A 72,089-nucleotide genomic window follows, 5' to 3' on the forward strand; every position below is an offset into this window, starting at 1 on the left:
CAGTAACCTTCACTTTTATCATATAACGTAGTTCAGTGATATAAAGATTGAAGATTATTAATGTACCAATAATGGCCCAATAGCTCTCAGACAACCAAAGTGATATTCCTAATATATTATGTTATACTTCTTGCCACATTAGTAGCAAATAACATCGAAAATCCACAAATACATACACAAAAGAAGATTGTGTATCAAGAAAAACAAGAGATTTCCATGATTATATAAGCAAATTTGGCAATAAGACAAGTGACTAGGGAAGTGGAATGCAATTAGACTTAATTCAGAGTCCCATCGAAACCAAATTTCTTACCCCAGTGTCGTCTTCCGGAGAGTGGGTATGTTTGCGTAAATAAAAGTGTGTGTGTTTGAGTGTGTGGAGTGATTTTCCAAATAAAATACTTAGCCTATATATATATATATATATATATATATTAGGTGGGCGGTAACGTGTGGGTGTGTCAAAAATTCTATCCCCATTTGAATATTTTTTATTTCTTATTTTCTGATAACTTTTGTGAAATTATAATTATTCCCTTCAAATTTTGATGCGTATTCCAATTTCAACCTTTAAATTTAAATATATAAATTGTAATCGAACCTTCTTTACTTGATCATGCCCAGAATACTTGGTTTTCAATATTTTCCACACATCCTTAGCACATGATGCTTTTGAAATTGTCTCGTACACTGGAATCTCCAATGCTTGGTAAATCTGAAATAGAGCCTTTCTATCCTTTTATTTTTTGTTCTTCAAGAGGTCCCATTGTGCGGCGGTGAGTTGGGACTCGTTGTCCGGTGCACCAACACCTTTGTTCAATAACACTCCATAAGTCTTAAGATTCAAGACATAGCCTCATTAAATTGCTCCAATAATCGTACATTTCACCATTGAATTTAGGAACAAGAGAAACAAGGTTGTTAGCCATTTTTTTTACCTTGCTCTGGTATCAGTTTGTTGGAATTTTTATTTTTTGTTATCCAAAGTTTTGCAATACAACCTATTTATAGTACTAGAATTGACGGACAACAACAAATTCTAAGAGACACTTTGACCAACACAAACAAAGAAAAAAACATTCAAACTTCACATTATAAATCTGATTTACTCCAACAGATTCGAGATGACTGCTTCTTCCTTCAATTGACTCTGTTGATACTTGAAAAATCTGACTATTGGGACGCCATCCAGGTGTTGAAATTTTTGGCCCGACAACAAGTAGGAGTGATGGTGTTAAGTTCGTAAAGTCAATGTTCTTCGTTGGCAACCAAGTTCCAGCCGTGGTTCTCAAAGTAGTCATGTCCCAAAAGTTTTTCCACGACACATTCAAGAAAGAAAAGTGGAATTCAAGGTCATCAGGTTTGTGTAAGAGGGCCTTGTTTGAGCTACTATTTTTCCTTCCACCGAAAAGAAACGGACCTCAGGACCTTCTCGATGCTCTGTACAACATTGTGGTTCAACCATATCTGCCAGACCCTTTGCATGATGCCGTTGAAACCAATAGAACGCATTCTCCAAAGTTTTTTTTCTGATATTGAGGAAGATTTGAGTTCATTTGATAATGATCAGATTATTCCTTTTGCTGCACAACTTAAGAAAGCAGGCATCCGTTTCCGAAAACTTAAAAGTGGAGGTACTAGGGGTATCTACTTCAAAAACTTCTACCTCCAAGCATAAATATACTTGCCAGTTCTGAAAGTTAATTGTTACTTGGAGTTGATATTCCACAGTTTGAGGAGCTATGAGGCGAGTGAGCATTTCAGAAGGCGTAATATGGGAGAAATTAGCTCCTACATCAGGGTCATGAGCAGCGTACATATCCTCGCGAAGAGAGGAATTATTGAAGGAAACCCAAGTGATCTGGAGCGGTTGCCCCAACTCCTGCAAAGACTAAGTTCCCAAGATAAGACGACACTGAATTCTCAATATGACACTCTGAGGTACTTGATCGAAGATTGCACTCCTCTACTGGCTAGATGCAGAAGAGCATTCAAGATATTAGTAATCACCGGTATAATTCAAGCTATTATTGCATTCCTGTTGTATCTTTTCCCTCTAAGGCTAAGACCTAAACTTATTTCTTAGCTTTTCCTAAATATTAGTAATTGATGGTTAATTAATGTAATAGATGATTACATTAATTTGAAGCTACTACTTATATAATTAATATTCAATAATTGTATTTTAGCATGCATGCATTTTCATTCATATCATACTCGTGTTTGGCATTGTATATTCCATTCACGTGATAAGCTTTTTGGAGTTCAACACTAGTACATACTCCCCAGGCTAGCCAATAGGCATATATGCAACTTATTGAAGTCTCAACAAAATAGTAGGTAGACATCAATGAGATCACATAAGCTTCGATCAGCACCATAATTAAGAATCATTATGTAAAGGATATTAACATAAGATAACAAATGTAAATAGAAACTGTTCCTAAATTCCACTAGATATCTAGTTTAAATAAATTTGTACATCGAACTACATCTGTAACGGGAAAAACCCGTTCAAAAATTCATTTCAAAATTTTTAACGAATTTATTAATTCGATTACAAAAGTTTTGTGGCACTACTAGCATAGACGAGCTTTTGCCCATTACAAAATCCATCTCAAAATGCGACAACTCGTTCCAAATTAAACAAAATCTATTACTTTAAAATTAACGAAATTTACATTTACATAAGAACCAAAATCGTGAAAAATGCAATTTCAGCATTGTAATTAATGGAAGTAGCATTTTTAATTTTAAACGAATTGATTTATATAATTTAATTCTGCTACTTTAAAATTTTAACAATTTTCATCATCATTCAACCAATTTGGCTGGAATGTGATTTGCACATGATTCAAATAAATTATAATTTTAGTCCTATAACTTTGGGGGCGTTGTTTTTGGTCCTATAGCAATTGATTCACATGACTAAAAATTGAGTCGTGTGAAAGTCACATACATTTTTCTATCCAAATTGGCCAAAAAATAATAATTTAAATTACCAAAATTATAAAAATTAATTTGTAAATGACAAAAAATATCACTCCCCCTAAGTTATAAGACTAAAATTGTAATTTCTAACCAAAATAATATAAAGGAAAAAGTATTATTTTAGTCCGCTAAGTATGCATAATTTTAATTTTAGTCCGATAACTATGTCCATTTTTGTTTAGATCCAGTAACTTATGAAATTGCTTACTTTTAATCCTCTGGCAGATTTTCAGATAATTTTACCACTATACAACTTTTGAAAGGCAGTTTTAGTCCATATGCACTCATAGGCAGTGAAATATAGCAATTGGGTCTTATTTTAATGATTTGGCGTTTGAATCTTACTCATATGATATATGGGTTATTTAATTATTTTATTGTTATATTGATGTATTGATCGATTCAATAGAATGCTCAATTTATTAAGATATGAATGTAATTATTATTTTTAAAAAAGCCAAATAATCTTACATAATTTCAGTATAAAAATATTAAGAGGTTGGTTGACTATGATCTTAATATCCTTGGATCTTTGAAAATATCTATTTTCATGAAATAATATTGGTCTAGCTGTAAGTCATGTCATCCACATACTAGGCAAGCATGAACAAAAATTTGTCACATGAACATAAAGAATTGTCTATCGAGGAGGAAGTTGTTACTTGTTGGAGGTTAGTATGGCTTATCCCGGAACATTACAAGCAAAAAGAAAACAAAACTTCGTATACGATAATTAAAAATGCAAGTCAAGAAGATTGTGTATCAAGGAAAGCAAGAGATAAGCAAATTTGGCAACAAGACAAGTGGCCAGGGATTGTGCATGTTTGGCAATAAGACAAGTGACCAGAGAAGTGGAATGCAATTAGACTTAATTCAGAGTCCCATCGAAAGTGTAGTCTTCCGGAGACTGTGTATGTTTGCGTAAATAGAAGCGTGTGTGTGTTTGAGTGTGTGCAGTGATTTTTCAAATAAAATACTTAGTCTATAAATATATATATATATATATATATATTAGGTGGGCGGTAACGATAAGTAGAACGAGTAAGACTTGCCTTTGGTGCCAAGAGAAGTTCACAACAACGATAATTAGTCAGTGGTGCTGCACATGTCGCTGACGAGATTTGGCCCTCTGTATGGCACTGAATCGTTTAAAATCCAATGTGCCAAGAAAGTGGCATGGGAATATGTTATGATATGCTCATCGGAAGACGACAACGTAGCACAGACTAAGGCGAAGTATGCATCTGCGGTTGGAAATGTTAGAAAAGCTGTAAGCAATTACTATGTTGAAAACGCAAAAAGTATTAAGGAAGAAGACTTAGACTCGATGATGATTCGAGATGGCTGCTTCTTCCTTCAATTGTCGTTGTTGATACTTGAAAAGTCTAACCTATTGGAATGCCATCCATGTGATGCAATTTTCGGTACGACAACAAGTAAGAGTGATGCTGTTATGTTTGTAAAGTCGATGTTCTTCATGGGCAACCAAGTTCCTGTCGTGGTTCTCAAAGTACTCATGTCCCAAAAGTTTTTCCACGACATGTTCAAGAAAGAAAAATGGGATTCAAGGCCGTCAGGTTTGTGCAGGAGGGCCTTGTTTGAGCTATTATTTTCCCCTCCACCGGAAAGAAACGGACCTCGGGACCTTCTCGATGCTGTGTACAACATTGTGGTTCAACCACATCTGCCAGACACTCTGCGTGATGTCGTTGAAGCCAATAGAATACATTCTCCAATGTTTTCTTTGGCATGCATGTATTAGAATCAACTCTGACAACGACATATATATTTACTGCAACAATCATGCACGTCCATGCTTTTATTTACTACACATATACTTAGTACATTTGAAGAAATATAGTTTTGATATTGGAACAATTTGAAACATTTGAAGAAATATAGTTTTTCATTATGTTAATTTACTGTGGTTAGAAGTAAAAAAATTATATATAGTAAATACAAATTAATTATGATTTCACAACTATTATTATTTAGCCAGTTTTTGCAAGCAATATCAAAATATTTACTACAGTTAAAAGCTGTAGCAAATATTTTCATTATTGGTAAAATTAATCATAATAAATAGTAATTAACTGTGATTAAAACTTAAATTTTTATCATAGCACAGTAGAAAGTATTAATTTATTACAATTTTTAGAAATCATGTGTTGTAATATATAATTATACAAAGAGGAAACTTGCATTGGTAATAGGTTTAGTAGAAAAGCATACACATAACAACAATCTACCTTTGGTATCCACTTCCAACTCCAACTCTTAAGATCATTCCAGAAACAAGAAGTCCAGCAAATGGATAAAGAAATCTAACCCCCATTGGCCTTAGTCGAGGTGTCCAATGTAGAAAGGGAAAAGGAGAAAAAAGATAGTGACGAGGCAGTCCTATCGAAGACCGGTGGAGAAAGTCGGGGGATGGTCGGTAAAGAGTCGTGGGGGTGAGGGGACTCCAATGTCGACGCTGGTCGCCAGAATGGTGACTGATGGAGAGAAATTGAGTAGATTGGTGAAAAAAGGGGGTTTGTGTTGCAGTCTTAAGAAGCACGTGCGGGCGCGTGGGAGGGTGGTCAATGATGGAGTTGGGCAGCGACGGGTCGCCGGAACATAAGTGGGTCGCCGACAGTGGTCGCTTGCCAAAGTGCCTGGACGTGAAAGATCAATTTTGTTGATGATAGAAGAGAGAGACAGGGGAAAAACCTCTTTACTAGACAGAAGAAATGAACACTTCCGCAGAAACGCAACTGCGGAAAATCAAGAACACAAAGAAAACTACATATTATTTCATTTTTATCTCTTTATTTCTTGTTCAAATATATAATTTTCTCTTCTCTTCTCTTCGATTTTAATTCATTTTTTAGTGAAAATTGCACAATTTCGATTTTATGTAGCTTTTTGCTTGAAATTATATCATTTTTATTTTAGTGAAATCAATATGAGAATAGAGATCACTTTATCATGGATAAAACACTGAAATGGTCATCAAGTCAGTCAAGTAGTACTCCAACGTCCATGAAGATTGTATAAAATTAAAGTCCATAATATGTGTTAAAATTAGCTGACAATGAGATTTTTTACCTCATTTCGTCTCTCATGTCCAATAAAAAAAAAGAAAAAGATATTTTTGAAAAAGGTTTTAGTAACCTTTCATCCTAATGCATGCATCGTTATTATTTCAACCGAATAAAACACCTAGTTGGTTGGACGATGATTGGGCGCCATCAATCATCATCAACGTGTTACAAGCTGGTTATGCATCGCGTATCGTGATCAATCACTTGTCATGATTTAATTTGATCAAAATAAATTTATTATTTAATTTGTGATTCACAATTTTCCAACAATTTAATTATTTGTCTTCATCATCTTCATCCATACAAGCAAGATGTTTTTGTTACTATGGGAAACAAGCTCATTTGAGAATATCATGGACAAATTAAAATTAAGGAAGAAGATTTAACACTTGTGGTAACTCATTAACATCAAATGGTTGCAACTTTTTCATGTGAGAAGATAGCCCGATGTGTGAAAGAGTCAAGACTGTGACTTTCGATTTATTGTGCAAACACTATAAAAAAATATGTGATTTGGTATGATCAGGGCACCCATTCCAAAACCCGTTCCGTCTTGGCATGATTTTGGAACACCTAAGGAACGGTTATGGAAAGATGATATCAGGTGGAATATCTTTTTTGGGTTATAAATTTGGAATAGTCCAACCGTCTCAAGTTGAGTTCCAAACGAACCGTTCGCAAAACCCGTTCCACATTTGGTGCCACAATGGCAATGGAAAATCGTTGAAACATACTTTTAAACATAATATTAGATTTGAAAATGGACACAGCTTTACTGTTCCTATATCCGTTGCAAAATATGTCCCAAAATTTACAGTTCGAAAATGTATTCCTAAATGAGGTACAAATTGGAACTGTTCCTTCGAATTTTTGCTATTGTTACTGAGTTCGTTTCAAATGATCTTCAACGACTATATTTCAACGGTCAAAAAATATTTCCAAAAATCGTGTCAATGGTCGTTCCTGAAGTAGGAATTAACGGCTAATTTTTAACAGCTACCTATGTGTTCCTATGCTCGTTCTTAAGATCGTTCTAATTTTTTTTATATATATATGTGTTCAGCTCTTTCCATTTAATCTCACTATCTTCTTCAATTCTTCTTCTCTCTCTATTCTCGCTCTAATTAGAAAATTAAGTTTGAAAGTTATACTTCTATAACTTTGAAAATTAAGTTGAACTTGCACTATCAACATTGTTTTTCACTACTTCTCTTGATGACCTCTTACATAATTTCGTCTCGATCACTTGTAATTCCTCATCAACTCCAACCATAGTCTCATTTTCATAATTAATGGTCGGAGTTGATGAATAATTACTAATGATCGAGAAGAAATTACGTAAAAGATCATCCAGAGAAGTAGCGAAAAACAATGTCGATTGTGGAAGTTAAAACATAATTTTCAAAGTTATAAAAATATAACTTTCAAACTTAATTTTAGTTTTTGAAACGGTCAGAAATTGGGACACTGTTCCAACCACCGTTCCTAAGTGTTATTTATATTGAATACCCAAAAAATATTTTTTAATTTAGGCACGGTCACTTTTTCCAAACCGTTCTCCAACCATTCCTATATATAATATTTTTACACATTGGAACAGTCGACAACTACTAGGCCGCTCTTAAAACCGTTCCTATATCTGGCTGATTTTCTAAAAAGAGAGAGAAATTTGAAATTTCGGCACGGTCACTTTTTCCAAACTGTTCCTACGTATAACATTTTTACATCTTGGAACAGTCGAGAACTGTTAGACCGCTCGTAAAATTGCTCATATATCTGGCTGATGTTCTAAAAGACGAAAATTCAAAATTTAGGCACGGTCACATTTTCCAAACCGTTCCTAGACCGTTTCTATGTATAACATTTTTACACCTTGGAACGGTCGGGAACTGCTAGACTACTCGTAAAACCATTCCTATATCTGGCTGATATTCTAAAAAGAGAGGAAAATTCGAAAGTTGGGAACGGGCAACTAAATTTAACTGCTCCAAATCCGTTCCAATAAATTTAATTACCTGTCAAACGGAAAACTGAAGGAAAAATTAAATTAGGAATTATTTGATATTTTTCACCATTTCTAAATTTGAATTTTCCCAAACCTATTCCTAAGAGTGTCGATAAATATGTTCCAAAAATTTTTTTCACGGACCATTGCTAGATGATATTCTGAATCCGTGCCTATGAATGTCCACAACTTAATCATTTTGTTCTCGATTATAATATCTCTACATCCGAGGCCCTAATTAATGCCAAATTTAAATGTATAACAATACTTACCATATGTGAACATTTCTAGCGGTCCGGTCTAAGATCAAAGAGTCTGATGGATAGTTGCATCATGTTTAACATCGTCGATTGTGTATCAAACACGATATCTCAGCATTCGTATAATGAAAATATTCGGATCATAGAATGTAGTATTTTGTCGATTTAATAATATCCAACGGTCCGATTAAAATTTTAATGATCTAATTACGTGATCCAATACAATAGTATAAGATGTTATTTACAATCTATGTAAGACTAACAATTATGTACATGCAAATATACTTGATCTTTTGAACGGTTGATAAATTTTATTCGCAATGTTATATGTTTCCAATTGCCTTAATTAGTTAATTACTTGTTGATCCACTTTTTTCTGATCATTAACATGTTTGGGATGATTTTTCCTATATCTTTTATTTTTTTTAATTTTTGAAAAATTAATTTTGAGACACAGTTAGGAACAATTTGTTATAATTAGGAACGGTTTACCTAATACTATACAAAAATGACATTGTTTCGTTCTATTTGGAGCTGGTGATGTAAAGCCCCTTGCTCCTGCTTAGGACCTTTGCCTATATATGTTTCCAACTGCTCCTTTAATTATTTGGTATGTTAAATGCGTAATTTCTTTTGAAAAATTACACATATGCCTACCAAATCTTAAGGAAAAGGTTTCAAGTGTAAACGATAAATTTTTAGAAGAAGTGCAAGTATAATTTCAGAATATTTTTAAAGAAAAGTGTAATTTTATATTTTTAAAATGGTGAAAGTGTATTTAACCCTTTTCTTTATTGCACTAATTCAACTAGCTTGCTCTTTAAGTAATATATATATTTGTAGTTATTCTTTGTTTTTTAGCTTGGTCGATATCAATTTCAACTTCCTATTATGTATTTTCTTTTGGCATGCATGTATTAAAATCTTATTCAATATATATTACGACATATATATTTACTGCAACAATCATGCACGTGCATGCTTTTATTTACTACATATATACTTACTACATTTGAAGAAATATAGTTTTGATATTGAAACATTTGAAGAAATATAGTTTTTCATTATGTTTATTTACTGTGGTTAGAAGTAAAAACATTATATATAGTAAATACAAATTAATTATGATTTCACAACTACTATTATTTAGCCAGTTTTTGCAAGCAATATCAAAATATTTACTACAGTTAAAAGCTGTAGCAAATATTTTCATTATTGGTAAAATTAATCATAATAAATATTAATTGTGATTAAAACTTAAATTTTTATCATAGCACAGTAGAAAGTATTAATTTATTACAATTTTTAGAAATCATGCATTGTAATATATAATTATACAAAGAGGAAACTTGCATTGGTAATAGGTTTAGTAGAAAAGCATATACATAACAATAATCTACCTTTGGTATCCACTTCCAACTCCAACTCTTAAGATCATTCCAGAAACAAGAAGTCCAGCAAATGGATCAAGGAATCTAACCCTCACTGGCCTTAGTAGAGGTATCCAATGTAGAAAGGAAAAAGGAGAAAAAAGGTGGTGACGAGGCAGTCCTACCGAATACCGGTGGAGAAAGTCGGGGGATGGTCGATAAAGAGTCGTGGGGGTGAGGGGACTCCAATGTCGGGGCTGATCGCCGGAACGGTGACTGACGAAGAGAAATTGAGTAGTTTGGTGAAAAAAGGGGGTTTGTGTTGCAGTCTAAAGACGCGCGTGCGGGCGCGTGGGAGGGTGGTAGATGGAGTTGGGCAGCGACGGGTCGCCGGAACATAAGTGGGTCGCCGGCAGTGGTCACTTGCCAAAGTGCCTGGAAGTGAAAGATCAATTTTGTTGATGATAGAAGAGAGAGAGAGGGGAAAAACCCCTTTACTAGACAGAAGAAATGAACACTTCCCTAGAAACGCAACTGCGGAAAATCAAGAACACAAAGAAAACTACATATTATTTCGTTTTTATCTCTTTATTTCTTGTCCAAATATATAATTTTCTCTTCTCTTCTCTTCGATTTTAATTCAATTTTTAGTGAAAATTGCACAATTTCGATTTTATGTAGCTTTTTGCTTGAAATTATATCATTTTTATTTTAGTGAAATCAATATGAGAATAGAGATTACTTTATAACGGATAAAACACTTAAATGGTCATCAAGTCAGTCAAGTGGTACTCGAACATTCATGAAGATTGTATAAAATTAAAGTCCATAATATGTGTTAAAATTGGCTAACAATGAGATTTTTTTCCTCATTTCATCTCTCATGGCCAATAAAAAAAAAAGGAAAAAGATGTTTTTGAAAATGGTTTTAGTAACCTTTCATCCTAATGCATGCATCGTTATTATTTCAACCGAATAAAACACCTAGTTGGTTGGACGATGATTGGGCGCCATCAATCATCATCAACGTGTTACAAGCTGGTTATGCATCGCGTATCGTGATCAATCACTTGTCATGATTTAATTTGATCAAAATAAATTTATTATTTAATTTGTGATTCACAATTTTCCAACAATTTAATTATTTGTCTTCATCATCTTCATCCATACAAGCAAGATGTTTTTGTTACTATGGGAAACAAGCTCATTTAAGAATATCATGGACAAATTAAAATTAAGAAGATTTAACACTTGTGGTAACTCATTAATATCAAATGGTTGCAACTTTTTCATGTGAGAAGATAGCCCGATGTGTGAAAGAGTCAAGACTGTGACTTTCGATTTATTGTGCAAACACTATAAAAAAATATGTGATTTGGCATGATCAGGGCACCCATTCCAAAAACCGTTCCATCTTGGCATGATTTTTGGAACACCTAAGGAATGGTTATGGAAAGATGATATCAGGTGGAATATCTTTTTTGGGTTATAAATTTGGAATAGTCCAATCGTCTCAAGTTGAGTTCCAAACGAACCGTTCGCAAAACCCGTTCCACATTTGGTGCCACAATGGCAATGAAAAATCGTTGAAACATACTTTTAAACACAATATTAGATTTGGAAATGGACACAACTTTACTGTTCCTATATCCGTTGCAAAATATGTCCCAAAATTGACAGTTCGAAAATGTATTCCTAAATAAGGTACAAATTGGAACTGTTCCTTAGAATTTTTGCTATTGTTACTGAGTTCGTTTCAAATGATCTTCAACGGCTATATTTCAACGATCAAAAAATATTTCCAAAAATCGTGTCAATGGTCGTTCCTGAAGTAGGAATTAACGGCAAATTTTTAACAGCTACCTATGTGTTCCTATGCTCGTTCGTAAGATCGTTCTAATTTTTTTTATATATATGTGTTCAGCTCTTTCCATTTAATCTCACTATCTTCTTCAATTCTTCTTCTTCTCTCTCTATTCTCGCTCTAATTAGAAAATTAAGTTTGAAAGTTATACTTCTATAACTTTGAAAATTAAGTTGAACTTGCACGATCAACATTGTTTTTCACTACTTCTCTTGATGACCTCTTACATAATTTTGTCTCGACCACTTGTAATTCCTCATCAACTCCAACCATAGTCTCATTTTCATAATTAATGGTCGGAGTTGATGAATAATTACTAATGGTCAGAAGAAATACGTAAAAGATCATCCAGAGAAGTAGCGAAAAACAATGTCGATTGTGGAAGTCAAAACATAATTTTCAAAGTTATAGAAATATAACTTTCAAACTTAATTTTAGTTTTTGGAACGGTCAGAAATTGGGACGCTGTTCCAACCACCGTTCCTAAGTGTTATTTATATTGAATACCCAAAAAATATTTTTAATTTAGGCACGGTCACTTTTTCCAAACTGTTCTCTAACCATTCCTATGTATAATATTTTTACACCTTGGAACAGTCGACAACTACTAGACCGCTCTTAAAACCGTTCCTATATCTGGCTGATGTTCTAAAAGAGAGAGAAATTTGAAATTTCGGCACGGTCACCTTTTCCAAACTGTTCCTACGTATAACATTTTTACATCTTGGAACAGTCGAGAACTGCTAGACCTCTCATAAAATTGCTCATATATCTGGCTGATGTTCTAAAAACAGACGAAAATTCAAAATTTAGGCATGGTCACATTTTCCAAACCGTTCCTAGACCGTTTCTGTGTATAATATTTTTACACCTTGAAACGGTCGGGAACTGCTAGACTACTCGTAAAACCATTCCTATATCTGGCTGATATTCTAAAAAGAGAGGAAAATTCGAAAGTTAGGAACAGGCAACTAAATTTAACCGCTCCAAATCCGTTCCAATAAATTTAATTACCTGTCAAACGAAAAATTGAAGGAAAAATTAAATTAGGAATTATTTGATATTTTTCATCATTTCTAAATTTGAATTTTCCCAAATCTATTCCTAAGAGTGTCGATAAATATATTCCTAAAAAATTTTTCACGGACCATTGTTAGATGATATTCTGAATCCGTGCCTATGAATGTCCACAACTTAATCATTTTGTTCTCGATTATAATATCTCTACATCCGAAACCCTAATTAATGCCAAATTTAAATGTATAACAATACTTACCATATGTGAACATTTCTAGCGGTCCGGTCTAAGATCAAAGGGTCTGATGGATAGTTGCATCATGTTTAACATCGTCGATTGTATATCAAACACGATATCTCAGCATTCGTATAATGAAAATATTCGGAACATCATAGAATGTAGTATTTTGTCGATTTAATAATATCCAACGGTCCGATTAAAATTTTAACGATCTAATTACGTGATCCAATACAACAGTATAAAATGTTATTTACAATCTATGTAAGACTAACAATTATGTACATACAAATATACTTGATCTTTTGAACGGTTGATAAATTTTATTCGTAATGTTATATGTTTCCAATTGCCTTAATTAGTTAATTACTTGTTGATCTACTTTTTTCTGATCATTAACATGTTTGGGATGGTTTTTCCTATATCTTTTATTTTTTTTAATTTTTTAAAAATTAATTTTGAGACACAGTTAGGAACAATTTGTTATAATTAGGAACGGTTTACCTAATACTATACAAAAATGACATTGTTTCGTTCTTTTTGGAGCGGGAGTTTGGCACAGTTACTAAATAGGAACGATGTTTAAGAAATAACAAAAACTTTTAGAAAGAGTCGACCAACTATTAAAGTAAATGGGTCATTATCAGCATCATCAAATTACCAAATATTAATGTGTTTTTAAGTGGTACCATTTTTCCAAAAATTTTAAAACAATAAATAACTAAATATCAATCCTCTTTCTCTCTCTCTCTCTCTCTCTCTATATATATATATATATATATATATATCACATATATAAATCAAATATCTATATGAAAATTACAAATACCTAATTACTAGAGATCAATTGGGTCATGACTTAAAGTCATTTATGGGACCTCAATTTTGACAATTGAAGTAGATCTCATTCTATCGATCGACAACTGCTAGAAGCATATTGAAATTAATTTATCCAACTCTATAGATTTCCCAATTCACTGATGATTAAATTTCACATGGCCTAGGTCTAATTACTATTAACATCTTAATTCATCTTATTGATTGATTTAGGATATATCCGTGATGCATTCAAAAAATGCATGGGTTTAATTGATATGGACTATTATTCCAAACTTGCACTAAGTTTTACGTACTTCAAAAGGCTGCCTGCATCGCGCTGCAGCTTTCACCCCCACCAATTTTCTTACAAGTCCTCATCACTTGCTAATTTTTTTCCTCTTTTTGCTGTTTACTAAGTTCAAGCTCTAAACTAGAACTGTCAATTTCAACACCAAAACTCATATTAAGTCGGCAAGATTTTTCCTGCTTGTGGCTTATTTACAAAATATTTTAACCATCTAGTATCGGCTTACATTTTTGTCAAACTTAAATTTCATCCATTTAGATGGAATTCTTATCTACCTTAACCATAATCTGTTTTGCTAGTTTTGACTTCCCATTTTGCTCTCAGTTTCGGTATGTCAAATGTTCATTATATTCTTGCTTTTCTCCATATACAAATACATATTAAGTGGGTCTCAAATGGGTAAGATCCAACTCTACCTAATTCTTTTGGGTATGATTTGAATAAGACTCTATTTGTATATTATAGGGTAGAGTACAAAAAAATTAGTATGGATATGTATTTGTTGGGACCGAATTTGGATAGACAACACCATTAACAACCTTACGCTTTTGTTTTCACACGATCTCTTCCCCAGCCAAAAAGTTGATGAAGCTAGTGACGTGAAGCCCCTTGCTCCTGATCAGGTCATTTGCCTATAGGATTGAGGATAATTCTTGCAGTTAATTAATATTAATTAATTCGAAATCTACTACAAACCGATTAAAAAATTTGATTGTATATTAATTGTAAATCTAAACTTAAGTACTGAATCATTGTTTTATTTAATTCTGTCACATGCATGATTGATGTATAATTGCACTAATTAAAAAGCAGTTTTATTAATTATTTAGTAACAATAACATGAGTATTATACGATATCTTTAATTATTTCAATTGAAACATGTTCTAGCTAGTTATATTAATTAGTATTGATAAGTACACAAGATTAATTAATATATATGTGTGTGTATATATATATATCAAATTAATACCTGTTACGTTGTTTTCACCATAGTATTCGGTTACATCTTCTCTAACATTTCTAACCGCAAATTCATAATTCATCTCAAATACGGAAGTAGTTTTTAAGATAGTACGAGTATATATCAATCATATAGTACTATATACATCCAAAAAATACAAATTAAAGACTATATACATGTATATATATACGTAATAAATTCATCCATGCATACTGAATAAGAATGTAATAATTTTTTTTTTCTTTTTCGATTCATGGTTGGAGAGAAGGGTCAAAATTGGTGGAGAGATTTTTGTGTAATAATATCTATTTATGATTTTTATTCAGATTTTGTTATATAATTCTTTTCCTATTTATTCATTTATGTTACATAAGAGTAGTTTTGTCTCTAAGTGTCAACCACGAACGTTTCTATCTAATTTTTGATTGTATAAAAAATCGACATATTAATTAGAAAATAGTTAATTTGCATGGCTTGCTATTAATTAAACTTATCATCTTTTTTCTTATATTACTTAATATTTATAACCTTGCATATATCCATCTTTTTTGGATACATATTTACATTTCCAAATATTAACAGTATGTTTGTTTTCATTTCTAAATTATTTTTGAAACAAGTCAAAACATATTTAATGTTTGCCATCATTTAAAAACACCTAATTTTAGATATTTTTAACTGTTTTAGTATAAATACATACATATATATACACACATATATATAAATACATATATAAAAAAGACATGATTTGATAATGAATAGTAATTTTTGTCTCCCCAAACACAACATTAAACATATAATACTTATTTTAAATTATCTCCAACAATAAATCCAAACATACATACTATCTTTAACACACACTTATTTATCTTTGTTTTTCTCTCTCTATCTCCATAAAATACAAAAAAATACTTAGAAAACGAATCCAAACATTATGTAATTGTTTGGATGAGTTTACATGCACATATATACATATATATATATATATCATATTATTAGAAATAACAAAAACTTTTAGAAAAAATCGACCAACTATTAAAGTAAATGGGTCATTATCAGCATCATCAAATTACCAAATCAAGCGCAAACTATTATTAATGTGTTCTTAAACAGTACCATTTTTCCAAAAACTTTAAAAACAGTAAAAATAACTAAATATCAATATCTCCTCCTCTCTCTTTCTCTATCTATCTATCCATATATATATCACATATATAAATCAAATATCTATATGAAAAATTGCAACATACCTAATTACTAGAGATCAATTTTGACAATTGAACTAGATCTTATTTGTCGATCGGCAACTGCTAGAAACATATTGAAATTAATTTATCCAACTCTAATTTGTAGATTTACCAATTCACGGGTGATTAAATTTCACATGGCTTAGGTCTGATTACCATTAACATATAATTCATCTTATTAATTAATTTAGAATATATATATTTTATTGGTTAAATGCATTTACGTGACTGTAATTACCTTCGGTCCAGTGCGCGGTTTAATAACTGATCATTCAGGTAAGTTTTCTTTATTCCTCTTGTTATGTTCTTTTAATTAAAGAAATGGTTTTCATGTTAAATGCATCAAGTTTGCGACATGATATATATATATATATATAATATAATTGTGGTTGAAAATGATATATTCTTCTTTTTTTATTTCATTATTGTTAAGTATGTTTTTAATTCGTCAGAATTAATATTCTGCTTTAAATGGGAAATTCCGCTTCAGTATTAATTTGATATGAATTTGATTTTTGCGATTAATGGACTTTGAGCATAAATGATTTGTTAGCTTCTGTTTTTGTACAAATTGAACGCATGTGGTCTGGATAGTTTGAAATCGGAACTAGCTCTAACCAACTATAACTTGTGCCACACCCTACCTACGTCTGCCTCTGCGTATAATTTTTTAATATTATTTAAAATAAGATATTTATTATTAATTTAATAAAGTATATATAAAATACTAGAATAATATTAGATATCTAAAAAAATAATGACAAAAAAAGATGCATAATAATAATAATAATAATAGCTATCAATCTCGAAAAGCAGAAAGATATAGATAAATAAAATAAAATAAAGATTTAAAAAATAAAAATACCAAAATGATACTCTCCCCTAATATTTTTTATAGATTAACGGGTACAAAACTTATTTCGACAGATCTCCATGTGGTAACAAATGAGATTCACATTTATGTCTAATTCCTGATCTATATATGGTCTATTTACATATATATTTATATAAATAATATTTAATATATTAATTTTATATATTAGTACACTAAAATCTCTATAAATTAATAAATTCTCTAAAATAATAAAATTTTTCGATCCCGACTTGGACCTTTGTAAAAAATCATCAAATTCGATAAGATAATAAGATAATAATTTTTCGAAAAATTCCTTTATAAATATTAGGTCCCATTAAAACTCTAAATTAATAATCATAAATATTAAAACTATAAATATTATGGTAATTTGCTAAAATATGAAGTTTGTAATGCTTTACGCATTTGATTATTCATAAATGATTTTGTGATGCCTTTTAGATGAGAAGACATGATTGGGTGTTATGAACTATTTTATTTTCATATTGAGAGTTATATAATATATGTTTCATTCATCATGCATGAATATATTTGATTGACTATAATAATTATTTAAGTGCAACGAATTAATGTAAACATATATATATTTAAATAATTTTAATAAATTGATACATGCGTCCACTTAAAAATTTTAAAAAGTTCATGCTGAACAATAATAGGTGGATATATATGTACGTACATAGACGTAGATATCCATAATTCCATATAGCAATAAATTATAAATGGAGGAAGCCGGTAGGTATATACAAAGATATAACTATAGAAGATCCCTGATGGCTAGATTATTTCTTCGTTGAAAATTCCTGACTGCAAATTGATCAGCCCTCCATTATTGTGATGAAGACATGGTCTCCACTATTTTCTGGTGGAACATTTTCGCTGCTGGACAAAGCGTTCTGTTGGATCCCGTTTTCCAGCTCCATCATAGAACGCCACCCGTCAATGTATGCTGCTTGTTCTGAATTAGAGCTGATTGGCAGTTCACGCCGCCAAAGCAGTTCAAGAATGTCTTCAGTTTCACCCAGAAGAAGAGCCGCCTCACAGACACTTTTCTCCCTTACTTCTATGGTGCTGCGGTGGCACTTTATGGTTATAACACGAGTTAAATTGGTAAGACAGGCTGACAGTATGTCTGCAATCATGTCAGACAACAGCTGGAACAAATGCTCGTCTGCTTGCTGCTGATCATCGTGGTGATCGCTCTGATTGTAAATCGATAGAATAGTTTGGCTTATCCTGTACATTGAGTTAGCAGAAACAATGTTGTCAGGCCAGTTAAGTGGGTTGCTCATCATGAGGCAACCCCCCGTCTTCCTCTTGAAATCCAGCACAGTCTTTACGGCTACTGTTGCAAGATTTTCTAGCGACTTCTTGGAGTTCTCGCTTTCACGAGATAGCTTGCCCAGATCCACGCCCTGCCATTTGCGGTAGAGCTCAACTTCTGCCCAAATTTCTGCAGCCTTTCTAATGTTGGCTAAATCTCCACTGTTGTACAGGCATTTCTCTATGAGCTTGGCGTAGCTGAGTCCTCGGCGGACACTGCTTATTAACCCATGGACACTCTCCCTTGGAACTCCGGGCAGCGAGATTGCAATGCTTGTCAGTGTCACCACCGGTAGAGACCAGCAGTTAGGTGGTTCTCGATAATGTAGACTTGGAACTTGATTGCTGTCAAAAGCAATCACCCCATTGAAGCTGTGGGACTGGCGTAGAAATTGTAATAGACTGTCTGATCGCTGCCTTCTACCAATCTCAAACACTTCATCAACCTCATCGGATATGCTCCTGAGGGTGTCATCAGGCAGCGGTACCTCACCGTCGAGTCGTAGAGCATAAAAACGAAGGTCTGCAACAGCGCCTGATTGATCAGCATCTCTTGGAAGTGAGTTTATACGACGCTGCATTCTCAATTGTTTAATGCGCTGGAAGCACAAGTAAAATGGACCTAACAGAGAGGTCGAGACTAGAAGAACTAGTTTGCTGGAAAGGATAATGAAGATCTGAACTTTCGTCAACAGATCAAGAGTCAGTCCTTTTGCATCATGAACAAATTTTCTTAACTTGCGGTGCCTGATTCCTGAAGCAGACGAGCTCCCTTTCCACTGCACAAGCCTTTCAGTCCAATACTCCCTGATCTTGAATTTGTCCCTGGAGAAACAATTGTTACGGTTTTCCCTTGAGCAACTGAACTTTATGGCCCTGCACCATCTGAACACAGGAGCGACACTGCCCACTATCACTCCGATGGACTGAACTATTAGAATCCAAGTAGTTGAGTTGCCATAGACGGAAGCGGTCTGCACTAATCTTTTATGTACCAGTATCATTCTTATCTCAGCTTCTGCCGTGATTAGCAAAACCACGGCAGATATGACACCACAAGCAGTACAGATTGCAGATCCGGCGATAACAAATTGAGGGTTGCTAGTTTGTGCCATTACCCAATACTTTTTCACTAAGGCTCTCAGTCCCTGGGTTGTAACTTCCCTCATGTCCCGGAGTTCTTGACTTAAAACCGCACTATGCATCTCCTGATATTTTCCATCTAGATATCTTTTGGTGGATAAAACCATTATGGCTAAAGAAACCAGCAGAAACAGCAAGAGAAGCATAAAAGCAGCAGCCAATACTTCTTCAGGGAAAACCAGATGGCGATGAATGAAAGAACGCATTTCAGCAATTTGGATGAACACATCAACGAAGACTGTAATTACGAGAATAAATAGTGCAGTAACACTCATTATAATGTCCTGGTCACCCATAGACCCCAGAGACGTCATGAAATTGGCGGTGGCAGTGGACATAAAAGCAAGGCTGCTCACCTTTGCTAACCGGTCCGTTACCGCCCACATGTTAGTGGTTAAGTCCACCGGCAGCTTCAGTGCTACAGCTAGCAGCGTCAGGGAAGTGGCGTTGAGAGAGAAGAATTTGCATGGAAACCAAAGCTTTTTGCAACGGAATCCATAGACAACATCGGCCGCCATTGCAAGCGAGCAAGCTACTGAAGCTGCAGCCACATATACGCCGATCCATGGCATAGGTGCATTTAGTCGTGTTTGAAGGTATTCATTGTCATCGTCGCCTGACAAATACGACACTGACATTACTATCATGAACATGGATGATTGAGTATTGTCCTACTGTGAGGGTCTATTTTCTTTCCAGGAATGGAGATGTGTGATGTTTATAATTTTTGCCGAGGTAAGGTGTGGAGGATGAGTTATATAGGAGCAAAGGGTTGGTGCCTTGCGGGGAAGCTGCTAGCGAATCATATCCTAATTTCGTGCAGGGCCTGAAGCAATCCCCGTCACAAAAGTTAACACCCTATTAAACAATATGATATTAGAACAAAAGGTTCCATTCATGAAAATGGGGTAGTTCTTGTGAATATAGATGCATTTTTATTGAAAAAATTATAATTGTGATCTTGTAAGTATAAGAGTGGTAATCTTGATCATGTTCAAACTAATTTCGACAATTTGATCCTCTAACTGAAAATTCATAGATTTGCTAAAGAAATTCTTGAATTAGCGTGTGGCGTACACAACATATGCATTTTTCTAGTCAATTTATAAGTTTTTGGCCAGAATTGTCCTTGAATTATAATTTTTTTATAAATTTTAAAACCAAACTCTTAAAATTGATTTCAACATGACCAAAATTATCATCCCATATACTTACAGAATTAAAATTATAATTTTTTTTCATCTCTATTTTTAGAATGGTTTTTTATGATCGTATTTTCTTCATATGTATTGTTTAATATAAAATCATTAATTAAATATTTAATTATTTTTTATATTTATTAAATATGAAATAATGCAACAATTTGTATCTGGTGAAAAGATAATGGAGTTTTGCATAATTTCTAATGCTTTAAAAGAAGAAAAATGTTGTCTATAGCTTAATTACTTTGTTTTCTTACACAAAGAAACATCACATAATATAGTATTTAAGGATTAAAGTTTACTGCATTGCTGATCCGACATGTAAGTTTTCAAGATCATTAACAAAATATATTACACCAAAACTTTTTAATCTATGCTTGAGAAAATTTTTACACAAATTAAGTTTGGTTAAACGAAATTAATCACAAAGCAAGTGTGATACACATGTCATGTAATTGGTCATTTCCCCTGAACTGTACACCAAATCACTCGATAAGTTTTTTATACTTACCATATAATTGATTCAACTCCTACATCCTTTTCACTAATTATTCCTCAATTCTGGCCTTATATAGGGGGTATCAAATTGATCATTGTACCTACCAATATATATTTTTATATAATAAAAAAATGAATAAATTTGTATTAAGGTTTGCAGAGGATTGATTGTAGGATTGGTGGTCAGCATACCATATTTTATATCAATGATATAAATATAAAATTTATCATCACTTCAACCACTAATATTTATTATTATAACAATAAAAATTGTATAAATTAATTTGTCTTGCAAGTTTTGCTTCCGGCCCTAATTAATAGCGTAAATCAAATATATTTCTTATCGATTTAAATTTTTTAGTGATGTTATATCAAATTAAATTTTATTTAAAAAAATTATTAATTTACGAATTGTAATATCAATTCTATATATATAAAATATAATAATAATTGAGATGAGAAAGACAATAAAATATATTTTGTGAGAATATATATAAATAAATACATTTTGATTTTTATTATTATTTTAAAAATTGAAAATTAAAAATGAAGTGTTAGTTCCATGCCTTGGCATCAGCAGAACTTAAATGACCAGTGCTGCTTTCTTTTCCGCAAGGTCAAGCCGCCCTCCAGCATTTGACTGTATATAATTTAATTGATCACTAATCTGCTTTATAGAGGTAAAAAGTTGGGAATAATTATCTTTCCAGGATAAAGTGTACTCATCTCCCAAATGTAAAATAATCAATTCTCCTAAATTTTATTTAATTGATATATATCACTATACAAGGATTAAATGTATTTTGTTGTTCTCGTAATTTAGGTTATTTGACATTTTTATTTTTTAATTTTTTAAAGTAGTGTTTTGCTCTTATATCTTTTTAATTTTTGAAAATTATAATTTTTTTTTAACCGGAGTTCATCTCTAACGGCAGGACAGCTGAACTCTGGTGGAATAAAATCGCGAAATTTAAAAGATATAGGATTTTAATGCTATCTTATAAAGTTAAAGGATAAAAATACTTACAAAAATGAGCTAATAGGAACTGTAATCCCAGAAGGTCATGTTTCCGCGATAAGAATAAACTCCAGTAAGAAAAAAATATTGAAATTGTGAAATTAAAAAAATATAATACCAAAATGCTACCCTAAAAAAAATAAAAAAGTTGAATGACTTAAATTACAAACAAACATACATTTAAGTGTACTACAAAATTTTGTTTTTGCAGAAAATGAGTTAATTACACATATATATGCATCAATATAAATTAGCTTATAGACAATTTTACATAACATTAAGAAAATGTGCTGTAATTATAACGATATAACTTACATTTTTTATATTTATTGAATATTAATTTACTTAATATGATTTTCATGTGACATGTGTATCAATTTCGTGGAAATTCTTATGTAAAAAAAATTAAAATTATCATTAGTAATTATATTATATATATATTTATTGATGGCAATTCTAACTTTGCTTCTGGTTGCTTATGGATAACACACACTAGAAAAAAAATTATTATTGATTACAATATTAATAACTATAATTAAAAATAATGATAAATAATTATTATTATACATGGTTAAATAAGATCGATGCAGAAAAAACATACTAACTTTTTTCCATGAAAAATTATATATTTGCCACACTTGAGAGTGTAACAAATGTTTTGACCACCCTCGCCACATTACGGTCAATAACGGTCAATAAGTTAGGCTGTAGCCAATGACTATCTGTTATTAATTATTTATTATTTATCATAATAATTAATTATAATTAAATATTATAATATAGTTTAACTATTGGATGAGAGGTACGTGAGTGCTAAGTTGACCTCATGTGTATGGAGTCAATGTGTTTTCTCTGCATTCCATTTAATTAATGTTTTCTTTCTCTTGATAATTAAAAATTCCTTAGATTTGGTAGCTAAGGGTGTAATTTGATTAGGACAAATAACAATAAACAATTTGTTCACACATCCAGAAAACGACGTCTTCCAGCTCATACATTCATATTATGTTTGAACAGACTGATGAAAACACTTGTCATCCACTTCCAGAAACAAAAGTTCTTCAAGTCCTTAAGTGAGTGTAAAAAACAAATTCTTCAAGTCCTTAAGTGTAAAACTTTGAGCTCTGTCTCAAGTGTCCTCAAGTGAAAAGGACAAAGTCTTGAAGCCCTCAAGTGCAAACAACAAAGTTCTTGAAGCCCTTAAGTGAAAAGGACAGTTTCTCAAGAAAAGTTATAACGACAAAGTGTCGGAAGACAGCGAATCCCCGGAAAGAGCGCAACCTCCACACGGATTCTACTACTCGGGAAAACATACGTCTTCTTTTACTATATACTTTGCTATTATTACCTTTTTAAACTGCATCACTAACATTATTGTTATTAGGTTCATGCACCGCCACTCGCATAAATCTTCCTTCCTTTTTCTTTTCTTCCTTGCTTAATTGGTTAGTTCAATGAAGGAAAATTTTATTTCGAATTTCATTCCGTCAAATTTGAAGCAATTAGTTTATTTTGGTGTACAATTCGAAAAAAGTGACCAATTATATACATAACACGTATGTTATATTTGCTCTATAATTAATTTAATTCGATTAAACTTGATTTGGAAAAAAATTCTTTTAGTATGTAATGTTTTGGAAAAAAAATTGAATAGCTTTCAGATTATTCACCTTAAATTTTGTTATCGGGAGGCAAATCAAACAGTGGATCAACTATCAAAACTAGAAACCACGTCAACACATGATGAATCATAATTGTCCGAATAATTTGACGCCAAATTTGTAGATTTTATGTATCTAGTCTGTACATAAAGTCTCCCATCAGGCAGTATTATTAAAATTAGGGGCTAAATACAATTTACCCCTATGATATATAAAATGAGCAAATACTCTCCTGAATAAAAAAATAGTAAATTACCCCTCTATATTTCAACAAATAAAGCAAATTATCTCTCTATCAATGATTTAGATAGGGGGTAATTTACTTCTTTTTCCAAAACACATACAAAGAGTTTTTTACTCACTCTCATATGCCTCATTAACCCCACCATTTTGGAGGAAAAAGGCACATGATGCTGCAAAAAATTGAGGAAAAATTAGTATAAGTTAGAGCTTTCAACATCCCAATTTTATTTTCCCTTCATTTTCTTTTCCCACTTTGTTTTTTTTTTTTTTCATCTTTTGATCAACTTTGGCCACAAACTATAAGAACTTTATTTTTTTTACAAAAATAAAAATATTAGAAAATTTTTATTTTAATATATATAATAAATAGTTAATTATAATTATTTTTATTTCAGATAATTTTTAAGATCTATTTTACTATTTTTAAAATTAAAATATTATTTGATCTAAAATATATTAATATTTGAGCACAAACTATAAAAATTAAAATTTATTTTGAATAAAAGTATTAGATAAATTTTATTTTACTAAATAATAGATTTATTTAGATTATAGTTATTTACATTAGAGATAAATATTAGAAATAAAACTAAAATTTATTTCTTACTTTTTTCGATCATAGTTTATCAAAATACTAAAATTTATCGCTTACTTTTTCGGTCAAAAGTTTATTAAAATATTTTTAGAATAAATAATAATTTAATTTTAAAAATAATTAAAATATGCTAGAAATTTTCTAAAATAAATAATTGTAAATTATAAACTATTTTACTATTTATATTAAAATAAAATTTCTTTAATTTCTTATATTTTTAAAAGTAAGATTTTATTTCTTATAGTTTATGGTCAAAATTTATTAAAATATTTTCAAACAAAATAAAAGTTTAACTTAAAAAAATTAATAGTTGCTATGATTTATCTCGAATGTAAATAATTTTAATTTAAAAAGCAATTTTTTATTTAATAAAAAAATATATCTAATAATTTTACTCAAAAATAAATTTTAATTTTTATAAGTTGTGATCAAATATTAATATATTTTTAGACCAAATAAGAATTTAATTTCAAAAATAGTAAAAAGTATCTTAAAAATTATTTGAAATACAAATAATTATAATTTTAGAGCTATTTTATTATATATATTAAAATAAAATTTTCCAAACATTTTTATTTTTTTTAAAAAAAATTCTTATAATTTGCATCAAAGTTCGTCAAAATATTTCTTTTCATTTAACGATACCAAAAAAATACGTTCTTTTTATTATTTTGGTACCCTTAAACATAACCTTTAAAGTCAAGTCACGTGAGTGAATAGGAGGTGACGGCCGTTAACACCCACGTGCGAGGCACATGGCTTTTGCCGTTACTTAGGGGACCAAAAAGACGTATTTTTGTATTTTATGGTACCAAAAGCGACACTCGCCATAATTATAGTACCAAAAGAAAAAAAATAATGGGACCAAAAAAAGATTTGCCCTTTAAAAACTTATGCATTCCTATATTAATAGGTATTACAGATAATGTACAATAATTTCAGAAGCAAAATGATTATTAAAATTTTCAATTTGTCGGGTTGTTTTTTTTTTAAATAAAATTTATCAATTCTTATTTATTGAATAAATAGATGACAATAATATATCCAATATTTGTATCTAACAATAATAAATAACTATGAAAATTATATACTAATCATCAATATCAGATAAATATATCTAATCAATGACTATTATTAAAATAGATTAATGACACCTACCATTAAAGTAAAACAACATGCTCATACGTTGGTAGAGTTCGAATCCATAACCTTAAAGTCATGGGATCTCAATTAGAAGCAATCTATAAATTTAGAACGAAATTATTTATCATTGAATACATCAATTATAGATAGCTTTAGCGTTAACACAGGAGGGGTTAGATTAGGTTTGAATTTTTTTTTCATTTTTGTAGTTAGATAATTTTTCATATTAATATAATATTTTTTCTTAATTAGTCATATTTCATAATGTTTTATTACATTCCATCATTCATATTTATTTAAGTAATTAAATTCATAAATATAATTAATTAAAAATTTATTAAATTAATTTAATTATATATTAAAATATATAAATTTATTTATTTATTACAATTTATGAAGTATATGAATAAATTATAAAATATAAATAAATTATAAAATTATAAAATAGGAACGATTTTAGTGATGGTAAATAAATATTACGAATCTAAATAAATGATCGTTCTAATACCATTACTAAAACAGTTCTAAACGCGTGTTCCTAAACTGCATTGACCGTTCAAAATACTATTACTAAAATCGTTTCAAATAAGTGTTTCCAAAAGGTGGCTAATCATTCTTAATACCATTACTATTTCAGCTTTAAGTTTGTTCCATACTCAAAAAGCCCGTTCCCAATACTATTACTAAAATAATTTTATATACGTATTTTTAAATAAGACTGACTATTCCTAAAATCGTTCAAATTAAAAAATAATTCCTTTTGACAAATTCAATGTTAGGAATAATTTTCATAGAGTGTTACAGTTTCCATCACAAATAGGTATGATTTTGCCTAAATCATTTCTAATATTTTGTAATACCATTTGTAAGGACGGATTTTCAACCATTCAAAAAATCGATCCAAATAAGTTCAGTGTTCTGCAAACTGTCCAAAAATCAGAAATTTTTGGTGCTTAAAGAAAATTCAAGTAGGTCAATATTAAAGCCTCAAAGTACTGAGAAATTTACATGTAACTTCAATTCCAACATTATTTTTCCAACATTTCTATAATTAAATTATAAAGAAATATATAAATCTTGGAAATCAATAGATGAAATATATACACAAATAAATTTACAAAAAGTCATCTTCATAAAATAAAATATTGAGTTTTCCATAATTAATGATTTTTTTTTAAAAAAAATACACCATTATTTGTGAAGCAATCAATATACTATTACAATATTCATTATATATTTTTAAATTAGTCAATAATTTCAGATGGAATAAAGAAATAATATTAATATACTACAATAAAAATCGATAACCCAATCCTGGCTAGCTCATCAAATGATAACATGAAATCAAGCAACTTGAATTTCACTTTGAAATACCAATCAAGTTTATTTTTATTATCCATAACAACATTGACCCAAGAACATTTCGAAAATATTCCCACGGGAGAGTGCGTTCTAACACTTTTAATTTTTTTTATGGAATTTTAAAATAATTTTAACATTGAAAAACTTAACATATATAGTTTTAGATTTAACGACATTTGTAAAATAGTTTCAAAATTGAGAAAACTCAACATAATTAATTTTTTATTTTATAAAATTTTTGAAATGATTCAAAATTAAAAAAATTCGACACATTTAGTCTTATATATGTTTTACGTAATTTTTAAAATGATCGAAAAATTAAAAAAAACTCAACACATTTAGTCCAGTATTTTATAACTTTTCAAAATGGTCCCTAATGGATATGGCCCAAAAGATATTGACCCAAGAAAAAGCGCTAAGCCCAGATATAAGACTGCCAGCCCAAAAGAGGGACATCCTGTCCAAGTGGTCATGTCTAACCCAAGAAGAGGACTATTTTTAAGATTCATTCATTATCCAATAATACTTTTATTCACTTATATATTTACCTTTCTTATGTTTTCTTCCTTTTGCATTTCTCAAACTTCAAACTTTAGATATATCATTCTATGTGACTAAAAATTTAATGTAACTTAGTTTTTTAAATTATTTTTATTCAAATTGAATTTGCATCAATTCGAATTTATTGATGGACAATTTAATAAAAGTAATTAATCAATATTTATTAAACAACATTTATATATGATAATTCTTGGTATGGTTATATTTGATTAAGAATTTTCACAAAAATTGCACCAACCAATTAAAACAATTCAAAAATTAATGTTATACAATTTTCTGAAAAATATTTTAGAATATTCTGGAAATCTCTATCCACCATTTGATATAATTAATTTCTACCATTTATGTGTGCAAATGATACTATAAATAGATGTTAAATGTTTTTATTTGTGCTTAAGTTAGATGTTCGATGCAACTTCTTTTACCGAAGTCACTTAAGTTAGAGTTTTTTTTTTAAAAAAAATAAATAAATAAAATAAAAGCAATAAATTATTATTTTGAGTAAATTTATTTGACCTCCAACAAATTATAAAGTACCAATTCAATAGAAACAACATACTGAATTTTGTAATAAATACAATAGAATAAAGGGAGAGTTTCTTTCTGTTGTATGAATACTTTGGACATGTTGTTTGTAATATAAATAGTTATGGCATTACCAATCATTCTCCTTGAGGTCTCATAGTGAAATTTATAGTGAGAATAAAAAGAAGTAATATGAAAATTAGAGGCATGTTCGGGAATATGAAGAACATATTTAAGTCCAATGTTCTCTAAAATTCTTATTTTGCCTTTTCCAGCAGTACTTGATAAATTACCACATGAAATTTTAAACTTTTTTAACTATGGAACTAGGGCTGGCAACAAGTCGAGCTCGAGTGTGAACAATGTGAACAGTTATGAGATAAGTATTAGTTTGCTTACCTATTCTTGTTCGCTGTAGAAACCCAAATTTTGACATTCAAAATTGCATCATCTCTACAAGGGTGTCACTTTTGGCCCAGGTGCACGTTGGTGAGCTTGGGGTGCGGAGTCTAAACCTGCACAAGAAATATTTTTCTTTATCAATCGCGATGGCATTTACTCAAGAAGAGCTAGAAAAGATGGTCAAAGGACTCGAGGTGCCCACGTATGAAGAGAGCTGGCGAGTATTTAAGGTATTCGTTAAAAAGGAACTCTTCTTGTGCGGGTTGAGGATGCTGACGAGCATTATTGTGTTGAGTGTAAAATACTATATGCTTGTATAAATGCCTATGCATAGGCTGATCTTGATGAGTTTCTGTGTTTTATGCATTGGGGTTATGTTGTTGCGCCGTATGTGGAAATACAGTATTCCTTAATTATGGATGCTTGTGATTGTTTTGAAAACTAGCAATTGTGGGGTTTGGATAATTACTCTTGTCATTTTTGTAACCCTGTTTCGAGATTTGCTTTAAGATATTTGTTGGTGTTTGTTCTCCCACATTATCTGTAGATTTTCTTTATTGGTTCTTTCCCACCATGGATCTGATTGAATTTTAAGAATAGATGAGGGAGGGTAAGATAGACACATTAATAACAAGCAACTTAGATGATAAATACATGAAGCAATTTGTGGCAGTGAAAAGGCAATGTGTGTGAATGTAGATACTATATTTTTTTTAGTTATAGATGGATTGAACTATATATATTATTGATATATCAAATTATATTTTTTTATATGTGTTTGGCTTGTAGTTGGGAACGTATTTTCAATGAGAGAATACGTATAAATAGATATATATTCTTGCGTTAATTTCTGTTTGAAAGACTGAAAACTGAAAATGAAAACACAACCCTATTTCTTAACGTGCATGCAGCATAAAGGAAAAACACACAACATGAGGAACAGTTAAATTAAAGTGATTCAACTTGCAAATGTATAGCATAAGGTCGAGAAATAAAAATCACGAAAAAGGAAAAACATATAGATTTGCATACACTGAATTGGAAAGTTACACACACTGACAGATAAACAAAGCTAACACCGCCAATCTCATTCATCCAAGCTAATTGGGTCTTAATTGTTCTGAGCTAATCTTCTCACTAATTAATACAGCAGCACCAGAGAAAGCACGAAACCTAAGAGAACCTGCAGAACGCACATCCTCCCTGAACCACAGCGCCGCCCGTGTGCGGCGGCGGACTTGAGAGGGATCGGTTCTTTCTTGACTTTCTTACCAGTGGCGTCGACCTCCACCTTGGCCCCAACCCTTAGCCACCTCCGTTTGGAATACCAAAACCAGTACCTGAACGTGGGCTTTGCTACCAAATCCACCCTGAAAACCGCCCTGGAGCCATTCAACACCTTCCCGATGGCGTCGTCCCAAGGCAGATCGTGACTTTCCACCACGTCTCTGCGGTACGCCTTCTTTTCCTTTCCCTGGTAGAATCCAGGAACCCTGTAATTTGCTATGGTGAAGTTTCTATCAGGGCCATAATAGAAAGTCAGATTAATATCACTGTAACGGACGCTGTGGTCGTTCATCGTGTTTTCGAGTTCCAGGTCGAAGAAGAGGGTTGGGTTGATGACGCCGGCAGCCGCCGTGGCGTTGGAAGTATCAGAGAGGTCTAGGGCAGGCAGGTAAAGCTGTTGGAGATGGCATTTAGGCATATGAATGCGGAAAGTTAACATGAACCAGACTGTAACTGGTAAGGTGATAATTATGCAGATATATTTCCAAATGCAGTCTCCTATTCTTTCAGGTTCACAATCCTGTAGTGGTTCTAATAAGGAGGAAAATTCCTCAGCCATTTTGGTCTCTCGATCCAACGGTTGCTGAGAATCTGGTTGGAATATAGTTGGAGGGTTTCTACTGTCTGTGTGTATCTTTCTTATTTGGTTCTTGAATATGAGAGCATATATCTATATATATATAGAGGGGGAGAGAGAGAGAGAGAGAGAGAGAGAGAGAGAGAGAGAGAGAGCTTTCTTAATTGGTTCTTGAATATGAGATATAGAGGGGGAGAGAGAGAGAGAGAGCTAATGGGAAACTTGTATCTAGGAAGTTTGTAAATTAAGAAAGACTGGAAGTCAATGTTGTAGTACTCCTATTAAATGTTTTCTTTTTCATGTATTATAGTGTGAGGAATTGTTTTTAGTCATATTATATCAATATTTATTGTGAAGAATTAAATATATATCTCGATAAAAATAAAATTTTTCACAATTAATTTATGCTATTATGAGAAAATTCAAATTAGTCATAATTTTAGGAGTTCAATACAATTTATCCCCTGTGATATTATAAAAAAGCAATTTATGCCCTTAAAAAAAAGTAGCTATTTACCTTTTTAAATTTTTTGGAATGAAAGAATTTATCTCCTTTGTACGTAAATTATTTTATTTAAAAAAATACAATGAAGCAATTTGTTGAATTTTAAAATGTACGAGGAGGTAAATTCATAGAAAAATGCGTGCATTTTCCCCTAATTTTTAGTATATAATGTGATGAAACCTATTCTGTCACATTTAACACATTACATATGACAAGATTTAATTTGGTGACATAAAGACTTGTTTTTGTAGTGTGGCCTTTTGATAGTAAGAATTTGAATAATACTTTTGGTGACTTATCAAAGTAATTAAGGTTCGGATTATAAAAATACTATGCGCAAATGCTTAATTCCGTCTAAAGTTTTTGAGTTTAGTGCATTTTTGGTGCAGCATCAAAGTAAGTAAACACTGCACTTAATTAGAAAAATAGAATTGATGTCATGTTGAATGGTTATTTCAGCATTAACATTAACATCAAATGTCAATATCACATACGCATACGTTCACACACATACTTTATTGTTGAATTTAGGACAAATATATATGTCTATATATATATACACACACGAAAGTCAATAGATCAGTAGAAGCATCTATATATTCACATGTTTTATTCATATACTTGAAGTCTCAAACAATATTTTTTTAGTCCCAAAATCATAATGTATGTGATGATTTGTAGCTAAAAATGTGTGATTATGAGTTTTATGGAATTAAAAGCGGCGCTTGCCATAATTATGGTATAAAAAAAATTACCCTTATTTTATGAGATTAAAAAAATATTTTTCCTAAAAAATTTTAGAATTCTTAAAAAGAAAGAGATTAAAAGGGGTGTTTGCCGTTCGGTAAACAAATTGAAACAAAAAATTCAGTATGCACCGAAATCATACCAAAAAAAAAAAAAAAATGGTTCGATTGTGATTTTTAGTATCGGTTCACCCAATTATCTTACTTGATACCGAAATATTATTTTTATTTAATTTTTATATACATACTTTTTTATATGTTAATTAATTTTTATATTATTTTTTATTTTAATTATTTAAAATATAAAAAATAAAATAAACATAATTATTATTTTTAATTAACGAAAAATTCAATTTAATCGAACATCAAACCAAAATGGTAACTATCAAAACCAAATCAACTATATAATTCATCAACTTATTTCAAGTAATAATAGTTGATCGCTCCTACTAAAAAAAACCAAATCGACTATATACTTCAGTTCAACATTCAATATAGTATTTTAGCTAATGAATTCAACTCGATTTTACCTTATGAATGCATCCCTCATAATTTATTACACCAATTTACTAGAGAAATCATTAATTGTAACTAACAGTGATAGCAATTTCAATAAGGTGAAATTCAATTTTAGTTCTGTAACTTAGGAGGGGTGGTAATTTTGGTTTTACACGAATTAATTTTTGTAATTTAATCCTATAACTTAAAACATTTAACAATTTTCATCCTTTTTCAGCCAATTTGGTTGGAAAATTGTATATGACTTGCACATGACTCAATTAAATTGTAATTTTAATCCAGTAACTTAGGGGGCGTGGTATTTTTTGTCCTATAACTTGGAAGAGTTGGGATTTTTTGTCCTGCACGAATTTATTTATAGGACAAAATTAAAAGGAAATTGCAGTTTCCAGCCAAATTGATCGAAAAAAGACTAAAATTACTAATATTTTAAAATTATGGGATTAAAATACAAAAATCAATTTGTATAGGACTACACATGCCACCCCTAAATTATAGGATTAAAAGTACAATTTTCCCAATTCAATACTATAAAAAGTCTGCGTAATTTATGAACTGAAAGAAAGTTTATTCCCACAATAAACAAAGACTTTCAAGTCGGAAAAAAAAATGAAATGTTTAAAGTTATCCTTCGTAGTCTCTTAATTTATTTCTGAATGATCTATTGAAGATTTTGTTGTCTCTTAATTGGCTAAATGAACTCCAATCTTGGGGAGAACATTAATTTAATTAAGTTATTACAACCACCACATTCCCAAGGCATGTGAAATCAAGACCAAAGGGTTACTAGATAGTCCAAGACATGGCAAGAAGAGTATACCGTAACCACCGTACTTAAATAGCTAGATGAGTTCCCAACTACCCTATTTAAATTGAATTATAATTAAAGGTCATTTAGAAGTATATATATATATATATATATATATATGTGATCCACGTCTTTCTATTTCGGACCAGATCACATCTTTTTAGTCGAGTTCAAATTATAATATATTCATTTAAAGTGAAACAAATATCCACACGTTCAATAAAATTCGAACCCATGACCTTAAACTAATTCATTAAACTCGCTCTTCCAGTTTGAATTTCAATCCATGCACTTGTCTTACATGAAAATAAAGCAATCTCTATGGTTTATACTTCCAAGTCAAATATTATAGGGGGAAAAATGTATACATTGATTCTTATAGTCCCTTAATTTATTTCTTTGGCATGGAAAGTCTTTCATACTTATCATTCTTAATATATTTTGGAGATAATTACTCTTTCTACCTCTAAAGTTTGGTGTAATTACACATAAATTTTCTATGATTTAGAAAATTACATCTAGCACCCTTAAGGTTATCTTTCATCTAACAAATAAGTCATTTCATTAGTTAAAATAAACTGAATTTGTTGATATTAACAAAGAAAATTAGGGAAAAAAAAATCTATACTCACCCCTGATTGACTTAATACAGACTTATTGTAGGCTAAATAAATCTTTTTATGACCAGATTATCCCCATACGTTTTCACATGTTAATGCATATGAGGAGGTATATCTTCATCATTTTAAGGGTAGTTTAGATCAAAAAAAAATTATTTGACCTACAATAAACCAGTAATCAGTCAATTAAGGGTAAATATCAATTTTCATTCAATTTTTTTGTTAATATCAATAAATTCAGTGAATTATGACTTATGGAGAGACTTATTTGTTAAACGGAGGCAAACTTTAAGGATGCTATATGTAATTTCCCATACTATAGAGAGTTTACGTATAATTACACCAAACCTCAATGTGAAGTGTAATTATCCCTATTTTTTTAATTGTCTTTGAATAATAGAAACAATGTAATTCCTTTTATGAGTTGAATTTCGGGCGCAAAACCATGAAAGAAAAGAAAACAAAAAGTATATGAATTAATTAACCGTGAGCAACGGTATCATTAAAATTAAGGTTTAATGCAATTTATTTTCTGTAATATTATAAATGAGCAGATTATCCCCTTATAAAAAAAATGATCCCATGTGACGATTAAAATGAGAGAATTTACCCCCTGTCAAATTAATACAAGAGGATAAATTGCTGCATTTTAATAAAGGGGAATAAATTGCTGCATTTTAATAATGGGGAATAAATTGCTGTATTTTAAAAAATACAGAGAGGTAAATTACTTTTTTTTATTTTTATAAAATGATAATTTGCTCATTTACAATATCAGATAAAGTTACTCGTATTTTTCCCTTAAATTAATAATGTACAACTAAACCAATTCAAACATTTAAAACTCGAGTAAAAGCCATTGGTAGTCCTAGGTTACTCCACATGCAAGTTACCTACCGCATGCATCTTAAAATTTCACTTTAATTAGCTTGAAAATTAAGTTGAATATTCCATAATTATAAACAAAGACTTTGAAGTCAAAACTAAAAGGTAAAAAAAAGAAATGCTTTTTCGTCTCTTAATTTATTAATTTCTATAATGGTTGATTGATGAGTCTTTAATTAGTTTGCTCTTTCATTTCCAACTTTAATCAACACCTAGTTTGCATCTAACAACCCATGCTTTGTCGTGGTGGTATATGATTTAGGATTTCAGTTTCTGTCGTGGTGGTATACTTTTTTTTTTTTTTTTATGAAAGTGATAAATTATTATTTTTTTAATATGCCGATTACAATCATAAATTTCAATATTTAACAACTACCAATAATAATAATGATCATATACTCTTTATCATATCAAATAATATGATTAAATATAATGATTAAATAACTCGATTATAATAAATCATGTTAAATATCAATATCCAACAAATACAATTATAACAATCATTCTCTGATCAATAATATTATATAAATAAAATTATGAGATCTCAATTTCACCAATTGAACTACATCTCGTTAGCTTCAATTTAGTTGGAGACGCTATCGACGAATATATATAGTTTAGGCCCATGAAAAATGGGAAACTCATTGTGCTTGAATCGATGTATTATTAATCTATCCATCATCGTATCAGCAACCAGTGCGTGGATCCAATCAAGCGTTAGCATAAAATATCCCAACGATTTACATAAACAACGCAGTCATTTTATTCATGAAAGAAAAGCAAACTACAACAGGAAAAGGAACCGCGAAACTGGAGAAATTACATAACAAAAACAAACAATCAAAGCTCCCAACTTTTCATCTAAGTCTATTTGCTTTGTTGTTTTCCTTTAAACCTGCACTGCCGACGCCCACAATACCTCCCACCGTAAGCCTCTGCTTCTTGGCATACCAAAAATACTGCTTGGACTTAACCTTAGTAGCCAAATCCACCCGGAAAACGGCGGTCGACCCATTGGAAACTGCCGCAAAGGCGTCCCCCCATGGCACTCCACGAGTCGTGGTAACGTCTCTCTTGTGGGCTGTCTTCCTCATGCCTTGGTAGAATCCTGGCACCGTGTGTCGGGCTATCGGGATAAAGAGCGCGCTCCTGTCTCCACCGTAGTTGTAAGAGATGGTCAGGTTTACGTTATCGTAGCGAAGGCCATTGAAAGGCATTACGTTTTCGAGCTTAAGGTCGAAGAAGATAAAGGTGTTGGCTCTGGTGGTGCTGGAATTGGTATATGTGTTGAGGGCCGGAACAAATAAGTCAGTTATGTAGCATTTTGGCTTGTGGTTCTGAAAACTCAGGAAGAAGCAGATAAGGAGCACAAGGACGCCCAGCAGGCATTTGCAGGCGGCTTTTACCTCCTCGGAACTACTCATGCTTACACGGCTGGCCTGGAGGAGTCTAAGATGAAGAGATGGTGTGGATGCTGCTTTATGTCTACCTTCCGGGCACCATTATATAAAGGAAAACCTCAACCAACAGCACATCACAAGAAAGAAACAAAGTTAATTATAGTTGTTACAATCGAAATTTTAGTCCGACCCGTTCGATCAAATTCAGACCAATTTTTATGTGATTGGAATACAATTTAAGAAAAGTGACGAATTACAGAAAAAGTGTCACACACTTGCTTTGTGATTGATTTCATTCGTCCAAACTTAATTCGAGGAAAATTTTTTCTGTAATAAATCACTAATTTTAATTAAATAATAATTAACAAACATGTGTTATTATGAAAATAAATTTCACAAGTGACATAAGTCTATACATTCATGTGGTGAAAGCGATAAGAAAGTGTGAGGCCCTGGTTTCCTTGCTTGGTTTCATTCTCACTCTTTGTTATTTCAATTTTTAAAATAAGGGTCAAAGTAAAAATAGGTTTATTTATACATATTCTCATTAAAAATAGTTTATTATCATTCTTATCTCAATCACTATTTTTTTTATATATATTCAATTACCAATTTTTATGAATTAATAATATCTCTTTTCATAATACTTTGATATATACGACACCACTAACAATTCTATAATAACATAATTTAACAATTACGAAAAAAATTGATATTAAAATCAGCGTCGAGCTAATTAGTAATAAAACTGTCGTTTCTAATCTACAATTTTTAATATATATTTTTAAACAATCCGTTTTTACAATTTCAGACACGACGATGGGATATTTTCAAAAGATTTTAAAATTATTGCAATTTATTTATCAGGTCAAAATTCTTCTTAAATTAATTAAATAAATAGACGCAAAGAAATAAATTAAACATAAACCATCATAATGCCGTTTGCCTTTCGCATGTTTCTCCTCCTCATTCTTTTCCGTTTTCTTCTTCCCAAAGCGTATCAATTTCTACTTATAATTATTACTTTTAAACACTCCTAATTTTTATGTTTATTCACTTTTTCAAAAAAAATCGACCACTTTTAAAAAGTTATAAGTCTGCGTAACTTTTGAGTTAAAGACTATTTTGACATTTTCGTCTTTTAACTTTTTAGAATTTATATCAGTTTGATCCGACATTTTCTTAATTTTGCAATTTTAATTCTTTTCTTTGCCGTATTTTACTTTCATCGATGAGAAGGGTGAACTCCAACAAAAAATATTATTGATATTGCAAAAATAAAAATACAAAATCAAAATAATATATTAGAAAATTGAAGAGCAATAATACAAAATAATCTGAATTACAGAACTAAAATTGCATTTAAATCATTACTTTTCAACTTAAGCTTCCAAATAAACTAATAAAGTATTCCGCGAAATTTGGGCATTACAGTATTGCTCTAGTACTAAAATAGAGATAAGTCCACTTTTTTTACTTTTCTTTTTAAAAAATACAGATAAGTCAAACCTGCAAAGATCGATGGTCAATATTATATAGGAATTAGGGATAATTATAATCATGGTCAATATTATATAGGAATTAGGGATAATTATATCATGGTCCTCGTATATTGTGACTAATTCATTTTTAGTCTCTAGATCTATTAAAATTCTATTTTAATTTTTTAATTCTTAAAATGTTCATAGTTTTGACCCTTAAACCTAATTAATAATTACTTTGCCCTTTCAAAGAAAATATATATATAGTCTAACTATCTTTTTTTTTATGTTCATGATCAGGCTCAATATGCTTCCAAAAATAAAATTATGTCTGTATAAATTCGTACACCAAAAAAAAATAATATTCTACAATATTAATGACTATGGCTAAAAACAATGATAAATGACTACTATTAACTACGATTAATCAAAACTTATGTAAAAAATCAGTTTTTCCACCCGCTACAAGAAAACAGAAGATTAGTGACAAAAAATTCAAGTGACAATTTTAATATTGTTACTACCTATATATATTTAATGACAAGACTGTTTAATTTGTGATAATAAGAAATTTTATAATTTTAATAATTACTATTATTTTGTAAAAATTATTATTAACATGAATTAATGATAAAAATATGTCCACAATGTTGTCACTAAATACAATTAGTGATTCATGTATAGTGACGATTTAGTGATAACAAACAATAGTTGTTACTATCATATATTGTCGCTAAATTGTCACTATAAATATATCACTAATTGTATTTAGTGACAACTTTGTATATATTTTTTGTCACTAATAATTACATAGTGACAAGATAAAAGTTGTTGTCACTCAATATATTTTATTAATGATAACTTTAAAATTATCACTTGATAATTTGTCATTAATATCATACTTTCTTGTAGTGACCATTAAAAAATTATTTATCCCACTATGAAAAATGGTCAAAATATTTGCCACGATTAAGATCCATGGTAAAAATACTTGCCATGAGTAAAAGTCACCCTCACAAAAACCACGGCCAACAACCGTTGCATGGCTTGGTCAATAAATATTTGCTACAACTATTTGTTATTAACTATGATAATTAATCGTAGTTAAATGTTATAATTCTTCTAGAGATACCTTTCTTTGACTGCCTTATTCCCCGGGTCTTCCAAGTCCTCGATTTTACAGACTTTTTTCAAGTACACTATCCAGGAATACCGAGGATTTGGAATACTTGGGAATAAGACGGTCAAAAAAATGTATGAATTTATGAAGATTTAATTTCCTTTCTGAAAGCATGTTGGGATAAGGAAAAGATAGTTGGACTATATATATTTTTTATAAGGGCAAAATAGTCATTAATTAGGTCTAAGGACCAAAACTGTTAATATTTTGAAAATTAAAAGACTAAAAAAGAATTTCAATATATTTAGGAACTGAAAACGAATTAGGATGAAAATTTTCTTTTTTCCTTATGATCTTTAAGTAACCTTGAAAAGTTATTGGGTCTTTGAAAATGTATTTCTTGAGAATTTTGTAAACGTTAATTAAATATATTTCAATAGTGAATTAATGAAGATTTTAATGAATTAATTAATAGTAGATGAATAAGAAAACAATTATATTTATCTTAATTTATTATTACCTGTTGTGTAAATTATTTCTTTCGCAACAAACGCTTGACGTGAGGGGGAGGGATGGCTATATTTTTGGACGGCGAACTCCGGGCGAATATGAAGCGCATGGATACAAATTATGCGAAAGACAATTCCGAATCCACTTTGTCTACAAACAAGAAAGCTATAAGTAATGCAACTATGAATTTTATGGAGAGTTTGATCCTAGCTCAGGACGAACGCTGACGGCATGCTTAACACATGCAAGTCAGACGGGAAGTGGTGTTTTCAGTGGCGGACGTAAACAAAGAGACCAAATATATGTGTATTTTCACTTTTTTTTTGTTTGTTTCTACTTACTTATCATAGTTGAATTACATCTGTCGTCGTGATGAAAATTTCTGATCCTGAAATGGTTTCTGAAATGCTCCATGTGTCCGTTGACTAAATCATTAATTAGTAAATAATTTTTAGAATGTTTTTAAAATTTTATTTACCAATAGCATTAAAAACTATAAAGACCCAATGCTAACCAATAAATTACTATGAGGATTTATTTAAGTTAGATTGTGTATTCCCAATAACATAATCTCCCACCACGATATGATAAATTACAATGTGTTACCACTAATTATTGAACTAAACAAACAATTACGAATTTGCAAGTTCAATTGGCTAGATAATTATTTTTGGCAATGAACAATGGGCTCTATAATTCATAATAAGAGCACAAAGAATAATACAGATACTATTCATAATAAAAGCACAGAGAATAAGACAGATACTTATAATATGAATGAAAGTATAAAGTATAAATTAAATCTCATAATTCATTGAAATGGCATTAATTTGGATATATGTTTTTAGATATGGCATTAATTTGTTTGTTATCACAGTAGTTGAACTATTGAATTTTTTTCTTTTTTAAATTGATTTGTTGATTTGTAGTATTAATGTTATATGATTCTTTTATATGTAATAATTTAAATTTGTTTATACAGTGATTATTTAATATAGTTTTAAAGTCAGATCAAATAAGTAGTTCTGAATTTAATTTTCATTGCAATTCATTTATAAAAATAAAAAAAAATTACATATAAAATTTTATATCCTGCAACATTTCAAACTTTTTAAATGGATAGTCATTTAATCTTACATGATCCGTACGTGGATTAAATTATCAAATACTAAAATGTTTGGAAAAAATGAATTGCTGGCACACATACATATACTAAAGCTTACATTTTTCAAACCACAACCTCGTAGTGATGAGAATTGGATTTCGTAAACTATACTAAACCTTGTCGGTATAGATGTTAAAATTACAAACATGTATCAGTTCTTGAAAATAAAAAAATAAAAGAAAATCAAATAATTTTATGAAAATACTTGTTCTGAACAAATTGTTATCAAATTAATTGTTAATTACAAGTAGGTATGTGCATTTCGATTAATCAAACCGAATAAAAAATGATGGAGGGGTGCGCCGAACATGTTCTCCAAGCTGTGAATGCACATGCATATATTCAAGAATTATTTCTATTTTTTGTATTGAATAAAATTTTATTTATGTATAACGTTCGTACTGATGATCAGGATATAATAAATGATATCGTCAGGCCTCGTTTTAGTATTTAATATCTGTAATTAATGTTACTGGAGATGAGGACATAAAATAACATACTATTAAATTGGATTGTAAATAATAGAAATAATATTATTTAACAATGGACCCTTTTATAACTTTTATTTTTTTTGATATAGTCCTTTAAATTTGATACTAAGGATATATAGAGAAATTCTTTTATAACATAATCACTTGTCATCGAAGACGTTAGAGGGTATCATATAATTAAGTGTTGGGAAAATAAAAAAGAAAAAGAAAAAAAAAGGAAAGGGTATGGTGTGTAATTATATTAATTTTGAGAAGAGATTTTGTAATTAACCCTTTTATTGATGCTTTAGGTCATGCTGTTTGTTGTTTTCTTAAATTTGTTTCAATTATCCTAAATAGAAACAAACCCCTGTTTATGCGGTCTAGACAGCTTTATCATTTTCCTTCCAAGATCTATGAATTATTATTATTGTTTCTATTAATATTTTGTAACACTACTAGGAATGTAGCATTTAATTATGACTTACTTATAATAAATAGTCGCAATAAATAGTTATTGACCATGAATCAAGCAACGGTTATTAGACTGTGGTTTTTACGAGAATGGATAAAATATTTGTCATTGCTAAAATTCATGATAAATAATTTTAGCATGACTTTTAATCATGGAAAATATTTTTTTGCATTAATTTTATTTATTCATGATTAATAATATTTATTTACTATAATTTTTAGCAAAAGCCATTTATATTATAACTAATAGTAAAAAATTTCTAGTCAAAGCTAACAGCATAGATTTATTCATGGCTAAACATGTGAACAAAAATAGAGAACTAAAAATTCATTATTTCTAGATAGTAATACAATGATTAAGTTTGATATTATGGGTCAATGAAAATTAGTTTAATTGGCGAAATTGAGGCCCATAACATTAAAGATCATGAGTTTAAGACCAACCTTATATGTGGGTAGTTGTTTCTATTAAATAGTAGGCCTTGTCACTTTAATTGATGTTGGTTGTAACGGATTAGGGTATTGATTGTTGTAGTAATTTTTGTCAAATATTGATATTTAAAGGAAATTATTGTAATTAATTTATTTTGATAAATAATAATTGATCGTTTTATTTAAAAAAATAACTTTATAGATACAAAGTCCATCAAATTTTATGTGAATATATTATAATCTATTTTATGTGATCAAATACTCAAAAATAATAAGTTTAAGAAAAGATCATGTGAAGTGTGAACTATTTTGTCTTTTCTTAAATATTTTGTCTAGGGAACTACAATTTTGGGTTCACACTTGATTGCAATATACGATGACATGAGACTTGATTGCAATATAAGATGACATAAGACAACTCAATTCTTACATACGTCAGCATCATGCCCCATTATCGAAAATAAAAGAAAGAAACCCCAAAAATAAAATTGACCACCTACTATACTTGCAAGAAATATGTAAATACCTGTATGTTGGACATTTCTTGTTGCTACTAATTGGAGTGGGGAAAATCAATTTTAATCCTGTAATTTAAGAGTAGTGGTATTTTTTGTTCAATATAATTGCTTTTCGCGATTTAGTCATGTAATTTCATAATTAATTTTGATAATTTTAGTCCTTTTGATTGGTTGAAAATTTCAATTTACGTGTAATTTTGGCCCTGTAAATAAATTCATGCAGGACCAAAAATATCAACTATTTCAAATTATAGGATTAAAAATGCCAACACCCCTAAATTACCAGACTAACATTGCAATTTAATTTGGTCATGTGCAAGTCACATGCAGTATTCCAGCCAAATTAGTCAGAAAATGATGAAAATTGTCAAAATTTTAAATTTATTGGACTAAATTACAAAAATCAATTTATGCAGGATTAAAAATGTCATCCCCATAAATTACAGGACTAAAATTGCGTTTTTCAATTGAGGTGACAATATAAAAAAGTTACTTTTATTAAACATATCAAAAAATAGAATTAATTACACTTCTAAAAATATGAAATTATATCTTCATTAAAAAGATTTCCGAATAACAATTACAATCTTCATAAAAATTCTCCATTAACAACTGTATCAATTTGTGAGAGTTCGAATGAAAAATATTAATATCAGCAAACAAGTTACATAAATTTTTTTATTTTAGGCATCAGTTACTAACAATATAGTTAGCTTTTTTATACAATAACCGCTATTTTTATCCAATAACAATAGTTCGAAAACAATATCTTTAACTTTATATATTACAATTATCCTTTATAAGTATAAAAATATTATTAATGTATCTTAGTTAATAAATTATACGGAATGCTAAATGAAGGATAAAATTGAGTGTTTTTGAAATTTTTTACTAAGGTTAGCATTTTTCGTCCAAACACTAACCAACACGAAACATGGAAAATTCTCAAAGAGGGTGCAGATATAATTTTAAAATTTTTTGAAAAAATATAATTTTGTATTTCTAGAAAACTCTAATGTATAATTAAGTATAACTCTCATATATACAATTTAGGAAAAAATCTTATCTAAACCAAGTTGACCAAATAAAACAAATCAGATAAAAACTATAATACAATTTTCATGCAATTAGTCATTTTTTGGATCGTACACTAATTATACACGACAAACATATTATATCTATTATTTAATTGGTTCATATATGATTGGGATTGGATTAGAACTTCCTATCATTTAGAAAGCCAAGATAAGCACGTGGACAAATAAGAAGTCTCTTTGTTCCTTCCATTTTTCTCAATATTTTCAAGTCCCTTTCAAGTTTCAAGCGCATGGGTGTTGAATAAGCATAATATAGATTAGGACACTCCGGTTCCTATGTTGCTTCCTACTTGCGGTTCTACTATATAAGTAAGAGTGGGCTCATTTCAAACGTAGGGTGTGGAGTAAACTGATCTGAGATTGGACTTAGATAAGGAAATTAGGTGGTGTACTGAAAATGGTGAGGGCTGCTCGTGTTGACGAGAAGGGACTGAGAAAAGGCGCATGGAGTGAAGAAGAAGACAACAAGTTGAGAGCTTATATTCTAAGATACGGCCACTGGAACTGGCGATTACTGCCCAGGTTTGCTGGTACGAAATACACCGATCATTAGCTAGTCCACATCTATGTATTCATTTATATATTTATTACAACACGAATGATTATTCTGCAATATGTTTTCCAGGTTTAGACAGATGTGGGAAGAGTTGCAGATTGCGCTGGCTGAATTACCTGAAACCAGGCCTAAAACGTGGGAGTTACACCAAAGAAGAACAAGATCTGATCGTGAAGCTTCACGATGAACTTGGAAACAAGTATGATTTACAGTTCATAATCATGGACGAATGTTTCCTGTGTAGAACTCAGCAATTTCGTGTGTAATGTTACTAGATGGAGAAAGCAACTGAAATTGATTGTATATTAAGCTCATTTGTGATTTCCAGGTGGTCTGCTATTGCAGCGAAATTGCCCGGCAGAAGCGATAATGAGATCAAAAACTACTGGCACACACATTTTGAGACGCGCGGTAGAAAAGCTAATAAATCAGGCGGGCAGGCTGGAATTTTCCAGGAGGAGCAATCTTCAGAAATCACTCATTGCAACACAAGTTGCGGAAAAGCTTTTGCCCGCAGTAGTTGTGATGATAAACCTGATGATCAGGTGTCCTCTGATATGTACATTCTGGAGTCGTCAAGCTCCGAAACTGTGGTTTCTGGTGCTGTCAAGTGGGATTCAGATTCATCCGACGAACAAAACTGCTCTGAAATATTTTCAGGGTCGGATTCTTTATTTTTCTATTCGGGGGATTTTGCCCGTTTGTCAGAGTCAACCTTTGGATTCCACGACGGTTTCTGGAGTGAGCCATTTATGGTAGACAAATCCTCATGCGTCCAAGATTTCAATTGTTGGGCACCAGATGAGGAAGCGCTGTTTTCTCCTGGCCTTTCAAGTTTTGATGACTACTTGTAGAAGTTAGACAAGTATGGATAATTATTGATTTAGATATAACTGTTTACTAATCAAAAGCTGCACAAATTTATTCTAATTGATTTATGTTTACAATTGAATCCGCATATTTTCTGGACTAAATTACTAGGAAAAAGTGCAAGCAACTCTCTTATGTGTTAAGGACGTAAATTGTTATTCTATTTATATAAGGAATAATTTGTTTATTTACAATATCATTTGGACATAAATTGTTATTCACTCTGAATTACTATTAATTAGTTTCACAGATACGTATGGTTTTGATGGAGTATGAAGGATGATTCAGATCGTACATAGTCATTTAATCAAAGATCGATAATTATGATAAATCAAAAGAATTTTATAAGGTGATGTAATTGATTCATCAATTACTGTTAATTTACTAAGTATTTAGTTTGAATCTATTAACTAATTAAGATATAACATTAATATAATACAAATTATTGACTAAAAATATAACCAAAGTCGAAGTTGAATAGACACTAAAAAAAGATTATTAATTGTGGATTTTTTGGGCGGAAAATATCCGTCCCGATTAGCAGGCGCAAACAAGATGTCCTAAAATTCATCACCAAAAAAAGAATAACAACAACAAATTTTTAATTGTGATAAATAATTTTTTTATGATGAAAATATTAAAAAAAAAATTTTTTATTAATTTTATTTCATGGTTAATAATATTTATTTATTACGATTTTTAGTAGGGATGTGAATTTTGGCGAACCAAATTTAATTTTCGGTTAACCAAAAATTTGATTCGAGTGGTTTTAAAAACCGAAAATGTTTGGTTTGGTTTTTTGGTTAAAAAAATCAAAAAATCATTTTTTTCTTTAATAATATATATAATTAATTTTATTGAAAAAAATACATGTATCAAAATATCAAAATTTAATAAATAAAATATATCATGAAAAGAATATTTATGAATACAATTCAATGTTTCAAATGAAAAGAAAAGAACACAATAACAATCCATTCATTTCATTTAAATTCAAATTTAATAGTACAACTACAATATTCAATATCCAAATATGTAATGTATTTATTTTATATTATATTAATATTACTATATAATATATAACAATATATTTTAATATAATTTAAATAATAAAAAAAAAATTCGGTTCAATTCAATCACCAAGAACCGAAACAAAAAATCAAAATTTAAAAAACAAAATATTGAAAATGATCGGTTTAACCGAACTTTCACACCTTTAAATTTTTAGCCATAATCATTACTATTGTAGGCAAATATTTTTCTTTCATCCCCTATATATTTAAGATTATATTACAGATCAGACTTCCCAAGGCGCATATATATATATATATATATATATATTAATTAATTAGAATCCCAAGATGATTATTAATTAGAGAATTGATACTGTTCAACTAATTAAGAAAGTAGACCAACACTTTTCTTACTCAATCTAAAACTATAGTGGAGTCATTAATTAGTTCTTCACCAAAAGGGCTGTAAGAAAATGATTAAGAAAGAAAAATAGAAACAATGGGAAAATAAAACATATATGCCTATCATACAAAATCAATTTCCTCTGTAAGAAAAATTCAAAAGGTAGTGGATCATGTGGTTTAGCTCGATTCACAAAATTGTGGTCTTATAACTTTAAGGTCATAAATTTAAATTTTACCTACAAATAGAATGTTATTTTATTTTAATTGTTCTATTTTAATATTAAGTGTTGATAAATATAATTATATGATATTAGCATATTTTTTCTTCTCTCCCTCGATCACTCCCCCTCGTTTTCTCTCTCTCTCTTCTCTCTTCTCCCATTCGTCTCCCGTCGTCCGCTTCCTCGGTCCGTTTGACTCTTCGCCCATTAGCCTCTCGGTGAGTTTTCTTTTCTTTTTTTTTTTTTTCTCGCCCTTCTTTTTTTGATATACTTTTGAAAATATTTTCAAAAATATCTTCCCACCCATTTTTCTGAAAATTTTTTCAGTTAAAAGTTAGTGAAAAAATTTCTGAAACTATTTTCAAAAACAGTTTCTTAAAAAATAGTTTCAGAAATTATTTCTCAAAATATAATATATTTTTTGAAATTATAAAAGTTTCTGAAAATATGTATTTTACACTGAAATTAAAATATAATTTTCTGAAATTATAAAAATTTCTCAAAATATAATATATCTTTTTTGAAATTAAAATATATTTTTGAAATTATAATATTTTTCTGTAATTTTTATGTAATTTGTGTAAATTTCGAAAATTTATTGTATAATTGTATAATTTTTGAAAATTTATTGAAGAGTTGTGTAATTTATTGAATAGTGTAATTATTTGTGAAATTTATTGTATAGTTCTGTAACTTAAGCAATTCTTGTGTATTTTGCTCATATTGTTAAAATTTTTTGTGAAATTTATTGTATAGATGTGCAATTTATTGTATAATTAGGCTAGTTCATGTAATTCTTGTTTTTTTCATTAATATTATTATTTACGCAATATTAGGCTAATTTTTCTAATAATAATATTATTTACATAATGATATCAATAATCACAAAATTAGACCAATATTCCCAATAATGATATTATTTACATAATAATATCAACAATCACACAATCAGACTAATATTCTCAATAATAATATTATTTAAATAATAATGTCAATAATCACAAAATTCAGACTAATATTCTCAATAATAATATTATTTACATTATTAGTGAGTACAATAATAAAAAAGTTCAGGTGATAGACTAAAGAAGCTTAAAGCAATACTTGACTTGTTTGTATATGTGCAAAAATGAAGTATACATTTTTAAATAATTAATGAGTACAATAGCCATAAGTTTCATGATAATATTTCCAATGTGTAAGAATAAGACAACCTCTTTTTAATAATTATTAAATTAGGGTAATTTTTTCAACAATTACAAAAATTAATACATCTCAATAAAAGACTACATGAATTTATCCAGATTCTATTGGACCCGGTAAACATGAAACTTCGAGTAAGCAAACGAGCCTGGACCCAGATTTTATGTATTTCACGCCTATTTAAAGTGTAAAGCAACGGAAAGCTCGTCGGAACAGTATTTAATATAAATTAGAGGGATAATTAATTAGACCCAAGTTTGATGGACTTACACATGAATTGCTTGTGGTTTGAGAAATTGCATTTAGCATATATGAGATCTGCTTTTATCTAACTCCCAGTTTAACAAAATTCATCAAATTTGTTAATATTAACAAAACAAGTGAATGAAAATTAATATTTATAATCAATTGACAATTTATTTGACCTGTAATAAATCAGTAAGAAGTCAATTTACTTAACCTGTCTCCCCTTTCCCTTCCTCCCCAACCCACCGTTGCCACTTCCCTCCTCCCCACCGGCACCATCTCTCTCTCTCTCTCTTTTTATGTAAATATGTATTTTAGATATATTTAAATATATATTATTATATAAGCATATATATATTTTAAATATTACTTAGTTAAATCTAAAATATTGATTCAAATAAGATTAAATTTAGTCCATTGATCTATTAGTTAAACTTGAACCTTAGATTGAAATCAAGATCCAACCGTCTTTAAATAAGGGTAAATGTCATTTTAAATTTTAAATAAAAAAATAAAAAAAAGGCGCATGTAATTCACAAAATGCATCGGGGGCATTTTACTTTATTTTCTATAACACAATCTAAGGGGGTAAATTGCAGCTTTATTTTTCACATGGGGATAAATTGCTCGTTTCCCTTAACATTGGGGTAAAATTGCATCTAACCCGTTTTTGAAATGAATGTAACCGTGCTAGCTAGATGGCGACAAACAGGCAAGGAAACTAAGCCATAAATCTTCTCATTCTATGTATTCATCAATGACATCAAATATTTAAGAGCACAGAGGATGAAAAGATTCAGAACTATGATTATGACTAGTTGCTCTTGTAATAGGGGAGAATTGTGTAGACAGTTTGCAGCACTGTTATAACAAACGCGAAACTAATAATGTGCCAATACTTCTTCCATATCGGTGGCGAATAATCACTAATCTTTAGCTTCACAATGCGAAGATTCTGATTGTAGGTGTCCCTGGAAGCCAGCCCTCTTAAGATCCCAGGCAGTTTATGCTTACGCTTAACTTTCCCCTGAATGATCCCTTTATCGGTAATGAGCTTGGCATCATCGGGCGTCCTGATTAACTCACTCATGAACCGAAGGAAAGAGCAGACCTCCCTTTTATTCACGTCCAATTTCTGGCTCATTTCGTAGTTTCTTAGACACTGAAACATCAGCTCTGTATCATCTTCCATCAAGATTGGAGGCAAGTGAAGAATGGGATATCCATGGCAAAGGAACATAGTATTCGTGAAATGAATCCCTCGGCTGCCAATCCCTGGGGAAAGCCAGAAATGTACCCCTGCTTGTGTCAAATCAGTGGCAGATGATGACATCGTCTCATCTATGGCATCCGAAGAATTGGCTTGCTCATGTTGAGCTTCCAAGTCTTGATTTTCTTGCTCGTCATTATCGTCTTCTTCTTCCTCTTCTTCGTCTTTCTGATCGAGTTCTGGCCCAAGAACCAGCAATTGGAGGCCATGGAGCAAATCAGTAGGCTGTTGCTGCTGCAGCCAATGCATCCTTGACGCAAAAACCTTTCCCCAAAGCCCGTTCACCGCTCTCCAGGCTCTCGGCCTAAGAACTTCTACTTCAGGCAACAATAGCAACTCGTACAAGGCCTTCCTAGAAAGCTCTGAGGGCTGCTCCCATTTCCCTTCCTTTATCACTTTCTGGAAGTAGCTTTGCTTCAATAGCTTCTTGAGCACCACTAGCGGAATTTGGTTCCCGATAAAAAACATGGCCTCTATCCAATCCTTGACATCCCTAAATCTTGGACTTTTACTTGTCTTACCAAATATGGTATGATCAGGAGGATACCCGAGTTGCTGTGGTCCACCGAGTACATACAACGCCAGTTGGAGGAAGAAACAGCCATCAATTATCATCATCCGCCGAAACTGAGATCCTGTCAAGTAATCAGCTGCCCCATCAGCATAACAATCTCTCGCTGATTTTTCTATTCGTCTAATTTCAGAAACGTAAATTTCTTCTGTTTCAGATGGTCTGCCGGGGCTGTTCTCTAGCACAACCTGCCAAGCCTTGTCTTTAGCTGAGGAATCGCCTTTATTAAAATATATCGGACCAAACCCAAACCTCGGTTGAGATTTCTTGGGTTCTTGGTTCCGACATATCCTGCGACGGGGCTTTCTCGTTTCAATCAAAGGCGTTGGTTCACTCTCCTTTGCACCAGATTCAGGGATGGGCTCCCCGAATCTAATTTCTATCTCTTGTACGTACTCCTCCCATTTCACCACAGATTTTGAATCTCTCGCCGCCATGAACTTTGTATGCCAGCGGAGAGCTTCGCCTTCCAGGTGAATTGATGCAAGTTTCACCTTAGAGTCGTCGGGAATCGTCCTGTAAAGCTGGAAGAATTGGTTGCACTTATAAGACCAGCCTCTGAAATCTTGACCGCAGAACCTAGGAAACTCGATCCGGGGCAACGCCGCTGCGTTAGATGATCCACTGCTAGTTTCCATCTTCAAGGTGAGGGCGTGAACTTGGCTGCTCAAGTCTTGGATGGATTGGGTTTGAGTTTGGTGGAATGCTTCCATGGCCTGCTCATGCCTGTCAAAAGCTTCCTTGAGATGCGCAAGTTTAGCCTCCAGATCTCCGGTGTCCGAAGGGAAATTGGCTTCATCCATTTCCGACCATATGGGTCGTCTACCCACATACCATATCAATATGGTCAGCTCAGCTAGGTTAATTAGTCCAATCAATCTTGAGTAAGATTCTTCGTATGGTTTTGTGTTGAATTATGTGTTCAGTGTGGATCAATTCCGAATAAATTACATTCAACGTATAGGCTAAATTATAGTGTGACATCCGAAAATATGTTCAACTTTTTATCTAAAGTTTTTCGGGTCAATTTATTATTTTAATTTGATAAATTTATATTTTGTCCAATATGATCGTTTTTATACTTTGTTTGTGATGTTTTTCAAAAAGAAAAATTTATCAGAAAACGATCATATATAACAAAATGTAAATTTCACAAAATTAAAATGATAAATTAGTAAAAAAGAAATTAAATAATAAAATATAAAAATTAATATAATTCAAATAATAAAATATAATTTACCCTAATTAATTTCCAGGGCATTTAGATATGATTTAGATAAATATTTTTTTTTTTTCACATAGTTCAGACAGAATGGTAACATTTAAATTTTACACTTAATTTGGGGTTAATATTGTTGCGTGCATCTTAGATCTTTCATCGACTAGTTTAGGTGGGATTAATTATTTAAATATTAATAAAAAAATATAACTAAAATAACATATATAATAGAATACGATGAGCCGTGGACATTCACCCGAATTCTCTTTTTTCTTTTCAATTTTCGTGCTATCCACAATTGCAAGTGGTGGATATCATTTGAGTCAATTTTTTTTATTAATATTAAAATAATCAAACCAATTTAGGTGACCAGAAGAAATTTGACTTTTTATTTTGATTAATTATTATAATTAAAATAAAAAATTATGATGAATATTAATTAATTAATTGCACAATCACTACATTTAGCCCATCAATTTTGTAAACAATGCCGAAACATTAGCTACAATTAAAAATCATGTCTAATATTTTGACCATATGTGAAAACATAATAAATATTGATTAATTGTGATAAAAACTTATGTCGGTAGCTTGGCACATCAATTTTATTTGATCATAGTAGATAATATTGATTTGTTATAATTTTCAAGCCGTGGTATGATTTATTTTGTATGTAATAACTTTTTTTTTGGGAGTCGTGTACTAATTAATCAAAATGCTTGTATATCATTTATTTATCAAATGTGTGTATACTGCTGCAAGAAATATAATATTTAATTATAATTAGTTACCATAATTAATAATAAATAATTATAGCAAATAGTCATTGACTGACGGTCACGTAACGATATTTGATTAAAAAATCATGGTAAATATTTTTACCATAACTCTTAATTGTGACAAATAATTTTTTCATAATAAAAATATTAATTTTTTTGTATCGATTTATTTCATCATGATTAATAATAATTATTTATTATAATTTTTAGTAGTAGCTATTAATATTGTAGACAAAAGTTTTTTTGTTTTAGACCCTCATACTTAAGCTAATTAACTAATGCAAATGGCTGTCCCCTACATATTTAAAAACTATTGGAGAAAGTAGACCAAGACTTTTCTTACCAGATCTAAAAACTATTCTGGAGTCATTAATTAATTCTCCTGGAAAAGGGCTGTAAGAAAATGACAAAAAGTAAGAAAAATAGAAACAATGGAAAGATAATATAATATGAAAAATTCTTGCCCGAATTAGATTTGGTCAAATCAAATCAATAACATAGCAAGTGTATATATTTGTTATATGATTGGTCAATTTTTCTAAACTGTACACCAATCAAATAATAAGTATATTACGCTTACCATATAATTGTTTCAAATTCGAGCGGATCGAGTACAAAGTAGAATTGCTATATGATTGATAACTTTATTTTAATTAGAATTGGTAATGGTTCATGTTCAGATCAGTGGATTAGCTAAAACTAATAATAGTTCATTAAACCAAACGAATCTCGAACACGGGGTTGACTAGATTTGTTAAACTCTACTAGTCATTTTATAATTTTTTGGGATAATTATAATTTTTAAAGGTTTGGTGTAATTAAAAATAAATATTCTATAATTTAAAAAATTATATTTAGTACTTTTAATGTTGGATTTTATTTAATAAATAAGTTCTTTTGTCAGTTAAATTTACTAAATTTGTTAATATTAATAAAAAAATTAGATAAAAATTAATATTTATTATCAATTGACTTGTTACTGACTTATTGTTCGCCCAAGTATATTCTGGCTAAATTACTCTTATAATAGTGAAAATATACCCCCTCACATGCATTATCATAAGAAAATATATAAGAATAATTTAATCATAAAAATATTTATTTGACATGCTATAAATTAATAATAAGTTAATTGGAGATAAAATATGGATTTTTGTCCCATTCTTTGTTAATATTCAAAAATTCGACGAATTTTGACTAGCTGAGTGACTCATTTAATTTGTTAGACGAAAGCAAAAATATCAGAAATACTAGATATAATTTTTCAAATTATACAGAGGTTATGTATACATCGAACTTCAAGGGACGAGAAAGTAATTATCCCCAATCTTTAAAATTATTTATTAACTTTATATTTTTAGTTTTAATATTTTAAAAGTGTTATAAACGTAGTTTAATTTGTTATGTGCATGTTAACTAATGTACACATGTGTTTCCAAATACACATTTACATACAAATGAGTAGATCACTTATTTATTTTACTTTCATTATTTTTTATTTAATTTGACAAAATGTATAATAACCACACATTCAACTACTAGTGTATATATATATATATATATATATATTTGTTTGTTGATGCTATTATGGTTAAGAACAAATTGTGCTTAATAATTTTTTTTTTCAGAAACATGTACGTACGTACTGTTTTTTTCTTAAGGGATAATTATATTTATACTACTTTATTTATTATTTTTTTATACAAACCATCACTGTCTTTTCAAAAATTACAGAAACCACCCCTGACAGCTTTTAAAACCCCAAAATACCGTTGTTGACTTGATCAAACTTTAACTTAATCTTTCAATGCAAAAATGCCCTTAGCGGTATTCTGTAATTACCAAAAGGTGGAGGGGGTGTCAAAGTAATGTTTATGGGGATAAATAATATGATCCCATATATTTCTTTTATTATTTATACTATTTTTAATTTAAATTTAAATTATTGTATTAACTTTTTTTATTAAATCTGAATATAAAATTGTACCTTTTAAAAATTAAAATATTAAATTATTTAATTAATATATTAATAAAAAATAGTTACTTGTTTCTGAATTCAAATTAAAAAATTATCCACTTGTATAAAAAATATATAAATCGCTGCATTTAAAAAATACATAAAAATATTTATTATTTTTTTTATAGAAGGCATTTGTTTATTTGCAATTAGTTGTATTTTCCGGGATGATGTTCACATGTTGTACCTTCATCAAGTATATATGATGAGTAAAAAATTTGCTTGTCTCGTTTCCAGCCGCCTAGTTTCTTACATCCAATTTCTTTCCTTACTTCTGTCGTTTAACTTCTTTCTTGACTACAGATTTCAGGCGCGGTTTCTTTCAGTGATCGGCCTCAAGTTCCCTTGAAAATTAGTGTGTGAACATCACATCAGAATGGCCGAGTCTGTGGCTTTCGCTGTTTCCCAGTTTCTCGAACTGCTCGATGTGCGTCCCGGACTACAACACAACAAGGAGACCTCCCGAATACGAGAAAAGCTGCTGGTGTTTGAACAACTCTCTCAAAACCATCAAAATTTAAATCAGGAAGGGTTGAGTAAATTGGCGAGGGAAATTAGAGAGGTTAGTTACATGTTTGAGAATCATGTGGAGGCCTCCATCATCAAGGCCGGAGCAACAGACCCTGATCAGGAGGACTACTCTCGAGGAAGAATAGCTGGAAAAAGCGTCCTGATGTTTTTGTGCAGAACATGGTCTTGCTCTCCGAAGAAAGCAGCATTGCTAGATATTCACCAGAGGCTTGTATCTGTCCAACGTACATATCAACAATACGTAGAACACTATTCTTATGCTCTTGCTCCCGCAGAGAATCTCACGTCAAGGAACGTAGCATACAGACGGCCCTTTGAGTTTGTTAGAAGAGAGAAAGAGATGGAAGTACTGCTTCCATATTTGCTTCCGGACAACGACCTGTGCCAGGTTGTTTCCATAAGCGGTGCGGCTGGTATAGGCAAGACCATACTTGCCCAGCAGCTGTTCGAAGCTCCCGAAATACAGTACCAGTATCCTACAAGAATCTGGGTTAATGTGTCAAAGAAATCTCGGAGGGAAATTATGGAACAGATTGCTAAAAGTCTACTGACGACCTCAGTAGAGGAGATGTTTGCGGAACAGTTGGGCAGATTGATTTTCTCTCATCTAGATAAATTGAGGACATTACTTGTGTTGGATGAGATCTCGTCGATGGATGATTTGGAATTCCTGGAGCCTATCCTTCCAAGGACCAGTATGCGACGGAGCAAAATATTGATAACAACACGGTCGAAACAAGTAGCGGAAGTTGCTCATACGACGGCACCGAGATGCGTCCACCTCAGGAGGTTAACCGACGATGAAGGATACCAACTACTCTTGAAGAACGTTCCGGGTATGCTCAATTTCTTAACATAAGATATGGTGGCACACATTACCTACTTGTACAATTTTTTATAGTAATGCTTTTATTTTAGAATTAATTATACTCTCTTCTTTTATTGTTGGGTGTAATTATACGTAAATTTTTTGTGGTTTGAAAATTATATCTAGTATTCTTAAAATTTGCTTCCATCTAACAAATAGGTCTATTCGTTAGCAAATATTCAACGAGTTTGTTAATATTAATAAAAAAAATTGAATGAAAATTAATATTACTTATTGTAATATATTAATTTAGTTTGATTATTTAATATATACACGCAAGAACAGCGTGAGATAACGGCTTGCAACAGTGTAGAAGATAGACGAAAGGTCAGAGTGGGTTAGTATAATTTTCAGTTTTATACTAAAACAAAAAAGAGAAATTAGCTTTGGTCTAATTACACATTGACCACCTCAAGTTTAGAAAATTACATCAGTTCCTATATTTATTTGTTATTAGACCTAATTATTAATTATCTTAACAGAGTTTGGTGCCGTTGGTATAAATGAAAATCCAATTTTACCCCGAGATAGTACGATAGTAATCATGACACTATTGTTATTGATTGTTCTTGGACATAGCATATGTATTTTTAATATGGTGTGAAGTACTGTGAAGTGCTAAGAGTTTGATATGCTTGAGAAATTATAGCTTCTGTAAAGATTTGGTTGTTACATTTTCATGTAACTTCATCTGAAGTGTTATTACGTTTGCAGACTTTTTGGTCCGTGGAATTGAGGGGGAGCTGGGAAAGAAAATAGTTGATTTCTGTGGAGGCCTGCCGATGAGCATTGTTCACTTCATAAAATCAATGGCAACAAAGCATACATTGGAGGAGTGGGAGGAGACTGTAAATCAAAGGCTCTGCTCTACATTTCGGGAAAGACTAGAATTTCCGGAAATACAAGCATCGCTAGAAGTTTTAACGTCAAGTTATGATGACTTGCCGTATATTCTAAAACTATGTTTCCTTTATATGGGAGTTTTACAAGATTATCAACATATCCAACTGGAGAAATTGTACCTTTTGTGGTTGGCTGACAAGCTTGTATCATTGAAGCGCCTTCAAAGAGGAGAAAGACTAGCGGATGTTGTGCAAAGCTATGTGACGAAACTAGCTGACCGAAGTATGGTTGAGCTGCATCATGAAAGGGATGCGCGAACTATCACAAGATTTCAATATTGCCAGCTTAATGAGCTCATGCGGGACCTATCATTGTTGAAGAATAAGCATGAATGCTTTTTCAAGGTTGTGGATTTTGTACGTGGAGGTCAGCTGGTGCCGGATTCATTTTCTTCTTTGTCAGAGTGTAGAACGCATCGAGTTGCAATCAATTTTGATGAATGTGAAGAAGGATGTGTTTTGCCTTTAACAGATGAAGAAAAGATGCATGTCCGAGTCCTCCTATTCAGTGCAAAAAAGAAGCAGGTCTGGCCTAGAGAATTGTCCAGGTTGACCATGTTCAAATATCTCAGGATCTTGGATTTCAATGGATTCAACTTTGATCTAACGATATTACCGTACGGTATAGCAGCAGCAGTCCATCTGAGGTACTTGAGTTTTAGAGATTGTGTTTTGGCAGAGTTACCATCATCGATTGGCAACTTGAGATTCTTGATCATTCTTGATTTAAGAGTGCAAGAATCGACTAAAATGATCATCCCGAATGTGTTATGGAAGATGAGAAACCTAAAGCACCTCTATTTTCCACTCCTGTTTGAAACACCAGATGCCGGAAAAATAAGACTTCACGGCTTGACAGAGCTCGAGACAATCACAAACTTCAACACGTGGATGGTCAACGTCGATGATCTCCTGAAAATGCCTAAACTTCAGTTCTTAGCTGCAAATGTTGCCGGAAATCTTGAGGACATCGAATCCATCATCAAATGCATGATAATGAACTCAAATCTTGAAACATCCCTTGAGATAAGAGACTTTGATTGCTATACAGAAGAAAGACATTCTGTTTTCAGAAAAGTTTTGGCATGTCAGTCTCTCGGAGTCCTCTGCATGGAGGGGCACTTATGTCGAATGCCAATGCACTATAAATTTTCTCAGAATCTCACTAAGATTATATTCATTGGTTCAGAACTTATAGAAGATCCAATGACAACACTGGAGAAACTTCCTAAACTGCGTGTGCTAGTCTTGGATGATGCATTTGTGGGGAAAGCAATGGTCTGTTCTTCATCCAGCTTCCTCGAACTCAAAATTCTGGAACTCCTGAATTTGCATGCGTTAGAGAAGTGGACAGTGGAAGATGGAGCTATGCCTAAGCTTTCGACTTTGGTTCTTGCAAATTGCGGAAGATTGGAAATGCTGCCGGAGGGATTACAGTTTGTCCATCGCCTACAAGAGTTGGATGTCTCACGAATGAGCAAAGATTTTCAGAAGAGGATCCGCAGTGTTGATCCGGAGATGGGACGAGACACGCACAAAGTCCAGCACGTGCCGTCAATCGTGTTTGATGACAAATGACTTCCCTAGTAGGTATCCATGCAGAACAATGAGGTAATTTCATGCCCATTAGTATCCTTGATCAATAATTTTCATAAATATTCTGTAAAATTTGTTTTCATTGTTTTAGTGTGTAACAAAAGACATAAAACGATATAATGATGATTAAAAAACTAATACACTCGAATTTTAGTTCAATGGTTACATATATTTATGCATACAAATGTATTACCCAATCATAAAACTGGTTGTCCCTCGTGTACTTAAAACTGCTAGAAAAAGAAAAGAGGTTCAAACCATATAAATAAGGTTATGCTGCACTATATATGTTCCACCTCTTAGCATCAAGATTAGCTTTTGATGTTGTAGTTGCATGAAAATTGTTATCCAAATCAGGTCTGTTCGAATCAAACCAATCACAAAACACGTATAACACATGCCATATGATTAGTCACTTTTCTGGAACTGTACGCCAATCACACGGCAAATATATTACACTTGACATATATATTTCCATAGTTAAGACTGAGAAGTTGAACACTTGTGTTGAAAATGATCTTTGTAATTGATTATTCTTATTGCAATATACATCAAAAGCAGATTGAGCTAGCACCATGCCACCCTGTTCTGTTAGCTTAGTCCTCCATCTCCCTGAGGTCTGGTTCTTGTTTGAAAGAGATCGGTAATATTCATGCATGATCTTTCGGATATCGTTTTATTTCATTCCAAGCTTAGCATTTTAAGACTGTACTCTTTACACAACCAAACATCTAATTGTGATGCATAAGACGCTTATCAGTTGGCATGCTTCGTTCCGTCCCTCATCGTCCTCAGCTATTTTGCAAGCAACCGTTGTCCGGGCGCATGTTAAAGATTTTATGTTCGGGTTTGTTGTAGGTGGTCTGTCCCAAGACCTGGAACACTAAATCATAAAACATGTCCATGCTATCAGTTGGCCTGGCAGATTTACGTGAACAAATTCTGGTTATGTAATTTTATGACAACTGAGGGAGCTAAACCAGATTATGACAAAGTAACTCACATCACCATTCTTTGTCCATCCCATTTAGAACTTTGGTTAATCTCTTGCATGATAACACCAAAACATTCTCTTTGCTTCAATTTTGAGGTTCCAATAAACGAAAAATGACTCAATTTGGAGAAACTGGAAACCATGTGTATATGTGAAAATCCAAGTTCATAACCACATGTAAAATTCGACTTTCAGTAATGTCTTTGAAAAAACGACGTGTTTCCATTCAATTAACTTTAAAAAAATTTACTGATTTTGGATAAGTTCGTTCTACTCCGCAAGTGATATAAAGTTAAAGATGCTAGTTGGTCTTTCTGGTAGATGGGTTTGGTAATGTTGTCCATGTAAATTTATATCCACATAAATTATCAGCAGTTAGATTATACATGATGTAATCATCATGTGTTAATCATGGATAATACAAAAATATCTCCATATAGTCCGTGGTTTTTTTGCCTATCCAAATCAAAACAAAATACTCACAAAAAAAAAAAAAAAGGAACCAATGAGGCCTTAAGGCAAATATATTTATTAATTTGAATTGTTAACATATTAAATTAAATTTTAAATTTAAATATATTAAGTGTTGTGATGAATCTCGTATTAAAAAAAAAAAAAACCGGAAAAGAAAATGTGAAATAGGCTTAAGTTCAAACCAAAGCCCACAATCTCCCCAAGCAAACTACCCAAATTTGAAATTACTCTTAAGAACCCCAAGCCCAAATGTGTAAATTCACTGCAATTGAAACCCTAAACCCTAACCCTTCTTTCTATATATCTCCCCCCACAGACAATGTCACAAGGCCACACTTCTTACCCCCATCCCGAACCCTAAGCGAAAATGTCCAAACGAGGTATGTTGTTGTCTGATTTCATTTTGCAACGGTTAAGTCAAGGCAGACGAGGAGAATGAGAATTTCTTGGAATGTGTTTTCTCAGGTCGCGGTGGAACGGCCGGAAACAAGTTCCGGATGTCTCTGGGGTTGCCGGTGGCGGCGACCGTCAACTGCGCCGATAATACCGGCGCCAAGAATTTGTACATTATCTCCGTGAAGGGAATAAAGGGAAGGCTTAACCGTTTGCCGTCGGCGTGCGTGGGGGATATGGTGATGGCGACGGTGAAGAAGGGGAAACCTGATTTGAGGAAGAAGGTGATGCCTGCTGTTATTGTGAGGCAGCGCAAGCCCTGGAGGAGAAAGGACGGAGTTTACATGTACTTCGAAGGTCATTTCTGAACTGTTATGTTGGTTCAAGCAAATTATTTAGGTTGTTTTGGTGTGTACATTGTGGGGTTTTCTTACTTTCTCCTTTCGGATTCGTGCCTGAATATGATCTTCATTTTTCTTTTCTTGTATTGGATTGTATAAATTATGAGATCTGTTAATTATATCATCAAATAAAACTGCAGTGGCTGGTTCAGCGGCATCTTGAGTTGTGCCACTCTGCAGAATTCGGGGTTGTGTATACATGATAAGATGCTCCTGAGACCAGCTATAGAAAAATTTCTTCAACCATAAGATCGAGTGGGTTCTTTTTGTTTTCCTGAACCTCGCTCTGTCAAGGTTGATACATGTCTTATGATTTATTATTACCTTATTTTTCTTTATGGATGCATTTACTGGACAGGCTCATTGAAGTTGTTTTCTGTTTCCATCATTTTCATGTTTACTTTGCTGGTAATGTGGTGTTGAGGTTTTACAACCAGTTTCCTCTGCACGTCCCATGACCAGCTACATGTAAAGTCTCAATCTTCCCCTTATCGAATGATAAAGTTGTTGCCTTTGTCATTCCTGTCAAGGTTGGGATATTTTTCTCTGAGCGTCCAGTTCCCAAGCAATTCTGTTGTTGCCCTATTCAAGTGGTCTTGGAATTTTGGTCCATATGCACCTCCATATATTGAACTTGACCTATTGTTGTCATTAGGACTTCCTGAGTAGAGTAAAATTCAAAGGCCTCATCTTGGTTTATGATGTTTGTGCTGATTTTAGGAACAGTATCTTATCTATGCATTCCGTGGTTGCAGGCATGTATGCCTGTCAAGTACTTAAAATCTCAAATGCTATCATCTTTCATTCGGTATACTTCCTCTCAACTTTAATGGATCTTCAGATCGTTCTAGGAGTTTTCCTTTGTATTCCTTTCATCTATGATTCTATATGGTGTTTTTACTTGAGTCACCCTTGGGTTTTGGTACTTTTTAATGAAATAATAATGTTAAAATGCTGGTTAGGGGGTGTCTTGATGTATGTATGGCCCAGAAACATGGGTTCTACTTGCAAGATGACATGATGCTTCCTTAAACCAGCTACATAAGCTAAGCAGTCGAATAATTTATCGAGTGGGATCTCTCTTGTTGAATCTCACTTTTCGCGATTCGACACATCTTTTATTTGATATTTGCTAATAGAATGACAAGTACGCCATGTTATATTCATTTCTTTCGTATTACCAGATGTTAGTCATGTGTCCATCTGGATATTATGATGTTGATACAGTTACACATCTGGAACAATGAAAAGTGTCCCTCGTTACAGATGTGATCATTTGCTCCAAGCTCATATCTGCTCCATTAGGACCCAACATAATGAATTTGTAGTGAGTTTTCCCTTTCATGTCTGCTTTGTGTATCGGAGCTAGTGTATTACCTCCAGAGTAATACCAATAAATAGAGGTAGAAGAATTTGCATCATTTCAAAGTTATATCCTGGTGAACATAATACAGTCTTGTAATCTAAAAGATTCTTGAAATAGTTAAGTCTTTTTTATTTTTTGTGTGTGTGTGTGTTTTGCTGAAATCGACCCTGTGTATACTCTATAATTTGTTTTCAATCATTTTGAATGATCCAATTGCTGATAGAATGGTATATGATGTTGTTTTTCTACTTTTTCTGTTTGCAGATAATGCTGGAGTCATAGTAAACCCCAAGGGAGAGATGAAAGGTAAAACTAACCTTTCATCTTCATGTGGATATCTTTAATTTAATTAAATCGCCATAATGAGGCCAATATAGGCATGTATCAATGCTGAAACATCACGCGTCTCTTGATGTGAACTTTGAATTTCATAATGTCTTTGAGAAAGGTTCTTGAAAGTTTCTCATTTGAACTTGAGCTAATTATAATTGTAGACTCATCCAACTTCCAAGCTAATGATTTCTTGGTAACAAAAATCTCTGTTTGCTTTCAGGTTCTGCTATAACTGGTCCGATCGGGAAGGAGTGCGCCGATCTATGGCCAAGGATTGCTAGTGCAGCGAATGCCATTGTTTGAGAGACTTGCTACGTACTTTGTTGTTTAAGAGTGACTTATGATTTGCAAATTGCAACACCCATACCATACATTCTTTCACAAATTTACTCATTGTGTTCGAGTCCGAGCCTTTCTATTTTTATTATTACTGTTGTATTCAAATCCACAACATTTAAAACTGTGTCAATAGCTGCAAGAAATATTAGCTTTTCGCATGTTGGAGGCTGAATTTATGGCCAAACGAATTAAAATAGTACAAGAGAAACAAGGTAAATCGTCAAAGAAACTTTAGCTGAGCCAACGGAGCTAAGATGATAGAGTAAGGAGGTTGTATGACTTATAATAATAAGGGATAATTACACTCTCCTATTATGAGGTTTGATATAACTATATGTAGATTTTCTATGGATTGACAAATTATAGATAGCACTCCTGAGATTTGTTTTTATCTAATAAATAAGTCTTTTTGTTAGATAAAATTTATCGAATTTGTTGATATTAATACAAAAATTAAAAAAAATTATAGTTATTCTTGATTGACTTATTATAGATCAAAGAAATTTTTTCATGACCAAATTACTTCAATACGTTTCCATACGTTAATACATATGAGGATGTATATTTCACTGTTATAGGAGTAGTTTAGTTCGAAAAAGATTATTTGGCCTACAATAATTAGTAATAAGTTAATCGAGTGTAAATATTAATTTTTATTTAGTTATTCTATTAATATCAATAAATTTAGTGAATTTTGATTGATGAAGAAACTTGTTTGTTAGATGAAAGCAAACTTTAGAAATACTAGATATGATTTTCTAAATACAAAAAATTTACGTATAATTAAATTAAATTTCAGAAGAGGAGAATATAATTTTCCCTAACAATAATAATCCAACATGGTGAAATGTGTTTTATGATCCACTCATGGGGCAATGTAGATGGCTTGGTAGATGTTGCCAACCATCATTACTTTGACCAAATTGCAGTTTAGATAAAAAGACCAAGACATCCTCATTTGCTGGTTGATTGACGATCGATCAGCAGAGCTGTGTCTTGACATTTTCCTGGTAAACGTGCCCCCTTTTTGGTTCTGTCTTTTTAAAAATTCATGCTGATAATATTTGATTATTACCTTTCTTATTGGATACCAGTTGTTGTCTGAACTGCCAATCCCAGCATCCTATTCTACGTGCCTCCCCCTCCTCATTTATTTATTATTATTCACACAAGACTCCATGTTTTACATCACTGCACTCCACATGGAAAAAGAAATGCACCTTTTCAAACAAAGGTATTATCTTACATACCTATTTATTATTTTTATTTTTCTCTTTTTATCTTAATAAAATCAAACATAATGATTATCTTTTGTGTCCATGTTCAAATTTGAACACCCTTTTGCCTCTTAATCAATCTACCTTCAATCATGGTAATATATTCAACGGAATTGATCCCTTAATTTTAAAAATAAACAATGTATCAATCATTCAATTCCTCGAAACTCCACCAACCTTTTATTTACATTATTAATCTAAATATTTCTTCCTTTTATTTTATCTGCAACTTTAACTAGATAATTGTCCACTTTTTCCTAAATGCATTAGAGGAAAATAAACTATGGACAAATATATATATAAATATATATTATGAGTAATGGAAATTATGACCAATTTGAATGGTATGGACGAGACAATAATTGCGACTCGCACGTAGAAATTGGATTATTGATGTACTGCACATCCACATTGCCGATTAGGATAGCTATAATTTGTGCTCCCAACCACTCATTTAAAATTGACAGAATATGCATTCAGCGACTTTCTTAATCAGACCATTAGTTTACATGTTGCAGAAAACATATAATATATACTAGCTATCGTGTCACATCATTTTTTATATGTATATAATAAATAATTTATTACGTTTTTAAAATATATTATAAATAAGAATTAAATATATAAACTAACCCATCATATTTCAAAAGAAAAAAAAATAATTTAGGGATATTATTAACACAATAGAAGAATTGGTGCCGCCGTGTCACAAAACCACCATTAGTGAATAAAAGATGTCTTTTTTATATATATATTAACATGGATATATTGCTAAATTAATTAAAAAGCTTCTTTCCCACAATCATAAACCGGTGATTTAGAGATTTTAGAGCGAACTTATTTAAAATATTGTATAAGATGTCAAATTTTATTTTTTAAATGATTGAATTTGTAATTGAATTGAAGGGGGCTATTAGAATTTTCAAATTAAGTTAGAAATTTCATACTTTTTTTAGAACACCATTTTGAGTTACAAAAATAACAGCAATATCTTATAAGATGTTTTAAAAAGCTTATAAGCTGATATAAATACAAAGTTAAATCCTCAACCGTCATATTTAATTTAATTTATTTTATAGTTGTACGACATTTTTTTTTTTTTTTTTGAATATTTTGAGGGTGTCAAAGGCTCAGAATGGGTTAGCTGGGAACCATATCCATGTCCAAAAATACCAAAAATTTCACAACTTAATTTAATCTGCCAGCCTGAATGTCCATGTGATGATGAAGCAATACAATCACTTAGTGCCAAACAAGTCCTATACCCATGTGAACCTACATGAATCCAACTCCCACTTCCCTGCACAACTATAAATGTTATTAAAACCTCAACATCACCAAATCTGCACTGCACATAACAATTCCATTCATCTTGAAACCAATGGCAAGAAATGTTGGCTTTCTCATATTAGTCATCCATGCTTTGCTCCTAGGCCTTGCAGCTGCAGACTGGAACATCTTGAATCAAAAGAAAGCCAAATATGGTCTCCAGATCACATTGAAGAACTATTGTGAGAGCTGGAGGATGAATGTTGAGCTGCACAACATTCGTGACTTCGACGTTGTCCCTGAGGAATGTGTGGGGTATATAGGAAAGTACATGACATCAACTCAGTACAAGGTGGACTCTGAGAGGACGATCGATGAGTGCACCGTTTATCTCAGTACCAACTGTGGTTTGAAGAAAGACGGCACGGATGCGTGGATATTCGACATCGATGACACCCTTCTTTCCACCGTCCCATACTACAAGAAAAACGGGTTCGGGTAATGCCAAGCTATAAGATGCACCTTTCTTTACAGGGAGTGTCGGTGTGATTACTATATCCAGAGTGGATGGTGTGACTCTAATTATCTGTTATATCATAATGGTGCTTATTATGTATTTGGATGCATACAGGGGGAAAAAGTTGAACTCAACATGCTTAGAAGAATGGATGCAGCAGGCGAAAGCTCCAGCATTAGAGCACTCCTTGAGGCTGTTCAACCAGCTGAAAGGGCTTGGAGTTCAGATCATTTTAGTGTCTTCAAGAAGGGAGTGCCTAAGATCTGCTACCATTGATAACCTTGTCGATGTTGGTTATCATGGATGGACTAGTCTCATTCTAAGGTCTGGAACTTGTCTCTCTAAATGATTTCATAGATCAAGACATTCACAACAGAAGTACTCGTAGAACTTGTTAAGAGTATGTAAAGGGTATTAAGAATGTTTTCTTGAATCTGAATGCAGGGGTCCAGATGATGAGAACAAGGACATACAGAAATACAAGGCTGATGTGAGGAAGCAATTGATTAGCAGCGGGTACCGTATTTGGGGGATTTTAGGCGACCAATGGAGCAGCGTTGAAGGGCTTCCAACGGCTAAAAGAACCTTCAAGCTGCCGAATCCCCTCTACTATGTTGCCTGATGAAATGTCTCTAAGTTCTTTTTGTTTGAGATGAACTGGACATTCTACTGCAACTTTTTCCTTGTGTTCTCACTCGAGCTTCAGCTGTACCGTATATCAAGGCATTGATTGATTTTATGGAAAACAATAAATTTTTTTCATTAACTTGTAAGAATTATTGAATGCAAGTGTGATTCTTAGCAAGAGATCTTGTCAAGACTCAGCAAAAATGTTACTTTTTCTTGATCAAAAAAATATTTCTTATCTCATTTTCGAAATCTTGGTACCAGAACTTTAGGGGCTCATTGTGCTGGTTCAGCATAATCCTAAACCAAAAATTTAAGTTCAAAGCTGGCTTTTATTGATCATATACGTGTCCGAACTACTTCCATCAGAAACATTGCAACATACATTTTATTTTTTATTCTTTCACACAGCACACGAACAACTGATACCATGAACAGCAGCAACAATAGCTTTATTCCATCTTCTCCTCAGCACCTCTCTGTATCCTGGAGCAGTACTCGAACAAGCTGCCATCATAACAGCGTCTTATTGCCTCTTTCGACAGGAAACCATCTTCATCCCTTGCTAGAATGTAGAGAACAGCCCACTCTCCTTTGCTAAAAATCCTGCAAGCTCAAAATCCAGAAGAATATGGATATTGCCCCAGTATTCAAACTACAAAAGCAATAGATTGAGCACAATCAATATACCAGCCAAGGAAGTCAAATGAAACTCTATTGCCTTCAGTCATGTTCCACAACTCCCGTAGCGTGAGCTTGTCAGGAAATGTTTGGCCGTACTTGCTAAATATATTCTCAAAGTTTACAGGGGAGTACCTGAATGATGAAATAGATTTTGGTACTTCATTATCTTCATACTTCATTTTAGTTTGAGATATACATAGTTTCATATGTACCTTCCTTCCGTGTCAAAGGTTCCAGAATCACTTCCATGCTTGCCCTTGTGTATGTTGTGGATGTATATAGGGAAGAAAGGAGAGGGAATCCAACTCTGTTATGATTAAATAATCACCAAACTCGGTAAGAAGGTTGGGTAGTACAAAAAAAAAACATCCAACTACCATAGCCGAAATGCTTAGCACTGACTTAAGTTTCAGACATTAAAGGTAAAACAATGTTAATAAATTTCATAAGAAGATATGTTCTATATTTATTAGGCTAAGAGCATCAATAAGTTAAATTAACACCCAAAGGAAAGAGCAAAATGCAAATCTTGCTCAATCCATTAAATTGGATAAAAGGTATTATCCATTGCACCATATACTTATCCGCAAAAATTAGAGATCACGAACACCAATGTTCGCATCAATGGTCTTATTTATTGTCCTTTTATCAAACAGACACATTCATCCATAGGCATCATGCGAGACGCTTAAGTTCAAGCATAATAACAAATGAGAAAAAAATTGAAGATCAGCATTAACATGCATCAACTTACTGGAAGTGTAAGGTAGCTCAATCCAACATTAATGACGACCGCCAATATAAGAGATAAAATCCTATTGAACCCAATTTGGCGACATCCTGCAAAAAAAAATTGAGAAGAAGATGACATCAAACAAATGAATAGAAAATCAACATGCTGTCCATAATCAAGTTATATTAACAAGCAAATAGCCCCTGTTTTCATCATTGCTTTCACTATGTTGCTATTTAGGATGTTAGATTGTATGTATCGTGAATAATGCATGACGTAAATTTGGCTTATGCATGTAATTCAGCTGAATGAACTTATTGCCCTTGGCTCCATGAATATGAAAAAATATGGAAAAGGTATTCACAGCTAAGGTTGAACATGACAAGCAATGAAGGCAGACAATAAAAAGACCTCCGAGGCAACTCTAGAAAAGATAAGTTCAATTGCAGAGTTTGTCGACGGACTGCTTTCCTGGAAGTGTGAAGCATATTCAAGTAAAAAGTAAACAAGCCACGGCATGATAATTACCAGCATAAGTCTCCCATGGATAGATGATTCCGTTATTGTCTTGATCAAAGAAAGCAACATGCTGCTGCAGTACACTCAAATCATGATGCATGTGGCCTGGTGTTCCATTGGGGTGATCTATATCAGGGGCAACCAACCCTCTTACCATATCTGAGTTCTCCACAGAAAATAAAAGAAAAGTAAAACTTTCAACAATTTATCTCACTGATGCAAGAAGATTAAAACTCTGTGGATTATGAAGATTGAAATTGTTAAATCCAACTTGGGTGAAAACTCTGAATGTTTTAAAGTTTGCACACATGAATTCATAAAAACACAGCAAAGCAAACATTCAACTCTGGCTCCACCGAGAATTATACATCATAATCCCAAATCCGAGAAAATTCGAAATTCCATACATCACTTCTACAACCAAAATCCGCAAAAACATTCACCAAATCATAGCATCCAATCTTTCAAGGAAAGAGGAATACAACAACTCACATGGCTTCGGTATTTTAGTTTCCAAGTCGCTGCGTACCGGCCGCTCCAAAGTGACCGGAGCAAGCGGCGCCTCGGACGACATTGCAGGATTTCTCTCCATTCCCGTAGCCCCAACAGTCACCATCGCTCTCCTTGCACAAAAAATCTTACTATATCACCCTTCTCTTCTCTACGCTCGATTTCTCAAGAAACTCTTCTGTTATACGACCACCCAAATGCTTCTTGATATATATAAACGTTATACGGCAAACAATTAAAGCTCTATGGCGGGGAAATCCACCTCGTGAAGTGCGCGGTGGACATGCAGACTTTCCGTCTCCAAAGGTTAAAGCTATCGTCACCTTGCGGACTCACATTTAACACGTAGAATAGCTAATGGATCAATCCATCGCCCACCCAATTAATTCCTGACCAAGAAATAAGCTTTCTGTCAGTTTCTTCAATCCGGGAATGAAAATTAAATTGCCGGAGTACTAGATTCATACGTCGTACATGCATATATATGTGAGAGCTAAATAAACTTTACTCAACAACGTTCTCGACCTACGTAAGATACGGAGGAAAAAAAAAATACTACTTTGGCCCACTAATTTTAGAACAATTGTAGTTGAGTACGGTTTGATTTGAAAATTGCAGTTGAGGACTATAATTAAAAAGAAATAACATATCTAAGTCCAAAACTTGTCGGGAAAAGCTAAATTATCTGAAAATTATCACATGTCTTGCACGTAACCTAGTTAATTTAAGTCTTTTTATTTTTTTATGACCACTTTTTCTCATGTTTGATAAGGAACATATAAGAAAACATACAATTTTAGTCCTATAATTACAGGAGACGATGTGTTTTGTCCAAGCATTATCACTAGGGCAAAAATATCATATTAGTAAAATTAGTCTAAAAAATAAAAAATTCCTAAATTAAAGAGGCTATTTTTTAAGCGTATGCAAACTTTTTCGACGAATTTAGCATTTTTTTATGACATCCAGACCAATTGTGTGTTTTTTTTTTTAACTATGCTCCTCAATTGTAAATTTGGAGTCAGAAAGAACCACAAGTCTCCACCCCAATAGTTAGAAGACCCAAATGGCATTTTTTTTTCTCGAAAGAAGTACATTAATTGTACGATACGTAAAAAAATTTAAAATAGTTAATACAACGAATGTCTTAGTATCATAGTTAAAATGAAGTTCTATGAGGAACTTAAAAATTATGGGTTTGAACTTCATCGGTCGTGATGGTAATTATCCCACTTAATGTAAATTTATTACAATTTATTTCATCGTATTCAGTTACGTAAATATACTAGCATAAATCCAGTACAATGCAAGAAAATTTACAAATTCTAATAACATTTTCATAAACTTGAAATGACTTACAATATATAATAGTGTAAAGTTATATAAAACTTAATATTGAATTATTCGCTAAATTTATTTACTGAATAATTTTGTAAATACCCATTAAAGATTTAAAACACCAATAAAAATTGATTTATAGTTTCAAATACTATATGTTTTCTTATTCAATTAATGTATTTAGTAAAATGAAAACATTAATATTTAAATACATTCTATCATGTAAAAGATTTTATCATTACTACTTTGTGATATGAAACGATTTCTCTATTTGTAATCAAATTTCTGAAAATACAAAAAAATAAAAAGAAACACAACATTAACTATTAATAATATTGAGAGTTACGTGTTTTATAGTGAATTAACTTTTTATCATGTTGAGTCTCCAACTCTAAAATTGGTTCTTTTTCATTTGATATTAAATTTACTTTATTTTTTTGTCCGTTCGGTTTACTTTTGTAGGTCCACAAATAGAAAAAAAATGCATAATCTACTCTTAAATTTTAGGATTAAATACATTTTGCCTCTTCAGTTATATTTGAAGTAGTATTAATTCTCCTAAACTAACAAATGTAACACTTAACACTTTCAAATTTGATCCTAACGGCATCTAAAATTTGGGACAACACAGATATATTTGGAAAGTCGTCCCAAATCTTATACGAAATTAAATATGAATTTATTTGGCCTGTAAACGGGGTATATATAAATTTTTATTTGAAAAATTTAACTATCAGTAAATTTGATAAATTTTGACTAAGGGGATATCTATTTATTAGATAAAAATAAATATTATAAATACTAAATATAAGTTTTTAAACCATACCAAACCTTAAAAAACCTTATTTTCAGTAATAGGCTAATAATCCCTTATTTTCAATACTTACTAGTACCCCTAAAGTCTTTGGGTTCTACACCAAACATAATTATGATCTACATCAAAGTAATTAAAGTATTATGACTATAATAATAATAATAATAATAATAATAATAATAATAATAATGTGTTTGAATTAATGAATTTGAAAAGGTGGATTCCAAATTCAAATAATAAATTATTTAAATAATAATTTTAAATTAGTTTATCATGTAATTATTTGAAATTCTTTTTTCAAGAACTTTTTTTCCAAATTCTGAATCGATCGAATCCAAACATTTGAAAAAGTCGTACATTATTAACTATAACCATCGAAAATACAGAATTCGAGCAATAATATTGAAATATATATATTTTTAAATCAATATTGATATATGTTTTAATATCACCTAAACGTAATATTTTGTGTAATATTCAATATTGTTTAATTTTAATGATACAATAAATAGAAATACATCTTATTTATCAAGATCTTGAAAATATTTCACCATCCTAGGGCTAGTGAATAGTCTAACCAACTCCCAATACCGAGTAAAAGTTAATCCAATTAAAAATCATATTGTAAGCAATAGTTATAATAATTAATATACTAATTATCAATATTAAATTAAGTATATAACCACGTGTGACAAACTTTTTTCCATGAGATTAATTTCAGTCATAATCATTCAATTTTGGGGTTAGATTCACTTTATCCACTTAAACTATACATTAGGTCAATTTTAATTAGCCCCTAAATAAATTGATGTATCATTCACCCCTTAAAATAAATATTTGAACAACACTACCCTTATGCATATATATTTGGTGACAATAAAGTATATTTTTTAATATTTACACTCTAAAAAATATATACTTTTGATGCGCATAAAAATAAGTTGGTTCAAAAAGGTCCAAATGACCCAAAAAGAAAAAAAAAACGAAAGGCCCGTGGTACCCTTCAGAAAGCTCAGGGCATCCCACGCCCATAATGCTCCCAAGAGGTGCGTAGCCTACAGTGTAACTAGACAAGCTCAGACAGCCATGTAGCCCAAGAAGTCCAGGAAGAAGGGAGGAGACCTAAGACATCCCCCTACTCGAATTATGGTTAAGCCCGACAAAAATATTTGGCCCAAAAAGCCCACACATGTGGCAGCCCACACTCCACTCTAGCATCCAGTTGACTTAGGTGTCAGCAGTCACTTCGGACCACATCAGCTCAAGGAGTTCCCCACGAGCAAGAAGGACTCTTTGGTGGCTAGGACTCTTCCCAAGCAAGGGGTCTTCTAAGACAAAGAGGACTCTTACTAAAATATTTCTATTTACGGATAAGGATGATTTATCCCTTATTCCTACCATCCCAACCAATTTTCTCAAGATTCTCAGGAGTGGGATATACCCGCTGCAAATAGAGGCACTCCCCCTATAAATATAGATTTAGTCCATCTATGAGGGTAATGACCCTCTCACTTTTTAAGCACTCTCTCACGTGTTCTTGCTCTTTTCATCAATTTTATTCAGCATATCTCGATTTTTAATCATAGTTACTTTTTGGCTTTATTCAATCTTAAATCTAATACTAATTTAGGCGTATGAATGTTAATGTCTTTTTTGCATGCCCCAAACCTTCTGGATCAGCATACGCTTTGGCCTAAGTTTTGAACAATAATTTATATCCATTGAACCCATGCATTTTTTAAACACATCATTGGCGTCGTCTATGAGAACACATATCTAAGACGTGAGAGCAATAGAAGAAATGCACGCCTCCTCGGATGGCTCCCCCAAAAGGATGGTCCACTCAAGCTGGAGGACCTCCCACGGACGATTACTGCCTCTATTCAAAGCCCAACTTCGACAGC

The 72,089-nt window shown here is 31.6% G+C and overlaps 8 protein-coding genes across 10 annotated transcripts; 4 read left to right on the plus strand and 4 right to left on the minus strand.

The window, feature by feature from the left end:
* Positions 17,859-20,144, minus strand: LOC105171793. Its single transcript, XM_011093023.1, has one exon. It carries the CDS (start codon positions 20,142-20,144, stop codon positions 17,859-17,861), a length of 2,286 nt encoding a protein of 761 aa, XP_011091325.1.
* Positions 29,858-30,562, minus strand: LOC105171794 (protein NDR1-like). The gene has a single exon (XM_011093024.1). It carries the CDS (start codon positions 30,560-30,562, stop codon positions 29,858-29,860), a length of 705 nt encoding a protein of 234 aa, XP_011091326.1.
* LOC105171795 (protein NDR1) lies at positions 35,521-36,087 on the minus strand. Its single transcript, XM_011093025.1, has one exon. The coding sequence runs from the start codon at positions 36,085-36,087 to the stop codon at positions 35,521-35,523; it is 567 nt and encodes a 188-aa protein (XP_011091327.1).
* On the plus strand, positions 43,681-44,837 carry LOC105171796 (myb-related protein Myb4-like). The gene is made up of 3 exons (XM_011093026.2): positions 43,681-43,860; positions 43,956-44,085; positions 44,215-44,837. The coding sequence occupies exons 1-3, from the start codon at positions 43,728-43,730 to the stop codon at positions 44,738-44,740; spliced, it is 789 nt and encodes a 262-aa protein (XP_011091328.1). The 5' UTR covers positions 43,681-43,727; the 3' UTR covers positions 44,741-44,837.
* Positions 53,916-58,742, plus strand: LOC105171798 (probable disease resistance RPP8-like protein 2). 2 transcript variants are annotated; one of them, XM_020697283.1, is made up of 3 exons: positions 53,916-55,067; positions 55,814-57,612; positions 58,456-58,742. In XM_020697283.1, the coding sequence occupies exons 1-2, from the start codon at positions 54,077-54,079 to the stop codon at positions 57,577-57,579; spliced, it is 2,757 nt and encodes a 918-aa protein (XP_020552942.1). In that variant the 5' UTR covers positions 53,916-54,076; the 3' UTR covers positions 57,580-57,612; positions 58,456-58,742. The 2 variants fall into 2 exon arrangements, with proteins under 2 accessions (XP_020552942.1, XP_011091329.1); XM_011093027.2 differs by lacking the exon at positions 58,456-58,742 and having other exon boundaries at positions 55,814-58,422.
* Positions 59,376-62,069, plus strand: LOC105171738 (60S ribosomal protein L23). Of its 2 annotated transcripts, XM_020697284.1 has the most exons (5): positions 59,376-59,445; positions 59,531-59,815; positions 60,615-60,667; positions 61,490-61,531; positions 61,779-61,877. In XM_020697284.1, exons 1-4 carry the CDS (start codon positions 59,433-59,435, stop codon positions 61,505-61,507), a joined length of 369 nt encoding a protein of 122 aa, XP_020552943.1. In that variant the 5' UTR covers positions 59,376-59,432; the 3' UTR covers positions 61,508-61,531; positions 61,779-61,877. The 2 variants fall into 2 exon arrangements, with proteins under 2 accessions (XP_020552943.1, XP_011091247.1); XM_011092945.2 differs by lacking the exon at positions 60,615-60,667 and having other exon boundaries at positions 61,779-62,069.
* LOC105171739 (acid phosphatase 1) lies at positions 64,468-65,726 on the plus strand. Its single transcript, XM_011092946.2, has 3 exons — positions 64,468-64,941; positions 65,075-65,284; positions 65,405-65,726. Exons 1-3 carry the CDS (start codon positions 64,556-64,558, stop codon positions 65,580-65,582), a joined length of 774 nt encoding a protein of 257 aa, XP_011091248.1. The 5' UTR covers positions 64,468-64,555; the 3' UTR covers positions 65,583-65,726.
* On the minus strand, positions 65,892-68,476 carry LOC105171740 (peroxygenase-like). Its single transcript, XM_011092947.2, has 6 exons — positions 68,016-68,476; positions 67,533-67,682; positions 67,026-67,111; positions 66,484-66,578; positions 66,278-66,403; positions 65,892-66,193 (listed from the first exon to the last, which is right to left on the minus strand). Exons 1-6 carry the CDS (start codon positions 68,137-68,139, stop codon positions 66,040-66,042), a joined length of 735 nt encoding a protein of 244 aa, XP_011091249.1. The 5' UTR covers positions 68,140-68,476; the 3' UTR covers positions 65,892-66,039.

Source organism: Sesamum indicum, linkage group LG10, assembly GCF_000512975.1.
Source record: "Sesamum indicum cultivar Zhongzhi No. 13 linkage group LG10, S_indicum_v1.0, whole genome shotgun sequence".
NCBI lineage: Eukaryota > Viridiplantae > Streptophyta > Magnoliopsida > Lamiales > Pedaliaceae > Sesamum > Sesamum indicum.

Coding starts and splice junctions, on each gene's coding strand:
- LOC105171793 (XM_011093023.1), bottom strand. CDS start 20,144: ATGTCAGTGTCGTATTTGTCAGGCGACGATGACAATGAATACCTTCAA.
- LOC105171794 (XM_011093024.1), bottom strand. CDS start 30,562: ATGGCTGAGGAATTTTCCTCCTTATTAGAACCACTACAGGATTGTGAA.
- LOC105171795 (XM_011093025.1), bottom strand. CDS start 36,087: ATGAGTAGTTCCGAGGAGGTAAAAGCCGCCTGCAAATGCCTGCTGGGC.
- LOC105171796 (XM_011093026.2), top strand. CDS start 43,728: ATGGTGAGGGCTGCTCGTGTTGACGAGAAGGGACTGAGAAAAGGCGCA. Junction 43,861..43,955: donor ATTACTGCCCAGGTTTGCTG/GTACGAAATACA, acceptor TATGTTTTCCAG/GTTTAGACAGATGTGGGAAG. Junction 44,086..44,214: donor CACGATGAACTTGGAAACAA/GTATGATTTACA, acceptor TGTGATTTCCAG/GTGGTCTGCTATTGCAGCGA.
- LOC105171798 (XM_020697283.1), top strand. CDS start 54,077: ATGGCCGAGTCTGTGGCTTTCGCTGTTTCCCAGTTTCTCGAACTGCTC. Junction 55,068..55,813: donor ACTCTTGAAGAACGTTCCGG/GTATGCTCAATT, acceptor TTACGTTTGCAG/ACTTTTTGGTCCGTGGAATT.
- LOC105171738 (XM_011092945.2), top strand. Junction 59,816..61,489: donor AGTTTACATGTACTTCGAAG/GTCATTTCTGAA, acceptor TTCTGTTTGCAG/ATAATGCTGGAGTCATAGTA. Junction 61,532..61,778: donor CCCCAAGGGAGAGATGAAAG/GTAAAACTAACC, acceptor GTTTGCTTTCAG/GTTCTGCTATAACTGGTCCG.
- LOC105171739 (XM_011092946.2), top strand. CDS start 64,556: ATGGCAAGAAATGTTGGCTTTCTCATATTAGTCATCCATGCTTTGCTC. Junction 64,942..65,074: donor TACAAGAAAAACGGGTTCGG/GTAATGCCAAGC, acceptor GGATGCATACAG/GGGGAAAAAGTTGAACTCAA. Junction 65,285..65,404: donor TGGACTAGTCTCATTCTAAG/GTCTGGAACTTG, acceptor ATCTGAATGCAG/GGGTCCAGATGATGAGAACA.
- LOC105171740 (XM_011092947.2), bottom strand. CDS start 68,139: ATGGTGACTGTTGGGGCTACGGGAATGGAGAGAAATCCTGCAATGTCG. Junction 66,579..67,025: donor TGAGCTACCTTACACTTCCA/GTAAGTTGATGC, acceptor TAATCATAACAG/AGTTGGATTCCCTCTCCTTT. Junction 66,404..66,483: donor ACCTTTGACACGGAAGGAAG/GTACATATGAAA, acceptor TTCATCATTCAG/GTACTCCCCTGTAAACTTTG.